General features: G+C 45.6%; 1 protein-coding gene across 1 annotated transcript; it reads right to left on the reverse strand.

Moving 5' to 3' along the window:
- Positions 1–1376: 1376 nt before the first annotated feature.
- LOC128323264 (protein lifeguard 1-like) lies at positions 1377–40214 on the reverse strand. The gene is made up of 7 exons (XM_053245992.1): positions 40081–40214; positions 30107–30449; positions 16415–16618; positions 15043–15171; positions 14454–14597; positions 13850–13978; positions 1377–1499 (listed from the first exon to the last, which is right to left on the reverse strand). Exons 2-7 carry the CDS (start codon positions 30242–30244, stop codon positions 1377–1379), a joined length of 867 nt encoding a protein of 288 aa, XP_053101967.1. The 5' UTR covers positions 30245–30449; positions 40081–40214.
- Between the last annotated feature and the right edge of the window lie 18200 nt (positions 40215–58414).

A 58414-nucleotide genomic window follows, 5' to 3' on the forward strand; every position in this document is an offset into this window, starting at 1 on the left:
TTCCAGAAGAATACTATGGTCAATAGTATCGAAAGCCACCAAGAGATCCAAAAGGACCAATAAAGCTTCTGTCAATTGCCAATTGGAGATCAACCATCAGGCCGACCAAAGCAGTCTCCACCCCAAAGCCCGCCCGAAAACCAGTTTGAAATGGGTCTAGATAATCAGTTTCCTCCAAGACCGCCTGGAGCTGAGAGGCCACCACCCTCTCAATTACCTTGCCCAGCCATGGGAGGTTGGAAACAGACCTATAACCGCTCAGCTCTGAGGGATCTAATGCAGGCTTCTTTAGAAGAAGTAAGAACATAAGAACAGCCCTGTTGAATCAGGCCCAAGGCCCATCTAGTCCAGCATCCTGTTTCGCACAGTGGCCCACCAGATGCCTCTGGATGCCACAGACAGGAGTTGAGGGCGTGCCCTCTCACCTGCCATTACTCCCCTGCAACTGGTACTCAGAGGCATCCTGCCTTTGAGGCTGGAGGTGGCCAATAGCCCTCCGACTAGTAGCCATTGATAGACCTCTCCTCCATGAAGTCATCCAAACCCCTCTTAAAGCCATCCAGGTTGTTGGCTGTCACCACATCCTGTGGCAGAGAGTTCCACAAGTGGATCACGCGTTGTGTGAAAAAGTACTTCCGTTTGTTGGTCCTAGACTTCCTGGCAATCAATTTCATGGAGTGACCCCTGGTTCTAGTGTTGTGTGAAGGGGAAAAGAATTTCTCTCCACTTTCTCCACACCATGCATGATTTTATAGACCTCCATCATGTCTCCCCGCAGTCGTCTTTTTTCTAAACTAAAAAGCCCCAGGTGTTGTAGTCTTGCCTCATAAGAAAGGTCCTCTAGGCCCCTGATCATCTTGGTTGCCCTCTTCTGTACCTTCTCCAGTTCAACAATGTCCTTTTTAAGATGTGGTGACCAGAATTGTATGCAGTACTCCAAGTGTGGCCTCACCATAGTTTTGTATAAGGGCATTATAATGTTAGCCGTTTTATTTTCAACTAGTATTTTTAAGCCCGTTAAAATAACGGGCGCTAGTTGGGTTACATTTTTCCCCCTCTCCTCCCCCCTGCCCTTCCCCCCCCCTGCATTTTTAAATTTTCTTCTTACCAGCCCGCTGCTCCTCCTCCCGGGCGGCAAACAGTTAATTTTGGAAGCGGCAGCGAAGCAGCAGCAGGAGGCAGCGACTGGGTCCGATGCCGGCTGCGGCGGGCCTGCCATGCCACGCGGCCTGCCGTGGCCGCTGCTGCCGCTTGTCCGTCATTGCGGCCGGCTGCCGGACAGCCACCGGTCCCCCCATTCCCACCTTCTGCCCCTGGTATCGGGCCCACTGCGGGCTGCCCGTCTGCTGCCGGGCCAGCTCCACAACCACCAACCGTCACTCCGCCGCGGCCGCGGCCGCCATGGTCCCACTAGCCGCCGCCATCGTTTCCCTGTTGTCGCCTGGTGCCTGCGGCCATATCTTTCTCGGACATTCTCGGACGTATCTTTCTTGGACACTCTGCGCATGCCCAGAACGGCCAAGAAAGACACGGGCAGACACGGGATTACACCTAAGCATTTTATTATAGACGATCCCCTTTCTAATGATCCCTAGCATGGAATTGGCCTTTTTCACAGCTGCCGCACAATGAGTCAACACTTTCAATGAGCTGTCCACCATGACCCCAAGATCCCTCTCCTGGTCCGTCACCAACAGCTCAGATCCCATCATCATATACTTGAAGTTGGGGGTTTCCGTCCCAATGTGCATCACTTTACACTTGCTAACATTGAACCGCATTTGCCATTTTGTCGCCTACTCCACCAGTTTGGAGAGATCCTTTTGGAGCTCCTCACAATCCATTTTGGATTACACTACCCGAAAGAGTTTGGTATCATCTGCAAATTTGGCCACCTTGCTGCTTACCCCTGCTTCTAGATCATTTATGAATAAATTAAAAAGCACCAGTCTCAGTACAGATCCCGGGGGGACCCCACTTCTTACTTCCCTCCATTGTGAAAACTCTCCATTTATACCTACCCTCTGTTTCCTGTCTTTCAACCAGTTAGCTATCCACATATGTACTTGTCCCCTTATCCTATGACTGCTAAGTTTCCTCAGGAGTTTTTGATGAGGAACTTTGTCAAAAGCTTACTTTGGTCTAATGATTGCCTCCTGAAGACAAAAAGGCATCCTGCCCCTGCCCTCCCTTAGAGAAGCATTTATGATTTCCACCAGGCCCTCTAGAAGAGCCTCCCTGCTAGATAGAACAAGCCATGTTGGGCAAGGGTCAAGAGAACAAGTGGTAGGCCTCACTGCTCCAAGCAGCTTGTCCACATCCTCAGGATTCACAAACTGAAAATGATCCAGTCGAATCACATAAGAAGAGTTGTTGGGCACCTCCAGCTCAGACATCAAAATAACTGTGGAGTCTCCATCTAGGTTGCCCCGAATCTGAGAGATTTTATCTGCGAAAAAATCTTTAAACACATCACAGTGGGTAACTGATGAAACTGATGATTGTGGTTCAAGGGAGGGGGGGCAGATACTAACCCCCTCACAACCCTGAACAACTCCGCTGGATGTGAACTCGCAGATGCAATACGGGCAGAAAAGAACCGCCTCTTTGCCACACATATTGCCTGAGCATAGATCTTTAGATGTGCTCTATGTCGCAATCTGTCAGATTTGAGTCGAGTCTTCCTCCACTTGTGCTCCAGTCTAACCTTGCCGCTTCAGCCCCCATAGATCTTCCATATACCAAGGGGCCAAATTTGAAGCGGGTCGGAGGGGACACTTGGGAGCAATCGTGCCTAGTGCCCTGGTGAGCAAGTTGTTCCAATTCTCAACCAGGGCATCAACAGGATCACCGGCAAAGCCAACATTAAATCCCTCCAAGGCTTCTTGGAATCTTAGTGGATCCAATAACCTCTTTGGGCGGACCATTCTAATGGGCCCCTCGCCCCTGCAGAGGTGGGAAGTGGTTGTAAGTCCAGCCTTAACCAGATGGTCGTCCGTCCATGACAATGAGGAAATCACAGGAGTCTCCACCCATGGAACACCACCCTGATCAGAGTAAAATACCAAATCAAGCATGTGACCTGCAATATGCGTCAGTCCAGAGACTACTTGGGATAGGCCCATAGTTGTCATGGCCACTATGAACTCCCGAGCGACCCTGGACAAATTGGTCCCGAAATGAACATTGATGTCCCCCAGCACCAAGAGTCTGGGAGACTCCAACGCGAGTTCCGCGTCCAAGTCCATGAGCTCAGTAAGTGGTTCCGCTGGGCAGTGGGGCGATCGGTACACCAACAGAAGTCCCAATCTATCCCTGGTCCCCAAACTCAAGTACACACATTCAATATGGTCCGATACCCTGACAGGGACCCTGGTAAGGGAGATGTTATCTTTATAGACAACAGCCGCCCCACCTCCCTGCCCACGTCCCCTCACCTGCTCCTTTACAGAATATCCTGGAGGGAGAAGCTGGGACCAAACTGGGACACTAGCCTCCCCCAACCAAGTCTCGGTAATACACACCAGGTCGGCCCCTTCATCCATGATCAAATCATGGATGAGTTCAGATTTATTTTGGACTGACCTGGCATTACCGAGGAGCAGGGGAAAGCTATGTGGGTTATTGGCAGTGCTCCCCAAGGTCAAAGAGCTGGCAGGACAGCCGGAAGGGGAGACAGCTATTAGGGTTCTGACTACCCTTCACCTGGAACAGCCCGATGACCTGCCAACATTACTTCTTCTATTTCCCACCACCACCAGGATAGCTGCCCCATCATCAACGAAGGCGCCCCCTGTCCCCCCGTCTCCAGACGAACCCAAACACATTACAGAAACTTCAACCCAAGTCTAAAACAGCTTAAAACTAATTAAACAGAAGTCCTCTAGCCCTCGCCCTCGTTCTCCTCCGAAGTGGCTCCCCCAAAGGGGCGACCCCCTTTGGTGTCACCCCTTTAGTGGCGGGCCCACCGCCACATGGAGCCTTCCTATAAAGCCCAAAACTGAGCAGGTGACCCGAGGAACAGCTGAGTCACTCAGGGGCTGGTTCCAATCTTGCCCACACTTCCTGCAGAAGTTAACCTGAGGCTGCAGCCCCACAGGGGAAGCAAAGGCAGGCAGGCAACAGGAGAAGGAACCCCAGCACCCACCTGGTCTCTCACTGCAGGCAGCACTGGGTGGGAGGTAGATGGACTCTCCCTTTTCCTCTCTGCTGGGCTTCTAACCAGTCATAAGTTCTAACTAGTCACAGTCATTTATTACAGTCATAGACCAGCATAAAGTATAAGGGTGGTTACATTAAAAATGGTGCATATATTAATACTAAAAGGACTAAAAATACTAAAAACAGATTACACCAAAAGCATGAGGGTCTAAAAGCCTGAGTAACAGTAAAAGTTTTAAAAAAATGCATGGAAGGCATAAAAAAGGGAGCACATAAAAACGGATGTAGTTAAGTTAAAACACATGAGAAGACAGAAATATATAAAAGCCTGAGTAATAGAACTGGAAAACAGCCAGATTAAAGGTTATAAGGAATAGTAAAAAGGGAGGTGCATGAGCCATTGCAGGGCCTGCCCAGAGTCACTGAGAGTCACATTAAGGCAGATAGGACTCACTGCCTGTCATCCACCGATGAATGCTGATCGCAGCTGCACAGTACTTGGCGACACTATATGTGATGGCAGGCTTAGAGTCAGAGAGTAGCAAGGAACTGTAGAATAGGCTTGGACAACCTGGATACTTGCTTAGCAATGGAAGGACGAGGGAGGCGCGAATGTCTCTAAAGCAGCCTTCTCAGTAAACTAGCTCAGAAATGACTCCTTTCAGTGATGAGTCATTTCCACAGCATGCTCAGAAAAGCTGTCTATGAACAATTTAAAATCCTTAACTTTCAAAACCCAGAAAGCTAAGAAAAAGATTCTGGTAAACCCAGATGTTCTAGTAGGTTACTGCTGCCACCAGATTTCTCTTAAAGATTACTCTGAACGGGCATTGGAGTAGTGGTGTGCCCAAACCGGTCCGGAGGCCATTCTGGAGGCCTCCGAACCTGTCCGGTTCCGAGCCGGTCCAGCGGCTCGGCACGGAGGGGGGGTGTAGCTTTAAGGGCAGGGGGGTAGTACTTACCCCCCCACCGCTCTTCCCCCTCCAGCGCTGTGACTCCCCCTCCAGCTTTCCCTGCCGCCCCGTCCCCGTCATTAGCCCGATAGAGCTCGAACACGCTCCACACATGCACCCGTTCTGACGCGTGCACACTCCCTACACGTCACACGTCGACGTGTGACGTGTAGGGAGCACGCGCGCGGCTGCCGCGAGTGTGCACACGAATCAGAACAGGTGCATGCATGGAGCGTGTTGGAGCTCTATCGGGCTAACGACGGGGCCAGGGACGACAGGGAGGAACGCTGCCGCCCCAGAAACTTTTGCAAAAGTCACAGCGCCAGAGGGGGAAGAGCGGCGGGTGTGTGTGTAAGTACTACCCCCCCACCCTTAAAGCTACAACCCCCCCCCCCCGTGCCCATCCGGACCAGTCCGGGGGCGTGCACATCACTACATTGGAGTGATTAAAAATCCCTGTTCACCTTTTCCTCCTTGACAACAAGCAAGTGTATAAATGCAAGTGTACTTCCAGGCATCTGCCTGCATGTGGCATTAATTGTTAATTTGGCCAAGCTCTCATTGAGACATGTTTTGTACCAGAGAAATCCCCCTTATGGCCCCCTTTTCTCCTGTTGGGTTAATAACCAACCCTGGGAGTCTTGTAAAAGTAAAAAACAGAGAAAAAGAGACTTTTTATTAAAATTACTACAGACTAGTTCCGTCTGAGGCTTTCAGCTTTTTAGATACACTTAAAAATGTTTAACTTGGAAGGAGGACAAGGAGATTGCAGAGAAGCTGAATGAGTTCTTTGCGTCTGTCTTCACGGCGGAGTATATTGACCATATACCCTCTCTGGAACTGAGCTTTTCAGTTTTAACGGCTGAAGAACTGGACCAGTTTGAGGTGACGAGGGAAGATGTGTTAAACAGTCTTGAAAAACTAAAAATTAACAGGGCCAGATGGCATCCACCCATGAGTTCTGAAGGAACTCAAATGAGAAATTGCTGACCTTCTTGTAAAAATATATAACTTATCCCTAAAATCAGGCTCTGTACCGGAGGGCTGGAAAGTAGCCAATGTAACTCCAATTTTCAAAAAAAGATCCAGAGGGGATCTGGGAAATTACAGGCCAGTCAGCTTAACCGGTGCTGGGTAAATTGATGAAAAGCACAAAAGGAGGGATGAGATTTCTCCCTGCCTGTTTCTCTCCCCATGGTGAGGGGGGTGGAGAAAGCAAGCACAGATGGTGTGTGTGTGGGAGACCTGTCCATATGAACGACATCCTGCTGACAACGCAATAACACTGATGTAGAAACATGGGAAATATGAAGGGGCACTTAGTGGATACGTTGCGAGTACATTTTGTTTGTTTGTTTGTTTGTTTGTTTGTTTAGAATATTTCTATACCGTCCAAAACTTGAGTCTCTGGGCAGTTTACAATCAAAATCATTTAAAACATCAAATCAATTAACAATTAAAATCATTTTTAAAATATTAAAAAGATTTAAAACCCAGTATTAAGATTTTTTAAACTATGAATAATTGTGTCTTCAGTGCCTTTTAAAAAGTTGCCAGAGATGGAGAGGCTCTTATTTCAACAGGGAGCGCATTTCAAAGTCCAGGGGCAGAAATGGAGAAGGTCTGTTCCTGACTAGCTGCCAGACGAGTGAGCGGCAACCACAGACTAACCTCTCCAGATGATCTTAGCAGGTGGTGGGGCTCATGGCAAAGAAAACATTCTCTAAAATACCCAGGGCCTCAGCTATTTAGGGCTTTATAGGTAATAACCAGCACCTTGTATTTTGCTCAGAAACATATTGGCAGCCAGTGTAGTTCTTTCAACACAGGAGTAATACGTTCTTTCCAAGCTGACCCAGAGATCAACCTGGCCACCACATTCTGAACCAGTTGTAGTTTCCAGACTATGTACAAAGGCAGCCCCTGACAGAGTGCATTGCAGTAATCCAGCCTAGAGGTTACTAGCATATGTACCACCATTTTGAGGTTGTTCATCTCAAGAAACAGATGCAGCTGGTGTATCAGCCAAAGCTGATGAAAAGCATCTGTGGCCACCGCCTCAACCTGGGACACCAGGGAGAGGTTCGGATCCAGAAGCACTCCCAGACTACATACCTGTTCATTCTGGGGGAGCATGACGCCATCCAGAACTGGCTGATCAATAATGTCTCCCAGTTCCGACCCTGCACAATAAGTACCTCCACCTTATCTGGATTCAACCTCAGTGTTATCCCTCATCCAGCCCATTACTGCCTCCAGGCAGGCATTTAGGGAGGTTATGCCTTCTCCCGATGCTGTTGACATGGAGAAGTAGATTTGGGTATCATCAGCATATTGATAACACCCTGCACCAAGTCTCCTGATGATCTCTTTGCAGCGTGTCATGACATTGCAGCGTGTCATCTGGAAACCACCCTAGTGAGTCCTCAGCAATGTAAAATAAATGTACCATTTGATATTTCTGAATCTTCAGGCAGAAGAGTTCTCAGAGGACAAGTCTATTGATGACTCCTGGTCTTGAGGGTTATGTGCTACCTCCAAGTTCAGAGTAGTTGGAAGACTACTCTGTGAAGAATAGACACATCTTGGGGAGGTGAGCAAGCTTTTCTAAGCATTTAGCCCTTCCCCCCCTTCAAACCAATTAACAGGAGGAGGGGAGATTTTCAGGGGCTGGTTTCTCTTTAAGGGACAAGTCCTAGTCTCCCTCTGTGTGTTTGTAATTGCAAGGGTTAGAATTTGAAAGGGTTAGCTAACTCCAGTGTTTGTTGTTTGTCCCTGCAAGGGTTAGAATTTGCAAGGGTTAGGTAACTCCGGTGTTTGTTGTTTGTCCCTGCAAGGGTTAGAATTTGCAAGGGTTAGGTAACTCCGGTGTTTGTTGTTTGTCCCTGCAAGGGTTAGAAATTGCAAGGGTTAGCTAACTCCAATGTTTGTTGTTTGTCCCTGCAAAGGTTAGAATTTGCAAGGGTTATCTAACTCCGGTGTTTGTTGTTTGTCCCTGCAAGGGTTAGAATTTGCAAGGGTTAGCTAATTCCAATGTTTGTTGTTTGTCCCTGCAAGGGTTAGAATTTGCAAGGGTTATCTAACTCCAGTTTTTGTTGATTATCCCTGCCTGGACGGGGTGGAGTCAGCATGGGCTGGGGGAGACCCCACATTCCTTTGACTCATATCCTGTGTCAGTTGGAAGACTACTCTCTACATAAGAGGTTTAGGGCCGAGAGCATAGTGAACAGAGCGTAGCGAACAGGAATAGCAAACAGGACATAGGAGCTTTGCAGGAGTTTAGCGGGAAGTGTGCAGGGGAGCCAGGAACAAGCCCCAGTGATCACAAGGAGACTGGTGGAGAAGAGAACGTAAGTACAAATCCCTTCCTCATATTATTGGGAAAGGCTGCTTGGACAGTAAATACCCGTCCATTACAGCTGAGACCTATCCTTCTAATAAGCTATCTCTAAATACTGTAAACAGCTAACAAAAACAATATGAAGATAGAAGGCCAGCAGGAGAGGGGGCACTTCCCAGTGTATTGCACAGAGTGCTGCATGTATGACTATTTGCCCCATGGGCAGAAGTCATGGTTGTGTGCTCGGTGCAAGGAGCTCCTGGCTCTCAGGGAGCAAGTTCATTCCCTTGAGACCAAGCTGGCAGATCAGGAGAAGCTCAGAGAGACAGAGAGGCATGTGGACGAGATCTTCAGGGACGTGATAGAGACATCCCACTCCAGGGCTGATAGCTCCTCTGCTGTCAGGGAGAATGAGGGTCTCGGGCAAGGAGGACATCAGTTTGAGGAAGAGGGAAAAGAACATAGGAACATAGGAAACTGCCATATACTGAGTCAGACCCTTGGTCTATCTAGCTCAGTATTGTCTTCACAGACTGTAAGCGGCTTCTCCAAGGTTGCAGGCAGGAATCTCTCTCAGCCCTATCTTGGAGAAGCCAGAGAGGGAACTTGAAGCCTTCTGTTCTTCCCAGAGCGGCTTCATCCCCTGAGGGGATCTTGCAGTGCTCAACATCAAGTCTCCCATTCAGATGCAACCAGGGCAGATCCTGCCTAGCTATGGGGACAAGTCATGCTTGCTACCAGAAGACCAGCTCTCCTCCCTAATGCTCCTTTAGAAGGGACCCCTTCCATGGATAATTAGCCCATATCCTCTCGCACAAAAGTTACTCCTCTGGGGGGTGGGGTCTCCTTGTAGTGGGTGATTTGACCATTAGAGGTATAGAGAGATGGGTTTGTGACCCGCGTGTTGACTGCACAGTGACTTGTCTGCCTGGTGCGAAGGTTGCGGACATCACGCAGCGTCTAGATAGGCTCCTAGGCAGTGCTGGGGAGGAGACAGCTGTCATGGTGCACGTCGGCACCAGCGATGTGGGGAAATGTAGTCAGGAGATCCTGGAAGCCAAATTTAGGCTAATAGGTAGCATATTGAAGTCCAGGACCCACAAGGTAGCATCCTCAGAAATGCTACCTGTTCCACGCGCAAGTACAGTGAGACAGGCAGAGCTGATGGGTTTCAATGCATGGATGAAATGTTGGTGCCAGGAGGAGGGGTTTAGATTTGTTAGGCTCTGGGACACATTTTGGGGCAAGCAAGGCCTGTACAAAAGGGACGGGCTGCACTTGAACCAAGATGGAACCAGACTGCTGGCACTTAAATCAAAAAGTTTGCAGAACAGCTTTTAAAATGATGCCTGGGGAACAGCCGATGGGAGCTGGGCAGTATCCCTTTCAGCAAAGCCATCCTTTAAAGTGCAAGGGTGCAAAGGATTCAGATAAAACAGAAGGGGACAGAGCAGTACCGCATAAAGAGCAGACGGGAGCCTGTGCCAGCTGGTCAAAGAGTCAAAATAAAGATAGCTTTACATCAGGTGAAAGATTCAGTGTATAGGTGCTTATATGCCAATGACAGAAGCCTCCAAGCCAAAATGGGTTAGCTGGAGTGCTTGGTGGCTAACGAAGAAATAGATATAGTGGGCATAACAGAAACATGATGGAACAGGGAGAACCAGTGGGACACTCTTATCCCTGGATATAAACTCTATAGCAAGGACAGGGAGGGGTGCCTTGGAGGTGGATTAGCACTGTATGTTAAAGAAGGCATAGAATCTAACAAGGTAGAAAACCTAGGTGGACTGGAGTCCTCCACAGAAACCCTGTGGGTGACAATACAAGGCTGGAAAGGGAACATGCTACTGGGGACGTGCTATCGCCCTCCGGATCAAAACACTGACAGTGACTGGGAGTTGCAGGAGGAAATCAGGGAGGCGTCAAGGAGAAGCAGGGCTGTAATAAGGGGTGACTTCAATTACCCACACATAGACTGGGTAAATTCACAGTCAGGTCAGGACAAAGAGGTCAGATTTCTAGATACGCTACTGTGCCCTAGAACAGTTGGTCTTGGAACCGACCAGAGAGAAGGCAACGTTGGACTTAATTCTGAGTGGCACCCAGGATCTGGTGCGGGATGTCAGTGTCATCGACCCTTTAGGGAACAGTGACCATAGTGCCATCAAATTCAGCATACATGTGGGGAGAGAATCACCAAGGAAGTCTAACACAGACATTTTGAATTTCAGAAGAGGAAACTTCTCTAAAATGAGGAGTATGGTGAAAAGGAAGCTGAAAGGGAAAATCAGGAGAGTCACTTCGCTCCAGAGTGCATGGAGTTTACTCAAAACCACTATACTAGAAGCCCAGTTAGACTGTATACCCAAAAAGAGGAAAGGTACCACTAAGTCCAGGAAGATGCGAGCATGGCTAATGGGTACCAAAATTGGAAGTCCTGTCCAAATGAAGAGAAGAGAAAGGAACACAAACTCTGGCAAAAGAAATGCAAGGTGACAATAAGGGAGGCAAAAAGAGAGTTTGAGGAACATTTAGCCAAAAGTATCAAAGGGGAATAACAAAAACTTCTATAAGTACATCAGAAGCAGGAAACCTGCCAGGAAGGCGGTTGGACCATTAGACAATGAGGGAGTGAAAGTGATTATTAAGGAGGATATGGAGGTTGCAGAGAAGCTGAATGAGTTCTTTGCGTCCGTCTTCACAGCAGAGGATACTGAGCATATACCTGTTCCTGAACCAGGCTTTTCAGGGATGGCGGCTAAAGAACTTAGCCAGATAGAAGTGACGAGATATGATGTTCTAAACTGTCTGGAAAAACTGAAAACTAACAAATCACCAGGGCTGGATGGCATCCATCCAAGAGTCTTCAAAGAACTCAAATGTGAAACTGCCAACCTCCTTGCTAGATTATATAACCTATCCCTGAAATCGGGGTCTGTACAAGAGGACTGGAGAGTAGCAACTGTAACACCGATTTTCAAGAAGGGATCCAGGGGTGATCCGGGAAATTACAAGCCGGTTAGCTTAACATCCGTTCCAGGCAAATTGATGGAAAGCATCCTCAAGGATAAATTTGTAAAGCACATAGAAAAACAGGCCCTGCTGGGAGTGAACCAGCATGGCTTCCGCAAAGGTAAATTTTGCCTGACCAACCTTTTGGAGTTCTTTGAGAGTGTCGACGAGTGTGTGGATCAAGGTGATCCAGTTGACATAGTCTACCTGGACTTCCAAAAAGCTTTTGACAAAGTTCCTCATCAACGACTCCAGTTCCCCCAGACCAGTTCCAGCGGGAGAGAGGTCCACGCCTTCATCTCCTGCTTATGGGCTTCTTGGAGGCATCCAGTGGTCCACTGTGGGGAACTGTGTGCTGGACTAGTTGGGCCTAGGGTCTATCCAGCTAGAGTGCTCTTAGGGCATTCAGCTCACTGGGTCACCTTTGCCTCACACTCCTATGCACAACCCCACAGCATTCCTTGATTGGTGAAAGAACACGGGCTCGGAAGCATCACCCCAGCCCTTCTCAAGCCACTTGGGCTACTCTCCCTGGCTCCTTCAGTAGCTCCCGGGGCCTGTCAGCATGCCAGCCACAGCAGCATTCCAAAGTGCATACAGACCCACACAGGCATGACATCATCCATGTGGTTAAATGTCCTCGTGGTATCATCATCCCCCTGCCAGGACCTGCTGGCCATGTGCTCATCGTGCTGCTCTGCAAAGCACCTTCTCCCTCCCCTGGAGGCAGGCCATAAAACTGCTGGCTTTCTGCGCATTTGCACTTTTATTAGGACATCCAGCTTATGTAGCTTGCTGCAGAGCGAGCCTGTAGACAGAGTGAGGGCTGCTCAGTATGCAGCAATGCAGAGTGCCCCCTTAACCCAGCGCCACGGTGGAGGGGGAGGTAAGGTAGGCTGAGAGTGCAGAGGGCCTGGCTGACTGGCTTCAAGGGCCAGGAAATCTCACAGACCTGGATAAAAGTCCTAAGCACAGCAAGAGCTTGGAGGCCAAGGCTAGGAAGGATCTATCCCACATTCCCAAGGTAGGCTAGAATGGGAGGCTGTCCAGCAGATTGAAGCAGAGCACCTCGCCACCTCCTTGCCTCCCTGTGGGGCTGGCCCATTTGCTACCATAGTGTAGTGGCCAGCCACTCCTCCTCCCCTAAAGAGTAAACCAGAAGTGAACCCAGTCCTGACTGACAGGCTGGTGAACTCCAGGGCTCAGCCTATCAGCACACCAGGTGGGTGGGACCTAGAGAGCCATGAGGAGGAAGTAAATGTTCCTTTGTTAGAAGAAGCTGGCTGGGAGTGCAGAGAGGGGGATATGCAGCCATAAAGGCTGCAGGAGAATGTCCCTTCAGCAGGTCCCGGGGAAGCCAAGAGGGCAGGAAGCTTGAATCCTCTACCCCAGTTTGGTGTGTTAAAGAAGAAAAGGAAGCCAGGACTTTTGGCTTCAGGAAGTAGTCTAAGGAAACGTTTGTTTAGTCAGACTTGGTGTTAGCCTTTTGTTTTCTTTTGTGTGTTTTGCATATCCCTGAAACTGTTCTAGTATTGTTTATCTGCAATGTAACTAAACTAAGAAACACTAGACTTCACCCATGCATCCAGGACATTGCAAAAGACTCTGTAAACTTTTAAAAGGTGCTTTTGTATTTTTCTACATCCCTATTCCATGCAACAGGGGTGCTTTTTGAAGTATTCTTATAACCACTGAGTGATTTTACTGTAACTAAAAGCTGAGAGAGCCTCAGACAGAAGCAGTCTGTAGCATTTGAATAAAGATGTTTCTTTTTCTTCTTTTGCTTTTCTTTCCACAGTGCCATTGAGTGGATTTTTGACTCAGGAAAATGGAAGCTGAAAAGGGTTTCTCTGGTGCAACATGCCTCAGATGTTCAGCAATCTACCAGTTTTCTCGCTATGTGTATGCTTGCACATGGGAGAATTTTTGAGTATTTTTCCCATAGCAAAAGGAGAGTTGCCCTGGGATTTCCACCCCAAGCCCATCGAGGGTCAAACTCTGAGATAAGGTTGGGGGGTGGGAGGTGGCAGCCATTTGTTAAACTACCAGAAGTACAGGAAGGTTTAGGGGAAAGCCTTGCTAGGGACATGCAGAGGGGATGATTCAGCATTTTTCTTCCCCTTGTGTGTGCTTGCTCTGAGACAAAGGCTGTAATCCGCTACACATGGCCCTTATTGTTTTCCACGTGCACGCGCATGCACACACACATACACACACACTCAGCAGTAGAAGAACACAGACCCAGATCATGAACAGAGAGGGTGCAAAAGAAAGCACCCCTGAGAGAGGAGACAGGGCAGGGCTTGTGAGGAAGGAACTCTGCCTTGGAGGGATGAGGGGGGATAAGGGGGGTAGTCCCATTTTAATAAGCATTTAAAACAATCCTCCTAATGGCAGTGTAGAGAAGATAAGTGTCCATGTACAGGAGGAGGGCTGCCAAGACATACTCCTCATGGCTGAAGGCCACCAGCTTGTTCCCCAGGAGCAACTGCGTTTCCACCACCAGGAACTGCAAAGGAGAAAAGTTGGGGTGGGGAGTGTGAGTCCTCTCCTCGTAGGCGGAACCCCTCCCAGATTGAGCTACAAGATATGGAGACAGCTTCCCCCCCCCCCCCCGGCTTCACCCCCATACATGGGAGCACAGGAGGAGAGGAAGGGAGCAGCGCAGGGGGCTGGCATGGAGCTCCGGCAGGATCTTCCCTCCCTGCCTCCCACCAGGCAGCGCCCCCCGAAGTGCTAGAGGCTGATCAAGCAACAGCAGCAGGCCAGGCGGGCTGGGCTGGAACCTCCCCCTCGCCTCTCCCTGCATCGCCCAGCTATGAGGGAGCGCAGTTCTTGGCTTCTCCTCCAGTGTTTCCTGCACAGGGAGGGGCAGCGGTGCCCTTGGAAGAGAGAGTAAGGGCCACGGATCATGGAGGATGCGGCTGGCTCTGCTCCAGGGGCAAGGCAGGCAAGAGCACTCCTCCGCCTACAGTGACACTCACCCAGGTGAAGATGAGGGCATCAAGGAGGGCCAAGCCAATCTTCAGAATGAGCACTTTGAGGGGCCAGGTAAAACTCTGGATCAGTGACAAGATGGAAACCCAGACAAGCAGCACCACTATGTGTGAGGTGAAGTCGCACTTGATCTGCAGGAGAGAAGCACCTGGAGTTGGAGGTCAGCCCAGAAGTACCCAGACCCCTCCCTCCCTCTCTCCCCTTCCCCCTCCATGCCCTCTTTGAGTCCCCTCACTCCAGGCCACCACCAGCCCCACTCTCAGCTGGTTTCTCCCCTGCTCCACGTCTGGCCCCGAGGAGTCACTGGACATGGGCTTGGGAAGGCCGTATCCCAGAAAGGCGTACAGGTTGCCTCTCACTGCTCCCCTCGGCCAGCTGCCGGCCAGACCCCAGTGGGTCCAGGGAGTGGACCAGCCAGCCCAGGCTGTTCTGGGCAGGGAAGGAGCAGTTGTCTGTGCTGGCCAATGGGATAAAATGCCCCCCCGCGCACCATCAGCAGCAGAGCAGCCCCCCCCCCTTTCTGATGGAGCACCCAAGCAGTGGGGGGGGGGGAAGAGGGGCAGAGCACACCCCCACCTTGATGGAGAAGATCACAGCAAAGAGGCAGATGACGGCAGTGATGCCCAGGGGGATGAAGGCAAACTCCTTCTTGTAGAAGACAGACTTCATTCCCAACCACCAGGAGAAGCCCATGGTCAGGATGGCCTGTGGAGCAGAGACAGCTGCCATCAGCAGTAGGAACTCCTGGCTGCCCTCTCCAAAAGGGCTGAGCTGGGTGTGGGGGGGAGACTAGGTGTTCTTCTCAGCCTGCATCCTGCCCTCTCAGGCCTTGGAGTGGTCCAAAGGGCCTCTCTGTATCCCAGGGGTTTACTAACCCTAACCCTCTGGACTCCCCACAATGCAGGTATGTTCCCCATCTGAGGATTGCCAGCTTGCCGACGACCCAGAAGCGGGGGGGGGGTAAAGACCCTCACCCACTGCTACTGATAGGCTGGCTATATGCTGAAGCTAGACAGAGCCCTCCCCTCTGCCTGATTGACAGGCATCAGAATATTAGCACTGAGTACTCAACTTGCCCCATTAATTTCAATGGGAGCACTCACTCCCATAACTTAGTATGGATGCAAGATGGTGAACTGGAAGAGCCTGTCTCACAGCAGTAATATTTAAATGTGTGACTTTTAAATTTAAAAGTCTCATAAACTCCATGAGACTTTGTGTTTGGCAGAATATAAATGTGCTAAATAAATAGATCAATATTCTGTATTTACCTGATTCCAAAACTAGGGATTTTCCAAGGAATTTTTTATATTGGAAATTGGGAGCTCATATTAAATTCAGAGTCCTGTTCCTTTTGAGTAAATATAGGTATAACCTGTACATAACTTCTACCTTTTAAGTGTCTTGTCATAAATTCAGAGTCATCTTCTATTTGGGTAAATATGGTATGTGTGCATACGTACATGCACGCACGCGCACACACACTCTTATTTATTTATTTATTTACTTACTTACTTATTTGAAACATTTAATATACCACCCACTCCGAAGGCTCTGGGTGGTGTACAACCTTAAAATTACATTCTAAATTAAAAACTAAAGTAACTAACAAAAAAGAAAAAACCAAATAGGTAAACTACAGGGCAAAAGCCTGGCGAAAAAGAAAAGTCTTCAATAGAGATTTAAAAATCAATAAGGAAGGAGCTAAAGGAACATTTAACATCTCTGTGGGGCACCTGTACTAAAGGTTTGTGAGCCGGTTAGGGTTAGGGTTAGGGTTATAAATGGCTGGGAGCCCTGGCTGTACCCTTGGACATCCTGTCAGCTTTGCTTCCCCTGCAGCAACAGCCTTTCCTTGCCAGACCATATTATCCCTTCCCAGCTCACTTTCCTCCAGGCAGCCCTTGGCCCCCCCTCCCCCCTCCCCACAACTAGCCCAGGCTCCTACCAGCACAACGAATCTCCAGGGCCGCTTGCACCGGAAGGAGTCTCCACAGCACAGCAAGGAGAGGGCAGAAAACAAGAAGCCCACCACAGGGACGCCAGCCAGCCAGATGTGGGCCAACAGAAGTTTCTTTGTGTGCTTCACAAGAGTGCAGATGAGCACAAAGGCTAAAGTCACAGCCCACTGGGTGACCAGCACCAGGATCACCTGCAGGCACAAGGACAGCAGCTCAGTCAGGATCACCCATGGCACAGCCTGCTTGTCTGCAGTGCTGCTGCTAATGTCTGGGGAGGGACCTACCAGATGGGCTCAGCCAGTAAGTGCTTGGGGCAGAGCCCTGTGTGCCCTCAGGAGAGAAGGTTTGCATTCCAAGGAAGCTGAGAGGTCTTCTAGGCCAACCCGCTCCTGAGGGCAATAAACTGAAAGTGGCCTCCTTAACAAAGAGCCCTGTTGGGTCAGGCCCAAGGAAGCCTCTCTAGTCCAGCCTCCTGTTCCACACAGTGGCCCACCAGATGCCGCCAAGAAGCCCACAAGCAAGAGGTGAAGGCATGCCCTCTCTCCAACTGCTACTCTCATGCAACTGGTATTAGGAGGTATCTTGCCTCTGAACCTAGAGGCAGCCTATAACCATTAAAACCATCAGCCATGGATAGGCCTGCCCTCCATGAATTTGTCTAAGCCCTGCTTAAAGTCGTCCAAGCTGGTGGCCATCACCAAATCCCCTGGCAGATAATTCCATAGATTAATTATGTGCTGTGTGAAAAAGTAGTTCCTTTTGTCGGTCCTAAATTTCTTAGCAGTCAGTTTCAAGGGATGACCCCTGGTTCTAGTGTTGGGAGAGAGGGAGAAAAAAATTATCTGACCCTATTCGCATGCAACGCCAAACCGAAGTTGAATGGGGTAGAGGTTGGAATTTGTGTACAGTGGTCCCTCGACTTACGAACTACTCGACATAAGTATTTTTCGAGTTACAAACGGCAGTTTTAGATCCGGTTTTAGATGCGGTTTTTTCGACTTACAAATTTTTAGATGGGGTTTCCTCGACTTACAAATTTTACATGCGGTTTCCTTGACTTGCCTGCCTGTTTACTGCCTGTTTATTCTTGAAAAGAAATGTTCCTGTGCAGTTTGCAAGCCTTACTGGGGGTCTAGGTCTTTTTTCTAGGCTCCGGAACGCATTAATCCGTTCCCAATGCATTCCTATGGGAAACCGCTTTTCGACTTACGAACTTTTCGACTTACAAATGTGCATTCGGAACGGATTAATTTCGTAAGTAGAGGGACCACTGTACGTCCAAATGCGTGAGACCACAGTTTTGCAGCAAAAGTGACCTGCAGTTCCCTTGACAAACTCCAGTTGGAACTTTTGGGTTGCCAGGAGTTTTGCTGCTCCAACCAGAGGTTTGAAAGAGGCAGTGTTACATCCGAATGCAGATGCCACCATAAATAGGGTTTCATGCTGTTTCTGGAACCAAGATCATAGAGAGGGCTGCCCAGACCCACCCAAGAACACACCTGCCCCCTGTCTCTGCACTTCTCAAGCCATTGCCCAGCAACAGGGGCACTGCCTTGTCCCATCCCAAGCATCTATGCCTCTCAGAGGGAAAGGTCACATTGGAGATGCCCAATGCTTCTTGCTGTCTCTCTTGTTCCCCGCTCTGAAAACCAGAAGAGAAAGGGGGCGGGATGGCAAGATGGGCACAGTGTGCTTTGTTCACCAAAAATAAATTGATAAAGAAGTATGTTCATGAGCACATGCAGTCACGGTGGCAGCACAAACAGGGCAGGCTGATTAGATTGTGGCAAAGATGAGCTAGGGCAGGTCAGTGATTCCCAGGGTCAGCTTTAAAGGGCAGTCTCACTCAGGAATTCTGAAAGGGTTTTGCTCTATTTTTTGTACAGTGAAGTTGGGGAAGTGGGGCCCAGCCCCTTCCTCTTGAGTATTTTTTCTTTCCTTTTTCTTTATCGCAATAAGGTTACAGTGTATAACATCATCAAGGATAATAATAATAATAATAATAATAATAATAATAATAATAATAATAATAATTTCATCCCCCAGTGAGGCACTACCTTGGTGTGGTTTTGGGGCTTGTGTGCTCTGAGGAAGGTGAGAGCTATGCCAGAGGTCCAACCATACTGGACAGGTCTCACCAGAGGAGCCGGACAAAGAGTGCCTCTCCCATCAACAATATGGTGAGACGTAACTTTAACAAATCTATACCGGATCAGTCGTCGCCCAGGTCAACAAGGACCGCGCCAGGTGCTATAGTCCCTGGACATCTGGTGGCAAGTGGGCAACAGGACTCAGGATCTTCAGTTGAGCAACCAGGGCTGGAGACTGCAAGGTTACTGGAAGAAACATTGCTTAACCGGAAAAAATATACGAAAAATCCCAACAAGGAAATAATGATCTGCTATTACAAGTCTAGTCCAACTAGAAGAGGTTATTTTAAAAGAATGAACCAAATTTGGAAAGAGAAGCATCCAGATACAGAAATAACAGAACAAAGGCTAGCAGACCAGAGAAGATTCATAATAAGAAATAAAGTAGTCACAGGAGTTGAGCTGGAAGAACTGCAAAGAGCAACACAGGCTCAAGATATGGAAGAAGAATTACCACCAATTGAAGAAGTTGCTCAGGCGCAGGTGGAAGAGGTGTTGGAAATAGAGGATGCCACTGTTACTGAACTGTTTCAAAATCAAAACCAGGCAACCTCCCCTTTGCCTTCACCTCAAAAACCCAAATGCCGTTTAACAGAAAAGCAACAAGAACTAAAGCAAAAAATAACTGAGCACATGAACCAAACAACCACCAGGGTTCAACTTCCCGCTCTAAAAACAGTTGCCAAAAACAACTTGCTCAGGCATTAAAAGATGTCAATGCTGCACTTGCAGAGATAACAACCAAGAATTTGCAAGAAACAAACCAACTAATGTACAGTGCAGCAACGATAACAACACAAGAGCTTGGATATAAGATCAGTGGACCTGTAAAAAAAGAAAGCAGTACATCACCTAAATGAGAGATTAGATTAGAAAATAAAATTTCCAGGCTTAGATCAGATGCTAGTAAACTGAAAGATATTAAAGACAAGAAGCTGAAGAATGAAAACACCAAACAGATCCAAAAATACCACCTAGATTCAAGGAAAATTAGAGAATTCCTGGAAATAATTAAGCAGCAAATAACAGCAGCATCAAAGAAGATTAGCAGATATGGAGCCCGAATTACACAACACAGGCAGAATCTCCAATTCCAGTCGAATCAGAGACATTTCTAACAAAGCATAGAAGGAGAAACTGCAAGAAATGTAGACACACCAAATAAAGAAGAAACAGTGAAATTCTGGGGGAAATTATGGGACAATCCTATAGATTATAATAAAAAATCAGGCTGGGTAAAAGAGGTCAAAAGTAACCAACAAAGGCAAGATCGAATAATAACACCAGAATTAATAACTGAAAGAGCAAAGAAAATTAAAAAATGGACTGCACCAGGCGATGATGAACTGCATGGCTTTTGGCTTAAACACCTAACAAGCCTTCATAAACAACTACTGTATCAAAACAGCTCAATCACATTTTGCAAGGAGGTAATATTGAACAATGGCTAACAACTGGGAAAACTCATCTCACCATGAAAGACCCAGCGAAAGGTGCAGTTCCAAGTAATTATAGACCGATAACCTGCCTGCCAACCATGTTCAAATTATTAACTGGAATAATAGCAGATGAAGTAATGCAACATTTATTAACGAATAAACAGCTTCCAGTTGAACAGAAAGGAAATTGCCCAAACACCAGAAGCACAAAAGACCAGCTGCTGATTGACAAAATGATTTTAGAAAACTGCAAGAGGAAAAAAACAAATCTAAGTGTTGCAAGTGTTACAAGAAAGCCTTCGACTCATTGCCTCACACATGGATACTAAAATGTTTAGAAACAACTGGTGTCAGCAAAAACATTCAGATATTTATTTTTTTTAAAAAGCAATGAGCATGTGGAGTACACAGTTAACAATCAATGGCGAACAGGTTAGCATTAGAAGCTGTATTTTCTAAGGGGACTCACTATCCCCTCTCTTGTTTGTAATCGCCATGACTCCACTTTCACAAATAATCAACAAAACAGTCCTCGGATACCAAATATCTAAAACATCAAGTAAAATCAACCATCTGCTGTACATGGACGATCTGAAGTTGTATGGAAAGTCCCAGTCAGAAATCGAATCACTGCTAAACACTGTCCGTATATTCAGTAGCGATATAGCAATGGAGTTTCGACTAGACAAGTGTGCTGCATTAATAATGAAGAGAGGAAAAATTTAAAAAAAACAGAAGGAATAGAACTACCCAATGGAAGCAACATCAAGAACCTGGAAGAGAAAGAACATTACAAATACTTGGGCATTCTCCAGGCTGATAACACTGCACACACTGAAGTTCAATGAAAAATGGGAAGTGAATACATCAGGAGAGTTAGAAAAATCCTAAAATCCAAACTCAATAGCAGGAACACCATACAAGCCATAAACACCTGGGCTATACCTGTTATCAGATACACTGCAGGAATAATAGACTGCACCCAGGGAGAGCTAGAGACGCTAGATCGTAAGACCAGGAAAAGAATGACCATCAATCATGCTCTGCACCCCCACAGTGATGTAGATAGGTTATATCTCCCTTGCAGCTTGGGTTGAAGAGGAATGATGAAAGTCCATCAAGCAGCAGAGAAGGAGAAAAGAGGCCTTGCAGAATATATCAAGGACAGTGAAGAAGATGCACTTCAAATGGTCAATAACGAGAAACTATTCAACACCAATGAAACAAAGCAGGCCTACAAGAAAGAACAAGTCAAGAACCAAGCAGTAAAGTGGAAAAATAAGCCCCTGCATGGTCAATATTTGCACAATAAAAGTGGAAAATCAGACATCACCAAGACCTGGCAATGGCTTAAGAATGGCAACTTGAAGAAAGAAACAGTGGGTTAAATACTGGCTTCACAAGAACTGGCAATAAGAACAAATGCAATAAGAGCAAAAGCTGAAAAATCAGCAACAAATAGCAAGTGCCGCCTTTGACTAGAAGCAGATGAAACCGTGCACCACCTAATCAGCTGTTGTAAAAAGATCACACAGACTGACTACAAAAAAAGGCATGACAACGTAGCAGGGATGATACACTGGAACATCTGCAAAAAATACAAGCTATGGGACTTACGACTACAAACAGACAAACATCTGCCACACAATACACCAGATAGAACTGTAGTTGAGAAGAAAGAAAAACAAGTGAAAATAATCGACATAGCAATACCAGGGGATAGCAGAATACTGTAGAAGAAAAAGAAATGGAAAAAATCACCAAATACAAAGATCTACAAATGGAAATTGAAAGGCTGTGGCAGAAAAAGACCCAAATAATCCCAGTGGTAATTGGCACCCTAGGAGCAATTCCAAATCAACTTGAAGATCACCTCAACACCATAGGGGCCACAGAAATCACCATCCACCACTTACAAAAAGCAACTTTACTGGGAACAGCCTATATTCTGCGACAATATCTATAATCACAGCAACAACATTGGCAATAACATTCAGCCATCCCAGGTCCTTGGGAAGGACTCGATATCAGGATAAAACAAACCAGTCAATAACACCTGTCTGACTGTGTAAACAAATAATAACAATAATATGTGTGAATATAACTGGAGGGGGGAGGAAGAAAAAGAAAAATCAATTAATCATAGTTTAAAGATAATAAGAAACAACCACTGCATGAGAAAAGGGGGTGGTGGTGGAACTAATCCCTTCCTCAAGGATATACATTTTATATTTCAAAGCAAGAACAATTCATTAAAGTTCAACCAAATCATGGAAAATTCCTCTTCTTTACCTTGTTGATGAAAGAAAACTAATTCAAATGCTGACAGGGAACCCTAACCCTAACCCTAACCCTAACCCTAACCCTAACCCTAACCTAACCCTATCCCTAACCCTATCCCTAACCCTAACTCTAACTACTGCATGAGAAAAGGGGGTGGTGGTGGAACTAATCCCTTCCTCAAGGATATACATTTTATATTTCAAAGCATGAACAATTCATTAAAGTTCAACCAAATCACTGAAAATTCCTCTTCTTTACCTTGCTGATGAATGAAAACTAATTCAAATGCTGACAGGGAACGCATATCAGTAATCCAAAGTTGCAATTCCGGAGGGAATTTGTCCTTCCAGTGTTGTATTATAATCCTTTTGGCAACACCTCAAGTGCAAAGAATCCACAGTTATTGATGTCCTGCTAGATTCCATATGCTGGGGATGTACCTCAGCAAAACATGAACATCCTTAATGGACAATGATAATTGCAATGGCATATTAACTACCTTATAATTTCAAGCTAAAATGGAACTGGACAGGACCAAATGATTTGTGTAGGAACATAGGAAACCTAGGAAACTGCCATATACTGAGTCAGACCATTGGTCTATCTAGCTCAGTATTGTCTTCATAGACTGGCAGCAGCATCTCCAAGGTTGCAGGCAGGAATCTCTCTCAGTCCTATCTTGGAGAAGCCAGGGAGGGAACTTGAAACCTTCTGCTCTTCCCAGAGCGGCTTCATCCCCTGAGGGGAAGATCTTGCAGTGCTCACACATCAAGTCTCCCATTCAGATGCAACCAGGGCAGACCCTGCTTAGCTATGGGGACAAGTCATGCTTGCTACCACAAGAACAGCTCTCCTCTCTGTACCCTCATATAGATTACACCTCCAACATCTAGTAGGCTGCAACTATCCTTTTTAAACACTCTCTGAGGTGTCCAATAGACACAGAATAAATGTTTCTGTTGTATTCGCTGCATTTTGAGATCTTTAAAAGCATGTTTCTTTGCCTTCATAGCAACTCAACATTGATTTAATAAGATGGGGTATTCAAGGTCATTACATAGCAACATAGGAACCTGCCTTATACTGAGTCAGACTATTGGTCCATCTAGCTCAGTATTGTCTGCACAGACTGGCAGTGGCTTCTCCTAGGTTACAGGCAGGTGTGTCACTCAGCCCTATCTTGGAGATGCCAGGGAGGGAACTTGGAACCTTCTGCATGCAAGCATACAGATGCTCTTCCCAGAGCAGACCCATCCCGTGAGGGGAATATCTTAAAGTGCTCACAGATGTTGTTTCCCATTCAAATGCAAAGCAGGGTGGGCCCTGCTTAGCAATGGGAACAATTCATGCTTGCTACCACAAGACCAATACCTTAAGTGGCGTGGTGGAGAAATGCTTAACTAACAAGCAGAAGGTTGCCAATTTGAATCCCCCCTGGTACTATATCAGGCAGCATATAGGAAGATGCTGAAAGGCATCATCTCATACAGCATTAGAGGAAACAATGGTAAACCCCTCCTGTATTCTACCAAAGAAAACCATAGGGCTCTGTGGGCACCATGAGTCAAAATCAACTTAATGGCACACTTTACTACCAAAAGACCAGCTCTCCTCCCAGTATCGCAGATATAATCAATATCAATCTTATCAATATCTTTAAGTTTCTGATAGAGCAAGGTTACAAGCTTAGGTGCATCCAATAAATGTTCCAGGTCTAATAATAGAAGTGGAGTTTCAGAAGCTGCAATCACATCAGGACCAAAGAGCCATGACAATAAATGATTTAGTTGAATAAACTTCCAACTAGCCTTTGAAGGTAGATCAAACTCAGCTCTCAAAGTGTCAAAAGGTTTTTAAGAAAGCTTCAGAAGATATCAATTGATCTAGTGTAATAACATTGCGGGAGGCCCAATAAAAAGACTTAGGAGCAATCTTCAAACAGGGATTCTCCCACAACTTTTTTTTTTCATGCTGGAAAGGATCAAAACCATGTCTAGAACCCAGGGTTCTCCATAAATGCCTTGTGGCTTTAACCACCAAGAATGACCCAGATTCATGAACAAATAACTAACCAAGTTAATGTTGGCCAATATACCTGCCAATTTTTCAGTGAGGTCAAATAATAACTCTTGAGCTGTGCCCAAGCTGTGACCAAGACCTGGGATGCATTATTCCATCCTAAGACTGAAGATAAAATAAATGCCCAATGATAAGCCTGAAAAATGCGGAAACTTAAATCCACCTAGTTGAAGTTTATGAAGTGAAAATCTGGGCAGGTGTCCTTGTTATAACTAGTTTTTAAACTTGCTTAAAATATGATGCAATTAATGGTATAAGAATTGGAAGACCTCTTAAAATATATAAGCCTTGGCATTAGATTAATCTTAACCTCATTTATTTTACCCCAGATACTCAGCGGAATCGTAACCCACCGAGCTAAGTAATTTTTTATTTGAGCCAAAAAATTGAAAAAAGCTTAAATTTACTAATTGAGAAAGTTTCCTATATTCGGAGCAATACGCTAAAATTATTATAAATGGGGAATTATCAGATAATTGTAAAATACAAAAAGGAACTAGACAAGGCTGTCCACTTTCCCCATTACTTTTTATATTAGTACTGTAAGTGCTTTGCAGAAATATTAGAGAAGATGATCAAATACAAGGCCCGAAAGTTGGGAAACAAGAGTATAAACTTAGAGCCTTTGCAGATGATGTGGTGTTTTTTCTAGACAATCCATCAGAGAAGATTGGAAGACCTTTGGAAAAAAATACAACAATTCGGCCAATTGGCCGGGTTTTATATAAATAAGACTAAAACGAAGGTGTTGACAAAAAATATGGACCAGAAATCTAATGATAGATTTTTTGAAATAAGTGAACTGAAAGTGGAGAAGAAAATTAAATATTTGGGCGTTTGGTTGGCAAACAAAAACTCTTTGTTGTTTTCAAATAATTATACAGTAGGAATACAGTAAAAACTGACTTGCAAAGATGGACTAGAATGAACTTATATTTAATGGGAAGAATTTCAGTTGTGAAGATGAATGTTTTACCTAAAATGCTGTTTCTTTTTGAGACTATTCCTATAATTAACACCTTAACTTGTTTTAAGCAATGGCAAAAGGACATAACCAAATTGGTTCGGCAAGGGAAAAGACCAAGAATTAAATTAAAAATTTAACAGATGCTAAAGAAAGAGGTGGTCTTACTCTGCCAGACTTAAAGTTGTATTTTGATGCTGTTTGTTTGACATGGTTAAAAGAATGGATAACATTAAGAAATCCTAGAATACTTGATCTGGAAGGATTTGATAGAAGGTTTGGATGGCATTCATATCTGTGGTATGATAAAAGTAAAGTGCATAAAGATTTTCTTAATCACTATGTAAGAAGGAGTCTAATGAGAGTGTGGGTAAAATATAAAAAATGGTTGAAATCTAAAACTCCATTATGGCTGTCCCCGATTGAAGCTTTAGCACGTAAAGAGGTAAATATGCAACCTGAATGGGGTACCTACAGGGATTTGTTATGTTTCCAAGAACAGGGCTGTAAATTAAAAAACCTAATTGAAGTACAAAATTTGGTTAGTAACTGGTTTCAGTACCATCAGTTAAATGAAATCTATAAGAAGGATCTTAACGTTGGATTTGAAGATCAAATGTTGAGATTTGAGAAGGAGCTGTGTGAAAATGACAAAAAATTAGTTTCTAAGATGTATAAGCTGTTGCTTTTGGAGGAGGCAAGAGATGAAGTGGTTAAAAGGACTATGATAAAATGGCCTCAAGATGTGGGCCATAATATAGATATGGCAGCTTGGGAAAAATTATGGGAAATGGATTTAAAGTTCACTGAATGTTATACTTTAAAAGAAAATTATTACAAGATGATGTACAGATGGTATTTGACACCCAAAAAATTAGCATTAATGTACAAAAATGTTCCAAACAAATGTTGGAAATGTGGACATTGTGAAGGAACTTTTTTTCATATGTGGTGGTCTTGCGGGAAGGCAAAGGCCTTTTGAGATATGATATATGAGTTGAAGAAAATGTTTTAAATGACATTTCCTAGGAGGCCAGAATCCTTCCTGCTGGGAATAACACAAGGAGAGTTTTCCAGAAGAAACTTAACATTTTTAATGTATGCAACCACGGCAGCCAGATTAGTATATGCGCAGAAATGGAAGGACAATGAAGTGCCCTCAAAAGAAGATTGGTTGATAAAAATTTTGGAATATGCTGAGATGGCAAAACGTACAGTATTGATAAGGGATGAAAACTTGGAATGTTTTAAAGAAGATTGGAAACCATTCTTACTATACTTAAAGAACTATTTTGCTAATATCGACTTTTCAGCAGGGTTTGAAATTTAGTAATAATAGGTTGGGTAGAGTAAAATCGAGTTTGCAATGTGTAGGATAAATGTTTTGAATTACTATAGCAATGGTTGACTTGTATAGTTAATGAATCGTGCTGACTGGTGAGCGGGAAGTCAATATTTACTTAATTAGATGTAATGGGATTGTTAAGATATTGTAAAAACCAATAAAATTTTAAAAAGCAAAAAAGAAAGTTTCCTGGAGACTACTATACCTAAATAGACAAAAGACTCTGGACAGCACCTAAAACCCCAAACCCTACACTCATCAGGAAAATCCGTGGAACCTAAGGGCATCAAATCCGATTTACCCCAATTTATGGAGTAACTGGATAAGTTACCAAACTTTTGAACCAGGGAAATAAGATTAGGAATTGAGACCTCTGGTTTATCAATAAAGCATAACATATCATCTGCATATAAAATCAGCTTGTGCTCGATCCCACTTAGTGTAATACCCTTTATGTTATCCAAATCTTTAATGGCACAAGCCAAGGGTATTTTCCATATTGGAAATCCCTGACGTGTGCCCCATTCTTGCCTAATTAAAGAAGATAACAGTTTTAATTGTTTTTATCCTGTTGTAATCCACTCTGAGCTATTTTGGAAGGGTGGTATATAAATCAGATGGATGGATAGATAGATAGATAGATAGATAGATAGATAGATAGATAGATAGATAGATAGAAGCCCATTGATGATAACTTGTGAAAAAGAAGACCTGGGTAGTATAGTAACCCGAGTCAGAAAACTTGGGGGAAATCCAAATTTGATCAAAACACGTTTCAAGAAACCCAGATGGACCATATCAAATGCCTTCTCCACATCTAAAGAAATTATAATGGCCAGGTCTTGCTTCTCCAAGGATGGAGCTGATACATCTGTGGCGGATTTAAGCCTAGCCTTTGTCTCAAAGCAAGCCCATGTGGGGGAAAGAAAAATGATGAATTATTCCCTCCATGGTTGCTCAACGAAGGCTGTCCCTTTAAAAAACTTAAACTATTTTCTCAGTAGCTGATTCCTCTCAGTAGCGGAGAGGAGAGCTGGTCTTGGAGAGGAGAGCTGGTCTTGTGGTAGCAAGCATAACTTGTCCCCTTAGCTAAGCAGGGTCTTCCCTGGTTGCGTTTGAAAGGGTGACTAGAAGTGTGAGCACTGTAAGATATTCCCCTCAGGGGATGGAGCTGCTCTGGGAAGAGCATCTAGGCTCCAAGTTCCCTCCCTGGCTTCTCCAAGATAGGGCTGAGAGAGATGCCTGCCTGCAACCTTGGAGAAGCTGCTGCCAGTCTGTGAAGACAATACTGAGCTAGATTCTCCAATGGTCTGACTCAGTATATGGCAGCTTCCTATGTTCCTATGATTTTCTGCCACCACACCCTAATTGTGACAGGGTTTGCCCCCCGCCCCCACTGGATTTGGGTGAATGTCCTCCTCGCCTTTTCTTAGGGAAAAGTCCAAAAACCCTTCCACATTCAGCCTACACGTGATGAGCACACTTGGTAGAGTGAGTTGCTGAGCAATCAAACTTGAGACGTGTTTGTACCAGAGTAAAAACCCCTTTTTCCTGAGTTAAAAATCCACTCAGAGGCAGGTAAAATACAAAGAACAAAAAAGAGAAAAAACTTTATTCAAAATACTACAGACAGCTTCAGTCTGAGGCTCTCTCAGTTTTTAGTTACAGGTAACAGAAACACTCAGTACTTGCAAGAATACTTCCAAAAAGCACCCTCAGATGATATTGGGGCAGCATACTTTTAAAATGGTGGTTACCCAGTTGCAAAGAACATAAATGTAAGAAAATACCAAAAAGCACCTTTGGGAATCTACAGAGACTTTTACAAAGCCCTAGTTGGAAAGGGCATTGGCTCAGTTTTCCTTAGCTTAATTACATTACAGATAAAACACAACAGAACAGTTGGATTTGCACAGCACATGAAAGTAAAATAACCTAACGTAGGCTAACTAACAAACTGTTCCCTTGCTACACCTTTCAGAAGCCCTGGCTTCTTTTCCACTTGAACTCAATCCAAACTCCAGTAGAGATTTCAAGCTTCTTGCAATCCTGTCTCTCAAGGATCTGATGTCCTTCCATGAGAGAATTCTTCAGACTAGCTTTGACCATGAGGCAGCAAAAGCTCCATTGGGGCTCCTCACTCAGCCTTCCACCCATACTCTCTCATCCCCCTCCTAGCTTCTTCTGAGCACGCTTCTCTTCCTCCCTCATGGCCCGCCCACCATGTGCTGAGTGGCTATTCCCTAGCCTGTCAGTCAGGACAGGGTTCACTTCCGGTTCACTCTTTAGGGTAAGGGAGGGCCGATTGCTACATCAAACAATATAACGTTATCTGATCCTTGGCGGCCAGATATAAATCCAGTCCCCTTGGGTAAAAGCATGCAGTCTCTGGCATTCTTCATGAGAAGAACTGTCCAGCAGGAGTGGTATTGCCTTCAGTTAATGGAGTGATTTTTCCTGTGTGATGGCGATAGAAGCTGAGTGCACTGCTCTCTCATGAAAGTGATAGCCCATAGAGACACGTCCGCAGCTGCCACCCAGCCTGGTTGCTTGACACAAGCAAGTCGCAGGGACGGGTACCTCAGTTACACCTCTCCCTGTCTTGGCGACTGCCACAGTGAAGCAGTCCAAGCAGTCCCTCTGCCAGTCCAGCCATCCATTGGCACATATCCATGTTTGTTTTTGCCTGGTATGGTGTAGCAAATTGTAGGTAGTGGAAAATTCCTTTCCTGGCTCAGGCCAGCTTAATGGATAATCTCCCTAAACCAGTGCTAATCTGCAGCATGTGAAAGACTTTCCTGCTGAGTCATCCCTGTCCTGTGCTCTGAGTGAGACATAGACTGGCTGGTTAAAATTCTGTAACTTTCAAGATCTGAGAGTTTTTTAAAAAAGGTTCTGGGAAAACCTAGAAGTTCTAGTAGGTTCCTGCTGCCCCCAAGCACTCTAAGGCTTGCCTAGAACTGGCCCGTTGGATTGAGTGCTTTGGTCCAAGGCCCCTCTATAGCTGGGTACTGGGCACGAGTATACCCCTCAGGTTCTGGCAACAGTGGGCTTGAGCCCAAACTGCTCTCTAGCCAAACAACTATTTCATCACCAAAAGCAGCAGCAGCAGCAGCAGCAGCAACCTCTCCCCCGGGTCTCCTGATGTGAGATGGTTCCAGCCCTGGGACCTTTTGAAAGGGAGAGGCTGCTGGGCACTGCGTCTGGCCACTTTCTGCCTGCCAAGCTTGCACTCTCCCACCAGGCGTCCCCTGGCATGGGGGAGACCAGGAGCTGAGCTCACCACCCCACGGCCACAGCTAGCCCTGCTGAATCGCTGCCCCACACCAACCCAGCCCCTCAGGCCCCACAGCCCACAGACCCCCTCCCCAACCTCCTCTCTTAGCAGACACAGCCGGCTCTCCGACCAGTGGCCTCACCTTGCTAAGGAAGGCTTTGCGGAGGCTCCTGTCCTCCGGGACCCTTGGCTGGCCCTCCTCATTGGGTCCCTGGGGGGAGCCGGGCTGCTCATGGACCAGAGGCTGGAATACCAGGAAACTCTCCTCGTGTGACAACATGGTTCAGGTGCTCACTCCTCAGAGCTGCAGAATGACCAAGATCAAGAGGTGAGAAACGCACCCGCCGCCCCCGCCCCCCCCCACGGACCTCGGGAAAGAACCTTCCTCAGCAGCCTCCCTCCTTGGTTTAGGTCCCAGATGGGTCTTCCTTTGGATCAGGAGAATTTGTTCCTGGCCAGCCTAGCTCCCAATGGCATGTCAGATTCTGCTGGGTGGGGAAAGAGAGGAGAGAGAGGCCTGATGCTTGCCTTGCTGGTGCTCTCTCTGGCCAACCCCCTTCCTGGCATCTACACACGGCCCACGTCTAAGGCCTGGAGCCTGGGGGGAGGCTACCCTGCCTGTGGGCTGCCTCCTTCCTGGCTCTAGGCTCAGCCACCATTTCCAAAGCTCTCGTAATGGGCCCAGCGTAGCGTTGCCCGGGGTGGGGGGGACTCCCGAGCGGCCATGAGCCAGCTCTGCTGCAGTGCCCTGCCTGGGAAGCCCCCCCCCCGGGGGGGCATGTCATTCCAGCATTTGCAGTGGTGAGAGTGGTGGCTCGTGCCCCTCTATAAACCCACCAGGGCCCTCCCAAGAAGGAAGGCACTTTGTCCAGGAATCTCTCCCCGCCCCCCACCGGGAGTCAGCCCTAGCACCTGGCACATTTCGGTCCTCTGAGGTCTCACTGCATTCTGCAAACAGAGATAGAGGTGAAGAGGCAAAGATGTTCATTTCCATATATCCCCGTAAAAGACTCCGGTTGCCAAATCATTTGGACAAATCCAAACCACTGATTGTGGGATGTGGGGATGGAGGCTGTCAAAGCCAGGGGTGAGCAATGGGGAGCCAAGAAGGCCCCCACACACACACCCTAAAGATCTGCCTGCCCCTGACTGCTGAAGCCCCGCTCAGGATTTCTATTTCCATTTCTTTGTTTAAATGCTCAACTTTCATCACTATCTTCTCTATGTTGACAGCAATCAAATCAGTGACAGAGGTTAGTATATAAGTCCATCTATTGTTTCTAAACCTTGAATATAGACAAGAGTCAGCTTTTCCTTGAATAAACTCTTGTTTAACTAGCCACTGGTTTAGCTTTATATTCCAGGCTCTTGCTGCTTGCTTTAGGCCATAAATACTCTTTTGGAGCTTACACTCAAAAAACAGAGAGATAGAGGGAAATTCTTCTCCCTCTCACAAAACACTAGAACCAGGGGTCACCCCATGAAATTGCCAGGAAATTTAGGATGAACAAACAGAGGTACTTTTTCAAACAATACATTATCAACTTGTGGAATTCTCTGCCATAAGATGTGGTGACACCCAATAACCTGGATGGCTTTAAGAGGGGTTTGGATCACTTCATGGAGGAGAGGTCTATCAACAGCTACTAGTCTGAGGGCTACAGGCCACCTCCAGTCTCAAAGGCAGGGTGCCTCTGAGTACCAGTTGCAGGGGAGTCACAGCAGGAGAGATGGCATGCTCCTTTCAACTCCTGCCCGTAGGGTTCCAGAGACATCTGGTGGGTCACTGTGTGAAACACGATGCTGGACTAGATGGGCTTTCTTGGGCCTGATCCAACAGGGCTGTTCTTATGTTCTTACACACAAAACCCTCCTTACCAGGTTTCACAAACCCTGGAGGTTGCTCCATGTAAATGCCCTCCTTAATTTCACCATGTATTCCATGATAACTTGGCAAAGAGGCACCTTTTCACGTGGTGCCTTTCTCTTTATTTAGCAGGGGGAGCGTGGTATAGAAATTGAATGAATGAATGAATGTAAAAATGCAGCTTTGACATCTAAATGGTCTACGTACCTTTTCCTTGCTGCTGAAATACAGTGTTCTTATAGACTAGTGGTTTTGTAGCCCATTGGATAACGGGCGCTAGGGGAGCTCTGCGCTCCAGACCACCGCCGCCATTACCCCTCCCGCCCGCGGCTCTGGCCGGGTCCGCCACTCACCGCCGCCCGCGGCTCCGGCCTGGTCCACCGCTGCCCGGGCCCACCGCCGCATTCTTCTCCGCCGCCTCGTCCGGCGGCCATCCTGGGCAGCCAGAAGCGGCCGCCCCGAAGAAGCCGAGTAAGCGGCAGCACGGGCAGGCCTCGGCCATGGCTCTGCTGCCTCCCTGGCCGCGCCGTCTCCTCTGGCCGAGGCGGCGGCTTTGCCGCCGCCTCGGCCAGTGTCCCCCGCCGCCGCTTACCCGGCTTCTTCGGGGCGGCCGCTTCTGGCCACCCAAGATGGCCGCCGGGTGCTGGCGGTCCTGGCTCCCTGGCCTCTTCTGGCCATGCGCTTCGCGCATGCCCAGAAGAGGCCAGGGAGGCACGGACACACGCTTGGTGTCCATCCACGGATGGACACCAAGCGTTTTATAGATAAGGAAGAGTGTTTTACCATAAGTTGCATCATAAGCCTCACCATATTTCTGAGAATATCCTTTAGTTTATAGCCCTGCTCTTGAGCACTGGACATCTCTTTCTGCATCTTGCTTCACTTTGAAAACCCATTTGTACTCTACAGTTTTTCTTCCCACAGGCAGCCAAGTATCCAAGAGTATCCAGGTATTACTCCTGTGTAGAGACTGGATCTCTTCTTCTGCAGCTTTTCTCCAATGGTGAGCTTGGTCAGCTGGCATTTCATCAATATCCTCCCATCTACTAGGCTCTTGCACATTTTCTTCTTTTTCTAGTCACATATGAGAGTCTTTTTGCTAGAACATCATTATTGGTTCTTGCTGAGCGTCTTATCTCTGACTGAGCCTTAATATTTTCATTTTGCTCTGGTGTGACAAGATGGGGGTGACTCTAGGCTTTCCTAGGATCTACCCTCAGTAGAGAGATTGCTCTGATCCCAATTTAGGAGCATACCGCTCCTTCGAGGTAGGCTGCCACCAGTTGGAGACTGATCTAAAGCCACTTACCAGGCTCAGACATGGCTTCAAGAGCCTAGAACTGTCTGGCTTGGGACTTTTAGGCACTGTACAGGCGGAATCTACACAACCCAACTCTGATTGATTGGTTGGTTGGTTGGTTGATTAATTGATTCAGTGCTGTCAAGTTGATGTTGACTCTTAGCGACTACATAGATAGATTCTCTCCAGGATGATCTGTCTTCAACTTGGCCTTTATGGTCTCTCAGTGGTGCATTCATTGCTGTCATAATCGAGTCCATCCACCTTGCTGCTGGTCGTCCTCTTCTTCTCTTTCCTTCAACATTTCCCAGCACTATGCACTTCTCAAAGGAGCTGGGTTTTCACATAATGTGTCCAAAGTATGATAGTTTGAGCCTGGTCATTTGTGCCTTGAGTGGAAATTCTGGATTGATTTATTCTATAATCCATTTGTTTGTTTTCCTGGCTGCCCATGGCATCCTCAAATGTCTTCTCCAGCACCAAAGATCGAAAGCGTCAATACATTTTCTATCTCGCTTCCTCAAAGTCCAGCTTTTGAATCCATAAAGTGCCATGGGAAAAACCATGATCTGAACAATTCTAATCTTTGTAGGTATAGACACGTCACGGCATCTAAATATCCTTTCCAAGGCCTTCATTGTAACCCTACCAAGTGCTAGTCTGTGGTGTATTTCTTGACTGCTGGATCCTTTACTGTTGATGGTCGATCCTAAAAGGCAGAAGCTATCCATCTCTTCAATGTCTTCATTATCAATTCTGAGGCTGGTTACTGTGCCCGTTGTCATTAGTTTAGTCTTCTTTATATTTAGTTGTAGTCCCATTTTTTCACTGTGCTCCTTGACATTTATTACTAGAGCATTTAGATCATCCGCATTCTCAGCTATCAGAGTCGTTTCATCAGCATAGTGCAGGTTATTGATATTTCTTCCTCCAACTTTAAAGCCATGTTCATCTTCTTCCAATCCAGATTCTTTCAGTATATGTTCAGCATATATACTGAATAAATAAGGAGAAAGTATACAGCCTTGTCTTACTCCTTTGCCAATCTGGAACAAGTCTGTTTCACCATGTTCCATCTGGACTGTGGCTTCCATGTTTCTCATGAGAACAATTAGATGTTCTGGGACACCCATTTTCCTAAGGATATTCCATAACTTGACATGGTCAAGGCAATCAAAGGCTTTTCTGTAGTCAATAAAGCACATATTGACTTCTTTTTTTTATTCTTTGGCTTTCTCAATTATCCAGCATACATCAGCAATGATGTTTCTTGTTCCTCAGTCTGTTCTGAAACCAGCTTGATCATCCATCATTTCTCTTTCCATATAGGGCTCTAATCTGAGTTGGATGATCCTGAGCATTATTTTGCTAGCATGGGAAAATAAGGATATTGTGCGATGGTTTGCTTAATCTTTTAAGTTTCCTTGCTTTGGTATGGGTATGTAGACTGACCTCTTCCAATCTGTTGACCACTGTGGTGTTCTCCAAATTTGCTGGCATAGTTTGGTTAGAGCAACTGATTATTCTTCTGTTGCTTGCCATATTTCTATAGCTATGCCATCAATTCCTGTAGCCTTCTAACTTGGTAATGACCAGAGTGCTGATCTAACTTCCCATACTAGATGTTCTTGCAAGTAGGGAATATTTTCTAGAGCAGGGGTTCTCAACGTTGGATCTCCAGATGTTATTGGACTTCAACTCCCATAATCCCCAGGGCTAGTTGCCTTTGGCTGGGGATTATGGGAGTTGAAGTCCAATAACATCTGGGGACCCAATGTTGAGAATCCCTGTTCTAGAGTATCTTGGATTTTGATGTCCCTGCTGTACAGATTTTCAGTATACTGCTTCCATCTCTGTTTGATCTTCTCTGAATCAGTTAATATCTGTCCTTTGGCATCCCTTAACATGCCAATTTGAGCTTGGAACCTCCTTCTGAGTTCAGAGATCTTTTGGAAAACATGCCTTGTTTTTCCGGGTCTATTTCCATCCTCAAGGTCTTTACAGATGTCGTTGTAGTACTGCTCCTTGTCTCTTCTAACAGCTTTCTGAAATTCCCTATTAAGTTTCTTCCTGAAGTCATTATCTTTCTTGACTTTGGCTTCTCTCCTCTTCTTGGCAATTTCCACCGTCTGTTCTGACATCCATTTTGCTTTCTTCTGTTTCTTGGTCTTTGGCAGTCTCTTCACATTTGACCTTAACAACTTCTTTGATTTCATTCCACAGTTCCTCTGGTTCCCTATCAATGAGGTTCAGAACTTCAAAGTGGTTCCTGATGTTTTCCTTGAAAATGGAAACTCAAGACAACAATATATTATTCCGAAAACAACTCAAAAGTAGCACATGACCTTACGAGGCACATGGGGAAGAGTTTTGCAAAGAACCCTCCAGAACCTTTTAAACCAGACTGAAGCCACTTCTAAGTATATGCAATTTATTAAGAAACAAGGGTTGCTTACAGAATAAGGAACTGGGGAAAATAGGGGGAACTGAAAGTAAAGAAAGGCACACAGAAATTCGAAAGGAAGTACATAAACAAAAACGAAGTAGCACTGAGATTAACCTTAGTCTAACAGTTGGTGGGCCCTTGGCTGAGAGAACATTAATCTCTACAGCTTCTCTCCTGGGAGGATGTTAGGGGATGAAAAATGGTGGACACTGGCCAGGCCTTTGCCCTCTATTTTATAACCATTACGGAGAGGGAGGGCTGCCCTCCTCTTCCCAGGAGCTAAGACATAAGAACATAAGAACAGCCCTGCTGGATCAGGCCCAAGGCCCATCTAGTCCAGCATCCTGTTTCGCACAGTGGCCCACCAGATGACAGAGATTTATGTTTCATCACATCTGGATACAAGTTAGTTGGCACAATAATTACATCAACTTCTTCCTCCTTCAATGTCATGACTCAATGACAGAAGGGGACAGATTAGTGAGTCAGAGCGCTAGAGGAGACAAGACATTGGACTTAGCTGGCTCAACCAGTACATCAAAGTACAAAAATTCAGGATGACAACATCCTCTACTGCTCTGACATTATCCCTTTGATATGTAGATTGCTATCAACTTCCTTCCTGCCTCTCTCTCTCTTCCTTCTTCTTCTCCCTATCACACACACTCGCCTCTCTCTCTGCACCATGTGTGCAGAGATGCAGACAGCATCTCTCTGCATCCAGCTAGATAGATAGATTAGAGAGCCTATCTCTCCACTTTCCTATCTAGAATGGAGTTCTGCAATAAAGACTCCTTATATTGATTTGAAACTATGAACTGGCTCCAAGTTTCTTTTGCTCTTAGCAAACACGCATGGCTGGGCAGAATCTGCTGTGTTTTGCCTCAGTGCACTCTGCTGTAATAGAAAGGTATCTCTTACCAGAGAGACTTCCCAACACTTGCTTCCAAGCATTTTTCTTTGTATGCTTTGGTGACTCACTCCTCTTGAAATGTGGTGTCACCTCCTTTTTAGCAGCAAATTCTTCATTCTAAAGACACTTTGCATTCATATGTCTAGGACTCCCATAGACAAAACATATTTTGTTCTTTTGATAACATTTAAAAGCATTTTCTTCACTTGGCTTTAGATGCTGCCCATTGGCTCTGCACAAATCAAAGTCTTCCAAATGGTTTATTACAAACTACAAATTCAAATCATTTTTTTACTTCCAATACATTTACAATAGGCTCAGAATAAGAACATAACATAAGAACAGCCCTGCTGGATCAGGCCAAGGAGGCCCATCAAGTCCAGCATCCTGTTTCACACAGTGGCCCACCAGATGCCTCTGAGAAGTCCTCAGGCAAGAGGAGAGGACATGCCCTCTCTCCTGCTGTTACTCCTCTACTGCAACTGGCATTTAGAGGCATCTTGCTACTGAGGCTAGAGGTGGCCTAGAGCCACCAGACCAGTAGCCATTGATAGCTCTGCCCTCCATGAATTTGCCTGATTGATTGATTGATTAAGTGACATCAAGTCGGTGTGGACTCTTAGCAACCACATAGCATTTGCCTAGCCCCTTTTAAAGCCAACCAAGCTAGTGACCATCACCACATCCCCTGGCAGAGAATTCCACAGATTAATTACATGCTGTAGGGGAAGTACTTCCTTTTGGCGGTCATAAAATTCCTAGCCTTCAGTTTCATGAGATGCTCAGGAAGACTGGCCCTGGCTCACTAAGCCAAGAGGCACCTTTTAAAAGTGATGATTCTCTTCTGTTTTAGCAGGAGGAGAGCAACTGGCCCTCTCCATCCCCAGCACAGAATCTCTCCAGTGACTGTTGCTGGTGCCTATCTTATGTTTCATTTTTAGATTGTGAGCCCTTTGGAGACAGGGAGCCTTTAATAACAACTGAACCGTTCTAAATGACTCTAACTGACCAAGGCAGACCTTTTAACATCTCATTATGCCTCTAGTGGCCAGAAGAGCTTACTGCGGTGCCAAGAGCAATGCTTTAGAAGTATCACTTCTAACAGGTGCCTCCCTCATGCCATGTGCCAGGAGTGCCCTTGAAGCAGTCAGGAATCCCCGGCTGCTCCCCAGCACCATCCCAGCTTGATCAGAGAGATGCAAAGCGCCCTTTGTGCCAGTAGACGGGGACGTGGCTGGCACTCTAGCAGGGCCTGTTCTACACATGTCCCCACCCCCTGTCAGCTACTCCTCAAGCACCCAAGGTAATGTGCTCTGCCCCTGGACCTCCCCCGACTTGGCACTCCTTTTGGATCTGAGTTAACTCCATTTTAGTTCTTCCACAGTGCCCCCAAGGTAGCCTTGCTGGGGGTTAGCTGGGAACATAGCTTCCAGCTGTGAGGATGCAGAGCTCCTGCATGGGACTGATGGTGCTTTCTTTTAGTGGCCCATTTGTGGGATGTTGTGGATAATGGCACAATGTGTCAGGCAGAAATCCATCAGGCACATCTGTAGGAAGTGACCTGATGTGGCAGCTGTCAAATTTCTGGCAGGACATTTACTATAGTAGGTGGGGCCGAGGGGAAGTGTGGTGGAGAGGCCAAAGAGTAGCACCTTGCACTGAAACAGAGCAACAGCACCTGCTTAGAGCCACCATGGAGAGGTCCGGTGCTGCTGAGAGCGTCAAGCGACGTGTGGAAGTGCATATGGGTGAAGTGTATGGAAGTGAATCCAGCATCAGGACAGAGCAGCGTTTCCATGTGCTGTGGCACACGAGTGCCATGTCCCCTGCTAACTGGGCAAAGAGGCACCTTTTAACGTGGTGATTCTCTTGATTTAGCAGGGGGAGAGTAACTGGCCCTCTCCACCCCCAGCACAGCACCTCCAGTGACTGTTGCTGGTGTCTGTCTTATGTTTCTTTTTAGATTGTGAGCTCTTTGGGGGAGCCATCTTATTTATTTGTTATTTCTCTATGTAAACTGCCCTGAGCCATTTTTGGTAGGGCGGTATAGAAATCAAATCAATAATAATAATGATGATGATGATGATGATGATGATGATGATGTCTTAAAATAACTATTTAGTGTAATATTTAATAATACATTAATAATAATGTATTTAATAATAATAATGATAATAATGTAGTATTTAATAATAATGTATTAAAATCTCTACTGACCACTTAAAATGGTCAATAACAAGAAACTATTCAATACCAATGAAACAAAGCAGGCCTACGAGAAAGAACAAGTCAAGAACCAAGCGGGGGGGGAGGAAAAATAAGCCACTGCATGGTCAATATTTGCACAATATAAGTGGAAAATCAGACATCACCAAGACCTGGCAATGGCTTAAGAATGGCAACTTGAAGAAAGAAACAGAGGGTTTAATACTGGCTGCACAAGAACTGGCAATAAGAACAAATGCAATAAGAGCAAAAGTAGAAAATTCAACAACAAACAGCAAGTGCCGCCTTTGTCTAGAAGCAGATGAAACAGTGGACCACCTAATCAGCTGTTGTAAAAAGATTGCACAGACTGACTACAAACAAAGGCATGACAAGGTAGCAGGGATGATACACTGGAACATCTGCAAAAAATACAAGCTACCTGTAGCCAAAAATTGGTGGTACCATAAAATTGAAAAAGTTGAAGAAAATGAAGATGCAAAAATATTATGGGACTTCCAACTACAAATAGACAAACATCTGCCACACAATACACCAGATAGAACTGTAGTTGAGAAGAAAGAAAAACAAGTTAAAATAATCAACATAGCAATACCAGGGGATAGCAGAATAGAAGAAAAAGAAATAGAAAAAACCAACAAAATACAAAGATCTACAAATTGAAATTGAAAGGCTGTGGCAGAAAAAGACCAAAATAATCCCAGTGGTAATTGGTGCCCTAGGTGCAATTCCAAAAACTACTTGAAGAATGCCTCAACACCATAGCGGTCACAGAAATCACCATCAGCCAATTACAAAAAGCAACTTTACTGGGAACAGCCTATATTCTGCAACAATATCTATAACAACAGCAACAACATTGACAATAAAATTCAGGCATCCCAGGTCCTTGGGAAGGACTCGATGTCTGGATAAAACAAACCAGTCAATAACACCTGCCTGACTGTGTAAACAAGACATAATAATGCCCCATGGCCTCCCTCTGGTGAATGAGTTCCAAAATGGGGCACTCAGATTGGCCCCATGATGCACCTGGTGGGATGTGCCCCTCCTATTGCATAAGGGAGTCGCTCCAAAGGTGGGAAGTTCAAACTCCCGGCTTTCGGAGCTGACTCATCCCATTAGGCACCGGGAAGGACACAAGGGATGTGTCCAGGATGGATGTGAGGCTGGAGGAGGCAGGCGAGTGTGTATGTAAAATGAACGACAGTAGTTTTGCTGCCGCCCCCCACAAAAGACATATTTGGATTGGAGAGATAGTGCCCCACCTTTTATGCAAGTGTACCCCAAGATGAAAAAAGGTTGGGAAACACTGAGAGAGAAGAGGGAGAGGAAGCTGGGAACAGAGACCATCCCAAACTGACCGTGAGAAAGGAAGGCATTAACATGTCCAAGGTACAGGGCAGAGCAGAGTCCTCTGACTCATTTCAGGAGAGAATCTCTGCTTCACTTTCGATGGAGGGATGGGCTTGAAAGCTCCCTTGAGCAGAGAGGCCTGTCTCTGTCGAGAAGGGTGTGTGTGAGGGGGAGGGGCTGGGGGTTTCTTCCTGCCATTGTGAGGGGGAGGGCGATGTAATTCTGTTGCATAACAGAGACACACAGTGAGTGACTGGCACTGGGCTGCAGTGTAGGAGGCAAGCATCCAGAGGAGTTGGGCCATCTCTTTCTCTGCTTGTTTTTAGGAAGAAGAACCGAAAGACCTACCCGTTTTCCCAGGCTTACCGCCCTACCCAAAATGGGTCAGGGCAGTTTACACAGAGAAATAATAAATCAATAAGATGGCTCCCTGTCCCCAAAGGGCTGACAGTCTAAAAAGAAACACAAGATAGACACCAGCAACAGTCACTGGAGGGATGCTGTGCTGGGGCTGGATAGGGCCAGTTACTCTCCCTCTGCTAAATAAAGAGAATCACCACATTAAAAGGTACCTCTTTGCCAACTTATCAGGGGTTATAGAAGAACAGGCCTTGATGAGAGGGATGTGCACAAAACCAGTTTGCCCAGTTTGGTTCAAATCCAGCTTGAACCCAACCAGGCATGTTTGGTTTGGGCACCCTTCAAACAGGGCCCAGTTTGGTTTGAATTAGAACCGGTTCGAGGGTGGGCGAGAGTGTGTGTGGGAGGGTGTTGTTCAATTTTTAGTTTTAAAAAATGACTTACTGCCCGGTGAGGGCAGCAGTTGCTTTTGAGGGGTACTGCGGCAGCCATGGGATGGGGGGGTCTCCAGCATCTACCCCTCTGGCCTCCCCTCACAGGCCCATTTTTGTTGGAGATGGAGCTCCAGTGCGTGGAGATGGAGCTCCTTTTGCACCAACTATCCTTTTTTAAAAAATAAAATAAAATAAAATATTTATTAAGAAGTAAACAAAGAGAAAAAAGTCAAGAAAGAAAAGCAAATTGCCATAGAAATAGTATAACGCAATATCATCCTAATGAAAAACATCTTTTTTTCTAATTAATTACATCAGTAAAGATCAGAAAAGACATCAAAAACAAAATAATAGGAAAAAGAAATTTCAGACTCTTAAACATATCAAAAACACTATAAATCAAATCCAGAAAATGGGAACAAGGTTTGACCCTTAGGGATACTGTAATTTATAAAAGTTTCCCAAACAGACATAAATGACTCAGTAAGTATACCTTGCACATAAACTGAGACTTTTGAAATTGAAGCATAATCCCACACTTTCAGGAACCATTCATTTAAAGAGGGAATTTCTGAAACACGCCAATTAGCAGCATATATGATCTTGGCCGCTGTAATCATATACAAAAACAACTCATTTAATTTAGCAGGGATGTAAGAGCTCGTCATACTTAAAAGGAAAATTTCTGGAAGCAAGGGAATCTTAACCTCTAGAATTTGTTCAGTTTTCATATAAATTTGTTTCCAAAACATTTGAGCATTATCACAGGTCTACCACATATGATAAAATGAGCCTAAGTGTGAATTACATTTCCAACATTTCTTAAGAGAAGGAGCCATCTGTTTTATTAATAGTCAAATGAATTATATACCACCTGAAAAACATTTTGTACCAATTTCCTCTTAAATTGGTGCACTGAGTAAATTTAATGTTCTTTCCCCATTGGTATTCTCAGTCAGAAATATCTATCAATCTGTTGAAGTTCTGCATCCATTTAATCATGCATTCTTTAATCTGCTCAATCTCTTTCACATACTTCAGCAACAATTTGTAAATTCTTCCTAACAAATGATCAGTATGTTGGGTGATTAATTCTTCAAAGTCAGTCAGATCTCTAAGTTTCCCACCTTGTAACTGTAGCTTCTTCTGGACTATCGAACTAATCCGGGCTTGTTGGAACCAAGATGGTTGTTGAATTAAATGTCCAGAGGTTGATTTATCAGAAGTTAAATACTAGGTCAGACTTTACAAAGAATATAAATTGTCTCTCCAAATTTTATAGACAGGAGAAAATTCTTCTTCATGAAAGTAAGTGTTCAAAATTGAAGCCAGAGGTGATAATCTAGGACTTATTCTTTTCTGATATTTATTCCAAACATAAAGAAGACTGTGTTGTATTGAATGAGCCCCTGGTGGTGCAGTGGTAAAACTGCTGCCCTGCAACCAGAAGGTTACAAGTTCGATCCTGACCAGGGGCTCAAGGTTGACTCAGCCTTCCATCCTTCCGAGGTTGGTAAAATGAGTACCCAGAATGTTGGGGGGCAATATGCTAAATCATTGTAAACCGCTTAGAGAGCTCCAGCTATAGAGCGGCCGGTCCTAGTCCAGCACTCTAGCCACTACACCATGCTGGCTCTCATAAGGAAATAAAATCCAATTCAAAATCCAAGTAAAACTACTGGCGTGATAATAAAGCTTCGAAGCAGGGACTCTAAGACCCACTCTTTCTTTAGAATCTTGCATCACCTTAAATCGTATTCTAGGTTTTTTTAAATTCCAAATAAATGAATTGAGCTGACCCTGTCATTTATTCAATGTCTTGTTGTCTATCTTTATTGGGATCATTTGAAAGAGAAAATTCATCTAAGAAATATATTCATTTTTACCGCTGAGATCCTTCCAAGCCAAGATAGAGCCATTTTCTTCCATCTGTCCAAGTCAGCCGTGCTTGATTTCCAAATTGGAACATAATTAGTTTTAAACAAATCTTTTATTGTTCCTCTTAAGATTAATCCCTAAATATCTTATTGGCTTCTTCCTTCCTTGTATTCTTAAAACTTTAGAGAAATATTCTATTTCCCCTTCAGAAAGATTCCATGTCATAATCTGAGTTTTATCTCTGTTAATCTTATAACCAGAAACTAACCCATACTGATGTATCAGTGTTATTAATGTGTCCAAGGAGTCTTTGACTTGCACAGCAGTAAGCAATACATCATCAGCATATAATTTTATTTTAAGTTCACAATCACCGATTTTAATACCTTGAATCTGCTACTCTTGTCTAATTTTAACTGCCAAAGGTTCGAGAGCAAGTATAAACGACAATGGAGAAAGCAGGCATCCTTGCCTAGTACCTTTATTAATGATACATTTTGAAGATAAAAATCCATTAACAATTATTTTCGCCGATTGCTGTTGATATATATTACGAATCCAAGATAAAAAGTGAAAACCGCAATCCATTTTTTCCAGCACAGAGAACAGGAAGGGGCCATTCCAAATTACTGAAGGCTGTTTCGGCATCCAGAAAAATCATAGCTGCTTTTGTACGATTCATAGTTACTTTGTCAATTGCATTCACTACAAATCTTATGTTATCTTTCATTAGTCTTTTCGGAATAAAACCAGATTGATCCATGTGGACCATCTCAGACGGAAAGCTTCTTAATCTCGCCACTAAAACTAAAGTGAAAATTTTGTAATCCACATTTAAAAGGTATATACTAGGTCGGTACAACTCCAGTCATGTTGGATCTTTCTCTTCTTTATGAATTAAAGAAATGAATGCTTCTTGCCAAGAAACCGGTAGGGTATAATGAGATAGTATGGCATTCATTACTTCTGTTAAAGGGCCAATTATTGGGTCCTGAAATGTTTTATAATACAATGAAGGTAATCCATCTGAACCCGGTGAATTATTTTTAAGATTTTTTATTGCTGTCCTGGTTTCTTCCACAGAAATAGGTTTATTTAGACAACTCCTCTGTTCTTCTGAGAATGACTTCAATTGTATTCCTTCTAAACATTGTTTAATTTTCTCAGAGTCCTTCTTATCTTCTTTATATAGTTTGGAATAATAGGAGCATAGGAAGCTGCCATATACTGAGTCGGACCCTTGGTCTATCTAGCTCAGTATTGTCTTTACAGACTGGCAGCAGCTTCTCCAAGGTTGCAGGCAGGAATCTCTCTCAGCCCTTGGAGAAGCCAGGAAGGGAACTTGAAACCTTCTGCTCTTCTCAGAGCAGATCCATCCCCTAAGGGGACTCTTTTATGCTGCTAACACATCTAGCCTCCCATTCAAATGCAACCAGGGCAGACCCTGCTTAACTAAGAAGACAAGTCATGCTTGCTACCACAAGACCAGCTCTCCTCTACTGTACAAATTGTTCAGACATTTCATGGTTTGACATAACAAATTATTTGCCATTCCAAACAGATGATATCTATGCCGGATTAACATAGCAGCAAATGTAGCATTTGCTATGGGCCCCACATTTTTGAGGGCCCCACATGCCCAGCTTGAACTGCCTCTCTTCTTTCTGCTCTCTACTATTTGTTCAGCCTCTCTTCTCGCTGCCTGGTGCTGCCACCCATTCTATCCCGAGCTGGCCGCCACCCGATTCCAATTGGCCGCCTGCCTGCCCATTGCCCACGTGCTTCTTCTTATAGGGCTGATAGGTGCAGGCAACCTGTCCCATGCGCGCTCCCTCCCTCCTCATGCCTGCAGGGCCTGCACAACCTCCTATATTATTCAGTGATGATGATGACGACAACCGATGCATGCTTGCTTGTTGCCCATAGCTGCTCCGCGGGCCTTCTCTCTCTCGTGCATAACATCACACTTCTGTGAATGCTCACAAAGAGAGAGTGTCACTGACTGCTCACAATAAAATTTAAAAACAAGATTATATAAAAGATAATTAAAATATTGAGCCAAAAAAAATATTGAAATTTTACTATCAGTGGGTTATGATCAGCATTGGTAGAAGACACAGTTTCAAAATTGTATATTCTAGATAGCAGTGATTTTGCAACCATACACATGTTAATTCTAGAGTGTGTTTGATGAGGTTGTAGAAAAAAGTAAAGTCCCTCTCTAACGGATGTTTATTTCTCCAGGCATCCTCAATCGATAAAATTTTCATATACTCCAAAACATTCTTAGGCATCTTTCCAGTTTTTCTTATATTGACCAGATATATCCATTAATAGGGAAATTAATGCATTCCAGTCACCTGAGATTATCAATTCACCTTCAGCAATGTCCAACAAATAACGAATTGGGGGGGTGTGTGTGGTAAATTTGGACTTTATTATCATTCAGAGCATAAATAGAAGCAATGGTAAGTTTGTTCTGCAAAGTAGTTTGGAATTTCAATATAATAAACCGGCCAGAATCATCTTGTATTTGTTTCTCCAAAATCCAATTCAAATTCTTAATGTAAATTACTGTCAAGGTCTGGCCCATGGCCAGGGAAGTTCACGGCTTGGCTGGACGCTGTCGACTGAATGACGTGCGTTGAATCTCAGCAATGAGTAGGAGTCTGGTGCTGTAATTTATGGAGCAAGCCGAGAGCTCCCAGCTGGTAGGAATTTACGGCTTGTCAACCCTCAGCGATGGGTGTTTGCTCCTCCTAAAAGCTTCTAATTGCGTCCTGCGTTTAGAACACCTGCGTTGTTGTGGTGTCAACGGTGTTTCAATGCCTAGTTCTCTCTCCGATTGGTCTCTCACACTTTCTGCTGACTCAGGCTGCTGTGCCTGTTCTAAACCATCAGCTGGATCTATCACAGCTGTCTCAGGAACGCTGACAGCCAGGCTCTGCCCCTCAGATACTCCTGACTCGGCCGGAAAGCTGCCAGCCTCCCCTTCCTCCTTGCTGCTGTCGGAGCTCAAGGGCATGACACTTGCCACGCCATTTTTCTTCTTTAAACTGGAAACTACAAAACATTGCCCCAGTGCTTTGCAGATCATTAGATTGGCATTATTTGTCTTGTTGTGTGTCTCCTGAAGGCAAATTATGTCCACTCTTTCTTTCTTCAATTTCAGGAAAATCTGCTTTCTTTTGGAAGGACTATGTAACCTATTAATGTTAATTGAAATTAATTTCCTAGGGAAATCCATCACTTCAAAGGAAAAAAACCTGCTGTTAAACGATGCACTAACATGCAGAAGCCTAATCACTTTTCTGTTCCTGCGGAAGGCTGTCAGTTGCCGGGTTTAATGAGTTGTTCCTGAAATGTATAAAGAATCTAAGAAATGAGTGGCATCCACCGGAGTAAAAATCTGTGATTTCCCTTGATCTAGAAAGACCTCAAAACAAAAAGGAATATACCATCTATAACTTATTTTCTTTTCTTGGAGTACAGTCGTTAAGAATTTTAATTCTCAACATTTGCGTAGAATATCAGTAGGAACATCTGGTAAGATTTGTAGGGGTATGTTGTTATATTCAAGAGGAGCTCTTTTTTGCGCTTGAAGAATTGACTCCTTTGTATCTTTACTCAGAAATTTAACTAAGATATCTCTAGGTACTTTCCTCTCTCTCGAGTATCTGGAATTCAATCTGTACATCTCTAAAATATCCAAAGATTTTTCTGAGCCCAAATATTCCATAAGCAAATTTTCCAATGAAGAACGAAGGCTTCCTCTCCCAAATTCCTCTGGCAGCCCTCGAATCTTCAAATTGGATGCACATTGTTTAGATTCCAGAATTTCGATTCGATTCTCCAGCCTCTTAAAATCTGCTTCTCGAGATGCTTTCTCTTCTGTTAGCTCCTGTTGGACTTCACGAACTCATGAGGAGAGTTGATCATATTGCGTAAGTTTCTCAGTAACTTCTGACAGTTTTGAAGTGACCACCATCTGGGAATTATCAAATTTAGCATCCAAGCCCTGAATTCGAGAAGAAACACTGTGGCGCTCCTCAAGGAATGTCTCTTGGAATTTAGTAAAAGAAGATGCACCAGACGGAGAGACTCCACTCCTGATCATTCCTCCTCCAATCCTTTTCTGGCCTTTGGGCCCTTCCCCTTTTTGCACATACTTCTAATGGATTTTGCACTTAAATATCTGTACATAAATTCACAAAGTCCATCTATCCCTTCTGTATTAGTTCCAAATTAATATTGATTTCCCTCCACTAAATATTTAATAGTAACTACTTAATCACTGGGATTAAAACTGATTTATTTCTATTACTATTTAAGATAATTTCAAAAGTAATAGCTGTATATCTTATCTTGACAGTATAAAAATAGTCCACCTATTATTCATATAGAATTCCCTTTTCACACTATATTCAGTCATAGCAGTTCTATGACAGGGATTAATCTAGGAGCGGGGAGGGGCACTATTGTTATAAAGGCATATACGAATACTAAATATATAAGATAAAAAGAATTCTCTCCTCACAACAGTTGATTATGACAGCAAATATATTAACTAGGAATAAACATTTAACTGGGAATAAACATGAGTTCTTTTAGATATTCATTGCTCACTATATCTGTTATGGGATTGAAAGCCAAGCTACAGTCTATTAATTTCAGTTCCTTCAGAGATCAACGGTCTTTGGCTCCATCTAGTGGCAAAGTCTTATAACAACTTATTTGCTGACCAAGACGAGGAGAATTCCATGAGAGAATGTAAATCTTCGCTGTAAAACGATCCAAGAAAAATGATAAGAAAAAGAAGGTCCTACACAGATTTCTTTTTCCAGATAGACCCTAAATAATCCCCAATAATTGTAATCCAAACAATAATATTGTTCCAATTAGTTCTTCAAATGCTCTTCAGATGTAAACCAGCTAGATATTCCAGATAATTTTTCAAGTGGTTGCTTAATAAAAGGAAGAGATAAACAATGTGTCCAAAACCACCCAAAGCTAATATATTTGTATTCCAGACTGCCACAAAGAAAATAGGAAAAAATCAGGAAATAATTAATAAACTCCAGGCAAAGAACTTGCATTGAAAATAAACGTTTATCCACATGGTAGTATGTCTTAAAGAGTCTTCCTACAAGTGAAAGAAAAAAGAAAGTTTAACAAAAAAAACAAGATAAACTTTAATCCAATTAGACTCTGGAAAACCATAAATCAGAATAACAGAGGAGTAAAAGTTTAACCATTCTTAAACATAACAGCTCCTGAAATGCTGAAGTAGATAAGATAGAAAGCTTTTTTTCTAGGAGTTTCAGAGTCTGAATAGTCAACCGATTGCAAAAGTATTAAAAATAAAAAATACAACCGGGCAGGGTGGGTGGGATAGTAACCGTAATTCCATTTCCTCCAGCGTCGTCTTCTCAGATGTGGGCTGCAGCAGATGTTATGCCAAGAAAGGATTCCAAACTGAAGGCCCCCTACTGTCCTAACTTCTTAAAAGAAGTTAGACGGATACAGAAGATCCAGCTTCTTGCCTTGATTCCAGCTTCTTCGAGTTGGTTATTTATAAAAAGACCTGAGAGACACGGAGCTAAAAAACTAACTCCCTTTCGGCACTTGAAGCCCACCCCCCCACCCCCCGCACCACCTGCACCAACTATCCTAATGACCACTAGGGGCATCACTGGGAGTAGAGGTGATGAGTGAAGGTCTCCTTACCTGCCCCTGCTTGCCTCTGCCCTATGACCCCTGCTCTGACTCCTACTCAGGTACGTCCTGTAGTGAGTCAGTCCTCTTCCTTTCCTGCTAGAGAGAGGATGGAAACATCTCTCTCCCTCTCCCTACCTATTCATTATGTAGCTGATAGAAAGGATAGGTCTTTCCTTTCCCAAATGTATTTCACTACTAAACCTACTTAGTTTAGACTCTACATTGATCTCCATGCATGTTACTTAAATAGCTACAACAACTAAACCCTGCACTCTATAACTGGAGTGGGAGCTTCCTTGGTGCTTTCCTCAATAATCACAAAACCCCAACATTTCGGCCCTCTAGGAGTGCAACGGCCGTTTTCGAGGCTGTCACACATGCATGCAGCCTGTTTGTGTGACCACCAGCCCTGCAGTAGGACTCAGCCAGGAATTCTGTGCAGGATGAGAAGTGGGGGTTGGAAGTGTTGTGAACTACACCTGGTTTCACACTCTGTACATGCTCAGAGGGAAAGAGGCAAGGTCACATCAGAAAGTTCAATGGGCTTTATTATAAAAAGTTGCTCATCAGGATAAAATAAAAACATGTTTCCGATTCAAAGTGTAGTGTAATGTGCCTAACTAACATATGTGTTTGCAATCAGTAATTACAGATATCTAATAATCTAACAAATCCTAAATAAAACATTTAGAGAGAAGCAGAGGAAGAAGGAGGAGGAAGGAGGGGGAGGCTTAGGAAGGGGGTAGCAGTGATTAGTAGGAAGGAGGGAAGAGGGATCCAAGGCTTGTGAAGGCAGCATATTACCCAGATCAGAGGCTTGAGAACGGTGGATCTTTCAGCTGAAGGAGAGAGGCTGTAGCTGGGAACAGCAACTTGGGAGTGGTGGTCTGGCTTCTGGTGGTCAAGCAGACAGTTTGCTCAGAGCGAGGCAGAGAGTGAAGATACCATGGCTGGGGGAAGTCTTGACTTCTCACTGCACAGTGGAAGTCACAGACAGTTCCTGTCCATGGACAGAGTTCCTGCTTGTTGCCCCGCGGCTTAGCAGCAAACCCTTGGATTGCTCATGAGCAGATCTTGCTTGTAGGCAAAAAACTGCTAATCTGCCATGTCCAGAGACTCCTTCTTATAGTGGTTCCATCCTTTGATGTTCATTTGAGTCTTCTGGGTCACAAAAGGCATCTATTCCTGCTATCCTCTGAATATTGTCTTTTAATTACCAAAATTAGCTCAGGATATTTGGTCAGTCCAGGGTAAACAGGGGTCTCTCCTCAGAGAATTGTTCTATTGTCATTCCCCAAAACAAATCTACATCTTCTCCTGCCTTGTCCCAAGAATGTTAAAAGTCAGGAGTTAGTGAAAGAGTTAGTTCTATTTGTGTGAGGCAGCAATTAAATTACTTCTTGTGTACCTCTATCTAGTGTGCAATTATAACAAGAGAATATTTAAAGTAACATCAAAAAGGGGTACATGTGTGATGCGAGTTAATCAACACATTTGACTAAGGCAGAAGCATCCTGTCAGTGAGGTAAGGGGATGACTGGACAGCAGGTTAATTTCAGCAGTGTGAGACTGGTAATTGAGCCTGACCCATTGTATCTCTTGTGAGTTCCACAAACACTGATAAACAATGCTAGATTACCCCTGCCTTTACAAATCATTTACCAGGCAGTCATGAAATCTGGGTGTCATGTTCACCTCAAGTTCAGGCATTTAATTGAACTCTTAATATAAAATGAAATCAGACACAGGCCTAAATTCCATATACTTCTAGGTTGGTATCTCTGGGTCTAATGTTGGGGGGGGCATCCCCAATGGGGGGGCATCCCCAACAGAAGGAAACTTTCTGGGGGCACTGCACCCATGCATTTCTAATGTTGAAAATACACAAATAATGTCTTCCCTCATTTCGAAAACATTTGGGTGCCAACAGAGAGAGTTCAGCTCACCAAAGCAGGCAGAGCAAGCAATGAATGTCCCAATGGAATCCTCTTGCTCTGCTTGGACCTTCTGCTGTTCATCCATAGGTCTCACACATCACCAGCAAGGACTGTCTAAATGTGAAGGTTTTCCCGGGTTCCTGGACTCCTGTCGGGCTGACTGGGGTGGGTGTCCCAGGACAACCCATCCTAGAAAAGAGCAGCCACTACAGAGGAGGCAGGCAGGCCATGCCCTGCACCAGGCTCAGCTCAGCTTCACTCAAACACACACATCAGGGCTGGCTGCATGAGGGGGAAATGGGGGCGGGGGGTGGCAACTTTTGTCTAAGCGCTGCATCAGCAGAAGTGGGAAACTTGTACAGATTCCACACACAGAGGAGATGTTGCTTGCGTCAACTAGTTTGTTCAGCTCCTTCTGGGGCAGACTGTGAGAGAGGCACGGAGGGCACTGAACCGCCCCCGTGCCCCCATCTCCATCACGGTCAGCCCTCTTGGAGCACTGCCCACTATTTTTCAAGCCTAGTGCTGCAGCCTCTGGAAGGCTACCCATGGCTCTTCCCTCAAGGACTCTTGGGAGGACGGATTTTGTGCACAACCCCACATCTTGCACTTCTGCAACAGGACGGCAGAGCGGCCACATGCACACCCCGGCCACCCGCCTGCCTCTTGCGTCTCGTCTACTGTTCACAGCACCTCTGGAGGAGCCTTGGGCCTGATCCAGCAGGGCTGTTCTTATGTTCTTAAATTGCAAAAAACGTGAGTTCTTCAGGGACCCAGTCACATACTGTGGGCATATTATTGATGCCGAAGGATTACACAAATCACCAGACAAAGTAAAAGCTGTCTTAGGAGCACCTCATCCAGAGAATGTTTCACAGGTTCAGGCATTCACTATTACCACAAATGTCGGCAGAACCTGGTGACTCTACTTCTTGAATCAAGTTCTTCAAAAAGGAAGGTGTTGTTGGAGATGAAGTTCCAATGCATCGACCTTTTGCACCAACTGTCCGAATGTCCACTAGGGGCATTGGGAGTAGAGACAGTGAGTCGGGGTCTCCCTCTCTGTCCCTACTCTATGACCCCTGAACTGACTCTGCAGCACTTCCATCCTGTGCTGAGTCACAATCCTTCCTTTCCTCCTACAGAGCAGATGGAAACATCTCTCTCTCTCTCTCCTTACCTATCCACTATGTAGTCCTTTAGATTAGAGATAGGTCTTTCCTGTCTAAGTGTATTTAACCAATAAATATTTAGTGTTTAGTCACACAAGGATCTCCATGTGCTTTCTCTAAATAGCTGCAATATCCAAACCATCCTCTGCTACCTGCTCTGTAACTGGAGTGTGTGCTCATTCCTTAGTGCTCTGCTGTTTTACCTATTGTGGGTAAAAATCAACAACCTCTAACAGGTGTTGGGAATGGCCTGAGCGATGTGAGCTGGCTTTTCCAGAGACTAAGCAACTGACCGCATTGGAGCAAGTGTTGTTTGCCCAGAACTCCTGAGCTGGCGATCAATCTTGCTTGCAAAGCCTCCATGTATGGGCTTGAAGAGGTGATCTCCCATATCATGCCTGATGGCATGGCGTGGCCCATAGCTTTTGCATCTCTGAATCCAACAGTGTGCAACTAGGCTCAAATAAATCAAGAGACTTTTGGCCCTGGTCAGGGGAGTTAGAAAGATGGACATTACCTTAATGGAAGGCAGTTCACTTATGTTACAGATCCCGTCCAATAAGTTTATTATGTATAGTTAGTAAACTTTACGCGAGGCACTTGTGCCACAAACTTATCACCTGGGTTGAAGAGAATTCCATCCTTAGAGAAGAACAGGCAGGCTTTCGCTCTGGCCAGTCAACTATAGATCAAGCCTTGGTCCTCTCCCATTTGATAGATAAATACTCTTGCAAAAACGCCTCGTTATACGTGGCCATCATTGATTCAGGGCCATGTTTGACTCAATTTCTAGGACGCATCTTTGGAACAAACTAGCTAAGTCCTCCATTGATTCTCACCTTCTTTTTTAAATCCGTACTCTTTATGAAAACGCGTCACTGATGGGTAAGTATGACAGCAAAGGTCATCTATCGGACCCTGTCCCAGTTCAGAAAGGGGTTAAACAGGGCTGTATTTTGGCTCCCTCCATGTTTAATTTTTATATTAATAATTTAATCCCCCTCTTAGATGACCCTATTTTTCATCAGCCCAAGCTAGCAGGCAGAATGATATCTATCTTGCTGTATGCAGATGATTCAGCATTATAATCTACTATGCTTGTTGGCATGCGGAGGGCTCTGAGAACTCTTGCACAATTTTGTGCTGAGGAATTTCTGGCCATTAATACTCTCAAAACCAAGGTGATGGTGTTTGGTAAGAGATCAAAGAAACATTGCTGGTCTATAAATGGTAATAGCGTTCAGCAAGTTAAAACGTATAAATATCTTGGCCTTGTGCTCCTTGAGCGTCTCTCATGGAGACCACACTGTGACTATTTAGCCACTAAGGCTCAACATACAGTCACAGCTGTATTAAAAAAATTTTACACCAAAGGGGCCTATTCCATTCCTGTTGCACTGAAAGTTTACCAAGCTAAAATTCTAGCCCAACTGCTAGAATGCTGCAAATGCGTTGCTTCGTTTAGAGGTGGGCATTACCAGGATAGTAGCCCAGGCTTGGTTACGTTTAATTAATTATTGGCACAAAATTAACTCTCATGGGTTGGGCTTAGTTCCTTTGGTTTGAAAGGATGAATATCAGTCCATTTGGAAGAAAAATGTACAGGTCATACTGGGTAATTGTGGGTTTTCTGAGAAATTCATACACCCTTTAGGCCCAGATTTAGTCAAAAAAGTTTTAAAACAGAGAATTTGGAACCATTCGTCCAAATACTAAACTATTTGTTTCATTTTAGCCCCCAAACTCTTCTACAGAGCCTTTCTTTAAACGTTTCCCTTACTTGCATAAACCGGGCTTTCACCATCATTGCTAGGGAAATTCTCCCCTTCCTAAAGGCTGCACTGAATCCAGTTAAGAGGAAAAGAGCCCAAATAAGAGGCACTGCTCAAGGTGTTTGTGACCCCCCAATAGCAAAATTTAAACTTTTTCCTTGAGGGCTGAATGACACCAGTAAACCACTGGCTGAGAGACTCTGCAGGGGTGACTGTGCAGCGCTGCCCCAGTAACGCCGCATGCATGCAAACGGTGCCAATGATGTGAAACCAGAGTAAGCCCACTGTTTCCAGTGGACTTATTCTTGTGTAACATCATTTGCATGATAAATGTGCATGCAGCATGACTGGGCAGCTCCTGCCTTACATGGAAGCCGTCTTCTTTGCGGGGGGGCAGCAGCTGAGATCACATTCTGAACACAGTTGAGCATCTAGATAGCAGAGGCCTTGAATAATCTGGCGACATCTGCAAATCTGACCACTTCACTGCTTACCTCGAGCTCAAGGTAAACAGGTTAGTGTCACTTTGGAAAGCGTTCCTTTCCTCTCTTTTCCCTGGCTTGCAAGGACATAAAAGAACGCAAACTGGATCACTCCCTTCCATGGGCCACAGAGTTATCACACAAGTTTCCACTTCAAATGCCTATACACACCTTCTGTCTGGATTCTACTGTGTATTATTCCCCACACTGATGCAGCATGTCTTTACGGGAGCTTAATTTTCTATCGAAATGCTTGACTAACAAGCAGAATGTTGGCGGTTCAAATCTCCGCTGGTACTATATTGGGCAGCAGCAATATAGGATGCTGAAAGGCATCGTCATCTCATACTCTGTGGGAGGAGGCAATGGTCAACCCCTCCTGTATTCTACCAAAGAAAACCACAGGGCTTTGTGGGCACCAGGAGTCAAAATCAACTCGACGGCACAATTTATTTATTTATTTTTATTTATTTTTGCATTTATATACCGCCTTTCGTTAAAAAGATAACCCCAAGGCGGTTTACAAAAGTTAAAAACATACAATAAAAAGACAATAAAAATATCATGTTAAAAATATAAAAACATAAAAACAGGCATAAAAACAATACAACAAATAAAAACACAAAGAAGCTGCAGTAGAAAACGATCATGTAAAAGCCTGGGTAAAAAGCCAAGTCTTTAAAAGCTTTCTAAAAGCCGTGATGGAGTCCGAGGAACGAATGGCCACTGGGAGAGCATTCCAGAGTCTGGGGGCAGCAACAGAGAAGGCCCTGTCCCGAGTGCACGACAGCCGGGCCTCCCTCATTGTCGGCACCTGGAGCAGGGCCCCCTCAGATGTCCTTGTCAAGCGGGCAGCAACCCGTGGGAGCAGGCGGTCCCTCAGATACCCCGGGCCCAAACCGTTTAGGGCTTTAAAGGTCAAAACCAGCACCTTGAATTGGACCCGGAAACGAACCGGCAGCCAGTGCAGCTCTTTCAAAATGGGGGTGATATGTTCCCAACGGGCAGCTCCGGATAAAACCCTAGCTGCCGCGTTTTGCACTAGCTGCAGTTTCCGGATATTCTTCAAGGGCAGCCCCACGTAGAGCGCGTTACAGTAATCCAGCCGCGACGTGACTAAGGCGTGGGTAACTGTGGCCAGATCTGCCTTCTCGAGAAAGGGACGCAGCTGGCGCACCAGCCGAAGCCGTGCAAAGGCACCCCTGGCCACCGCCTCCACCTGAGCTTCCAAAAGCAGAGCCGGGTCCAGTAGTACCCCCAAGCTGCGTACTTGCTCCTTCAAGGGGAGTGCAACCCCATCCAGAACCGGTAAAATCTCCTCATCCCGATTGGCTCTCCTACTGACCAACAGTACCTCCATCTTATCCGGATTCAATTTCAGTTTGTTAGCCCACATCCAACCCATCACGGCCTCCAGCCCCCGATTCAGGACATCCACCGCCTCCCTAGGATCAGATGACAAGGAGAGATAGAGCTGAGTGTCATCCGCATATTGCTGACAACTCAGTCCAAATCTCCGGATGACCTCTCCCAGCGGCTTCATGTAGATGTTAAACAGCATGGGGGACAAGACCGATCCCTGCGGGACCCCACAGGCCAACGGCCACGGGGCCGAGCAGTAGTCCCCCAGCACCACCTTCTGAACCCTCCCCTCAAGAAAGGACCGAAACCACTGCAACGCAGTGCCTCCGATTCCCATACTCGAGAGGCGGCCCAGAAGGATAGCATGGTCGATGGTATCGAACGCCGCCGAGAGGTCCAGCAGAACCAACAGGGACGCACTCCCCCTGTCTAGTTCCCGGCGTAGGTCATCCACTAGGGCGACCAAGGCAGTCTCAGTCCCATACCCGGGGCGGAAGCCAGATTGAAAAGGGTCCAGATAATCCGTATCATCCAAGACCCTCTGCAGCTGGGACGCCACCACACGCTCCATCACCTTGCCCAAAAAGGGGAGGTTAGACACAGGTCTATAGTTGTCCAGGCTGGAGGGATCAAGGGAGGGCTTTTTTAATAGAGGTCTTACCACCGCCTCCTTAAGGCACGATGGCATCCTGCCCTCCCTTAATGAAGCATTAACGATCACCTCCAGCCATCTACCTGTCCCCTCCCTGGCAGCTTTTATTAGCCATGAAGGGCAAGGGTCAAGAGCGCACGAAGTTGCCCGCACACTGCCCAGGATCTTGTCCACATCCTCAGGCCGCACCAACTGAAAAGAATCCAACACAACGGGACCAGATGGTACCAAAGGCACGTCTGCCGGAACTGCCAAAACTCTGGAGTCCAGGTCAGCACGGATGCAAGCGACTTTATCTGCAAAGCGACAGGCAAACCGATCACAAGGAGCTGTAGATGGCTCCTCCCCCATTGTCTGGGGGGATGTGTGGAGCAAGGTTTTCACCACACGAAACAGCTCTGTTTGTCTGCACTGAGCAGACGCAATGGAGGCGGAGAAAAAGCATTTCTTCGCCGCCCCCACCGCCACGGCATAGTCCCTAAAATGGGCTCTAGCCCGTGTTCGGTCGGATTCGTGACGACTCTTCCTCCAGCGTCGCTCCAGCCGTCGCCCGAGTTGCTTCATCGCCCTAAGCTCCGAGGAAAACCAAGGAGCCGAACGGGCTCCACCAAGCCGGAGAGGGCGCTTGGGGGCAACCGTGTCAACAGCCCGGGCCATCTCTCCATTCCAGAGATCAACCAAGGCCTCGACAGGGTCACCAGCTCTGGACACTGGAAACTCCCCGAGGGCCGTCTGAAATCCAAGCGGATCCATAAGCCTCCGGGGGCGGACCATCTTAATCGGCCCACCACCCCTGCAGAGGGCAGACGGAGCAGTCAAACTAAACCCCACCAGGTGATGATCTGTCCATGACAAGGGAGTGATCTCAAATTCCCCCACCTCCAGATCATTTATTTCCCGGTCGGCAAAAACCAGATCCAGAGTGTGTCCCGCCATGTGGGTAGGGCCCGATACCAATTGAGACAGGCCCATGGTTGCCATGGAGGCCATGAAATCCTGAGCCGCACCCACTAGGGGGGCCTCAGGGTGGACATTGAAATCCCCCAAAACAATAAGCCTGGGGGAACCCAAGGCCACCTCCGAGACCACCCCCGCCAGCTCAGGTAGGGAGACTGAAGTGCAGCAGGGTGGTCGGTACACCAGCAGAATCCCCAGCCTATCTCGGAGGCCCACCCTCAAGGACAAACACTCGAAATTCTGAGATTGCCTGACCGGGCACCTGGAAACGGGGAGAGTCTCACGAAAGATGACTGCAACGCCTCCTCCCCGACCCTCGAGGCGGGGCTGCTGCACGATCTGGAAACCTGGAGGACAGAGCTGAGAGAGACCAACCCCGCCCAGCGCATCCAACCAGGTCTCCGTCATGCATACCAGGTCAGCATGCTCATCCACAATCAGATCGTGGATGAGAGATGTTTTTGCGTTAACTGACCTGGCATTCAGCAGCAGCACCCTAATCCTCGAAGGAGTGTTCCCAGAGCTCCCTAGGGTCAGAGGGTTGGGAGAAGGGCCGGAAAAAGGAACAGGCCTCAATTGCCTGGACCGATTTCCCCTGTAACGGCCTGCCGAACTCCCACCGCCATACCTCCCTCTGCCTGCTACCCGTGATATTGCCGCCCCCACTCCAGACCCACTTTTTCGCTCCCCCAGGCACATCTCCCCAGAATAAACCACCACGGCTTCTTGGCTTAATAAAAAACCAAGACCAGACTTGCGTGATCTCCTGCAAGCTTCTTGATTGTGGGAAGACAGATCTTCAGGGCAGAAGGAAAGGATCTTCAGGGCCCCAGGCAGCTCACCCCACGGCTGAGAGCCACACGGACGAGAGCCCTTGTGCTCTCGCCCTTCAGCTCACGCCAAGAGGCTCACGCCCCTGGCCCAGCCTGAGCTTCAAAGCAGCAGAGTCAGCCCCACAGATGGAACACACCTGAAGAAAGGTAGGGCAGAAGCAGAAACACAGTCACTGCCAGCCCAAGGTCTTCCCTCTTCCCTTCTTCAGGCCCTGGCCCAGCCTGAGCTTCAAAGCAGCAGAGTCAGCCCCACAGATGGAACACACCTGAAGAAAGGTAGGGCAGAAGCAGAAACACAGTCACTGCCAGCCCAAGGTCTTCCCTCTTCCCTTCTAAATTTAACTTTAGTAAAGTTGGTCTGACTGCTAATGAAGATTTTACAATTTTGGGACCTTTCAAATGTTTTCCTTATGAACCTACAAGGTTATCTATGATATACATTAGTGCACTAACCAGGAATTCAGAATAATGTTGAAACACTCCCAGGTCCGGCCCTCCACTGGGGGGGGGCTCCAAAGGTGTCCCCCCCAGAGGCCTAGATGTGCCTCTGTGGTGGTGCCCACACAAGGTGCACTGCCACAACAGGGTGGGCAGCCATGTGCTCTCCCAGAAAATCAAGACGGGGGGGTCTCCCAGCCCCCCAATGTCCCTCTGCTGCCCAGCCCCTGATCTCTCTTCTGTGCGGCTGGGGCTGTGTGGCCAAGCAGCTGCCTGCCTGCCTGGTGCTCCCAGCGGGGCCTGTGTGCAGACTCACTCGCTCGCGAGAGGAGAGGCGAGGAGAGACT

Source organism: Hemicordylus capensis, chromosome 4 (assembly GCF_027244095.1).
Source record: "Hemicordylus capensis ecotype Gifberg chromosome 4, rHemCap1.1.pri, whole genome shotgun sequence".
Lineage (NCBI taxonomy): Eukaryota > Metazoa > Chordata > Lepidosauria > Squamata > Cordylidae > Hemicordylus > Hemicordylus capensis.

Excerpts from the sequence above, each read along its gene's own strand:
- LOC128323264 (XM_053245992.1), bottom strand. The coding sequence starts at position 30,244 with ATGTTGTCACACGAGGAGAGTTTCCTGGTATTCCAGCCTCTGGTCCAT. Across the intron at positions 14,598-15,042 it reads CTGTGATCTTCTCCATCAAG|ATCAAGTGCGACTTCACCTC; the intron begins GTGGGGGTGTGC and ends TCTCTCCTGCAG. Across the intron at positions 1,500-13,849 it reads ACACTGCCATTAGGAGGATT|AGTGTCCAAGAAAGATACGT; the intron begins GTTTTAAATGCT and ends GGGCATGCGCAG.